This window comes from Silurus aristotelis (genome assembly GCF_946808225.1).
Source record: "Silurus aristotelis genome assembly, chromosome: 28".
In the NCBI taxonomy this organism is placed as follows: Eukaryota; Metazoa; Chordata; class Actinopteri; order Siluriformes; family Siluridae; genus Silurus; species Silurus aristotelis.
In genome coordinates, this window is record NC_139601.1 from 10335196 (window position 1) to 10396143 (window position 60948).

The 60948-nt window shown below is 36.8% G+C and overlaps 1 protein-coding gene across 1 annotated transcript; it reads right to left on the reverse strand.

The window, feature by feature from the left end:
• Positions 1-12333: 12333 nt before the first annotated feature.
• Positions 12334-60686, reverse strand: phf2 (PHD finger protein 2). Its single transcript, XM_083534072.1, has 22 exons — positions 59966-60686; positions 41491-41576; positions 40695-40809; positions 39809-39969; positions 38627-38768; positions 37110-37296; positions 33704-33866; positions 32533-32620; positions 32155-32261; positions 28848-28939; positions 28669-28758; positions 28198-28545; positions 27977-28093; positions 27070-27185; positions 26590-26768; positions 26322-26395; positions 21521-21687; positions 17936-18231; positions 16530-16625; positions 16306-16415; positions 14967-15258; positions 12334-14713 (listed from the first exon to the last, which is right to left on the reverse strand). The coding sequence occupies exons 1-22, from the start codon at positions 60061-60063 to the stop codon at positions 14625-14627; spliced, it is 3213 nt and encodes a 1070-aa protein (XP_083390198.1). The 5' UTR covers positions 60064-60686; the 3' UTR covers positions 12334-14624.
• Between the last annotated feature and the right edge of the window lie 262 nt (positions 60687-60948).

Consider the following 60948-nt stretch of genomic DNA (forward strand, 5'->3'; position numbering starts at 1 on the left):
GGTTGCTTATGTGGTAACATCTAGAGACAGATTATAGGCAAAACTTCAGCTTCAGGTAAAATACCACTCAAGGGCAGCTGGATTGTGCTTGGTTGGTATTAGTCATTTATAATGGGCTGTGATGGTCCCACTAGAGTATTTCCTTACACTCTACACCAGCTTTGATCAGATGCAGAACTCATTCACCCCCACCAGTCCTGTGCACGTGTGCCGCTGTGTGGGGCTCTGCAAGAGAGTACTTACCATTATAATCACACACTGGAAACAAGCCAAACTCAGGATACCCCAGGCTTCCAGCATTCACATGCTCACAAATATGAAATATTAAAACAACAGATAACAGGTCAGCAAATATTCAGGGTGTTTTTTTATACCCAATATAGCATCTTCTACACTTTTTATGTAGCTTGTTTTTATAAAGACTGTGAAATTACATCTGCCTTTTAAGCTTATTATTGTCACACTGTACAAGATGATCCATATAACATCTTGGCTAAATTCTATAAGAGATTGCGCAATAATGTGTTTTCCATGTTATATTATCCGATGATGATTCTATAATGATAGCGATTAAAGAAAACTACTACGTTCTTGATTACTTCATCAATCAGCATGATCTGAGCTTGTGCAAAAAAAGGAGTTTGCATAAACAAAAGCATTTTTAAGTAAGCTTGAATGAACAGATATTTTCTGTCCAATAGTATGTTTCTTTAATGCTGTATCTGTATTTTTGTATCTGTCTTGTGATCACAGCAGCACTTATTATCAAATCATTTCTGTTAATTTTTTTGACACTGCAGGAATGTTGTCAGCAGCTGTTTAAAGGTACCAAATCTTTTGTTGCTGAGCACATCACAATATGATTTCTGAGATCCTCAATGTCAACTCAAGCTAAGAATTCACTTACAATGTGTGATTTGTGTTGGTGATGTTAAATTTAGGCTTAAAGTATATTGTGAAACTGGCTTAACAGACTCCTTTTGATTCATTTTACATTCTCAAGTGCAAATAATCTTCTTTTCACCTTTTATCATCTTGTTATCCTTTTGTCACACTATTTACATCAATTTGGATTTTTAAATCATTATTCCTCAGATGTCACCATACATTCTCAAAGGCCTCCGTGGAACTGTAATATCATGACAACTGAAATATTTGTGCCACATGCAAGAAAAGCATCATTCAATCAAAGCACTTTAATTTTAATGAGTCTGGTTTCCCCCGCAGTCTGCTGCCCATGCTTTGAAACCAAAGAAACAGAAATAAACACACTTTCTGGAAAGAAAACACAGCAGCCAGTTTTTGTCTTCCTTGGTGCGCAACACAGCTAAAGAATCTCATGCACACAGGCATGCACGTGGACATGCGCACAATCCTAAGTAAGCTTGCCTAAACTAGGGCACACATGTGTAGGCCTTACATACACACACACACACACACACACAGAAACCTGCACATTCACACAAGGCCTGGCGCTGGATTGTGTGGACACTTTGCAGGCTGCTGAAGGCCCTGCCTGGCCTTGTGCTATTATCACAGCTGTGAATGTGCCAGTCGGGCAAACATGACTGTAATTCGACTGAATTAGAGTTGCTCAGCCAAATCTCTGCTCAAACACACACCCCCACCACACACTAAGAGACTAATGCTTGGTTTATTTTAAAGGTTTTGCTTGTAGCAAATCATTCCTTATCTGACATTTGCTTATTGCCCCACTGGGTTACCCCCAAAAAAAGTCTCTGTTATGTGTGTGTGTGTGTGTGTGTGTGTGTGTGTGTGTGTGTGTGTGTGTCGGTGTCGGTGTCGGTGTGTGTGCGTGTGTTGGAGGGGGTTTCATACTGTGAACATTTAAATACACATTTACTTATTGATATAAATACAACTTTATGTATTGTAATTTCTAACACTTTCATGCATACAATATGCTTAATTTAATCATGGTTTATTATTATAACGGAGCTTGACAGAGAAAGCCACTAATTGCTATTTACCTTCTTGATAGCTATTAAGCACTGAAGGCAAAGACTTGGTCCAAAGACATGGTTTATTCATTTTAGCTTGTTTTGTAGAAGATTAAATGAGATAGTAATTTTTTATATTTGTAATGTTCAGTTTCATTATGCTTTTTTTTATATTTTGCATATTCATTTGAATTATAAATGATAAAGAATCAGAAAAGACTTGTTCTATTATAGAAACAATGATTTTTACATAGGTATGGTTACAAAACAATCTTGCTTTAGTTTACTTTTCTACTGACAAGCTTAGGGCTAATAAGAAACCAATTAAAATATATCCAAATATACGGTATAGTGTAGAAATATTTATGTTAGAATTGTTTTTGACAAGAGACAAATTATCTCTTGTGCTCTGAGCCAAATATTTAGCTTCTGTCTCTTGTGGTAATTTAGTTATCAGCTCTGGCATTCATCTTTTCTGCTAAGGAGAAAAGCATATAGCTCTAAAAACAATTTTATGGACAGGGGTCTTGATAGACACCAGCACAAGAAAGAAAGTACTCTAGGAACCAAGCAGTAGAACAGCACACCAGGTTTCAGATGACAAAATGCACAGCATTCACAGAATGGTTTCCACCTGAATTCATTTTGTGTAGTAGGAGCTTTTCCATTCAGAAGTGTTTCTTGAACTGCTGGGTCATCGTCCTTTTTCACTGCAAGAGGCACAGGGATATGTTATCTGGCTCATGATCCCAAATCTTTCTGTCGATTTGGGATATTAAACCTGTGGTTATAGGAAGCTGCCAAGTCATCCGAAAGTTTTTTTTTTATGTGATCTGCTAACTAAATGTATAATTGAATGACAGCTGAGATCTGCAATTATAACATCATCTTCATCCATTTGTCTAGCAGTGGAGAGTTTTCCATGTTAGTACAAGTTCCAAACAGTCTCAAAATAATGATTTAATATATATTACAGCTAGGGAAATAAAACAGATGATTAGTTGTTTTTTACTGCTGTTCAGGACAAAACCCTGAATGTGGTTTAAGTGGTCAGTTTTTTTTATGCATGTGACCTTGTTTACACAGAAGTGATGAAAATTCCAAGTATAAATTAGACCATATGCCAAGATAAAAGGCAATGACAGGAGCCATTACCTGTAGCTCTGACAGTAGCCATGAGGTGTTACATAAATAGCTCTATGGTGGACAAAGTCATACGGGCATTTTGCAGCATTGTTAACGGTATTGCCAAATGTGGGCACATGCAAAGGATTTTATTCTTACTGTCCTTCACAGTTCAGGGGGTAGATATAGGACTTTTTAAATGGATGACAATATTTCTTGCTATATTGGCATGCACTGGTGTGAGTCTAGGCAACTGTATGTTTTGACTGGTACCAAAATGTCTAAACCTTGTTCTAAAAACTGTAGCTCAGCCTCGCTATTGGTCTGTGCACCAGAATCATAGAGGTGGGCAGGATGCAAACAGAATTCCTAAATTCACTGAGTTGCGGTACACAGTTCTGGTTGTATAAATCCTTATATCTCCCTCTGCTGGTGACCTTTGGGGGGTTTGACACATGCAGCATTTATAAGATTTTCGTTCTTTTTCCATTGTATGTTTTTATTTAAACATCAATAAATAAATCCATCAATAATGAATACAATTATATAAATACATATTTTGCGTGAATAAATCTTTTAATATATAATATATTAAAATATTAATATTTTAATGATCCATTTATATTCATATTAATGTGGGTATGAACTGAACAAATTCAGAATATTAATTTTAAATCGTATTATGTATCTTTACTGCGTTCTGTTGCATGTCAGTAATGGCCTGATTTATTCTTATTAATATTCCCAACAGTGATTTATTCTACTGATTCAAATGATCACAAGCTTTCCTTATTCCTGTACAGTGTAACTGGAGTGTGAAACTAAAGCAAAATCTGAGTTAAAGATACTTTTAGTAAAGATAGACAACATTTTAGATAATGAACATGTGAGCCCTTTTTTATTTATTTTTTTATTTTGCAAATTGATACTTTTTGCTCTGAACCATGTTGCCGGTAGGAGACTCTTTTCTATCCGATAGCAATTGCATAAATTGGCTCGGATTGTGTATTTTATTTTTTTTGTGTGTGTGTGTAAATGCTTTGGTCCTGACAGCTCATTTATTTAGTTTGCTGCAGCGCTATATATAGATCTAAGGGAATGAATGCATGTGAATTCCGTTCTGTCTCTACCCAGCAGAAAGACATAAGCGCTGAGGATCATTATTGCTCGGTTTAGACGTGTTTATTTACCCAGAGGGCACGAAATTGCCACCCATTCACGCTTGGCAGTCCAGATGGCAATCCATAAACCGTGCATGGTTAGGACTGTTTCACTAACAAATGAAGAAACGGAGTGTAATTGCTCTCCGCTCTGCAACCTACAATTCAGTATTTTTTTCTTTTGCAGCGTCACTCTACAGCATCTCCTCTGCAGAGCTCTGATGGCTTTGGACGTTATCTCTAGATCTTGACCTTCTTCCCATTTCACCGTACTGCACGCCGCAGATGCACCTTTATAGCAGCCCCACACACCTGACGTGTGAACCTGTTTCCACACGATCCATCAAGCCGTTCAGCAACACGCCGAAACAAAAGCGCACCTTTTACTCTTATTAGGGAGAAATGGAGCGCGCTTTAATCGCCACCAAGAGGGGTGTAAAAAGTTCACAGCGCTGTGTGTGTGTGTGTGTGAGAGAGAGAGAGAGAATCCAGCAGCGCGCACACGCACACATGCACACGCACGCACACACACCTGAGCATTACTCGAGGATCTGCTAAAGAACTGCTCATCTTTCACCATATCGCGATAACATCGTGCACGAGTTCATTTAAAAAGAAAGAACAAAGCAAAGCAAAACAAAAAATGAGAGAGAGTGGCGACGTGTGCGCGCTTTCCCCCCCGCGCAGTCGCGCGTTATCGTCTCCCCGAGGCGTTTAGATGATTAGAGCGGCTGGGATTCACCAGCTGTGGCTTCTCGTTGATCTTTAGCTACTGCGGTAAGTTCTGCTGAAATTACACTCGAGGTGACAGGAGAAGTCGAACATTTTCTTTTTTACATTTGAGCATTCAGCACGAGATGGAGCTCTCTGAAGAACGATGGCTTGCTTCTATTTTATAGCTTTCATTATGAAATGGTAAAAATGATGCAATGTGGTGTCTGTGTGTGTGTGTGTGTGTGTGTGTATATATATATATATATATATATATATATATATATATATATATATATATATATATATATATATATATATATAAACATTTATTTAATATTCTAATATATAACATTTAAGAATGCAGGATTAATGTGAACAATTACTAATAAAAATGTGTAAAAGAATTGTATTAAACCTGGACATGTTCTGCCAGTGGAAAAAAAGAAAGCTTTGTGTTTCTAGACACAGGACAATAATATTACTCTACACATTTGAATAATCTTCCTGAAATAAATCTACACTGAGTTGTGTGTGGAGAAATTATTTTATAGCTAGGATTTAGACATGTATTTGGAAAGCTCGTAGTCTTAGCAGATACAGATAAAATACATTGAAATGTGATGATTTTTCTTACTTTTTTCTTACTTGAAAATATTATTTCATGTGTCCAACTGATGCAAAAACACTATGCATAAGTGTCCATTTAAAATCTTCAGCTTTTAAGATATAAATAATGATGCTTTAAGCAACCCAGAGCCTTGTTTTTTTTTTTGCAAATCCCAGTTTTACCACAGCAGAATTCCTAGATTTGTAAACACCTAGGGTATTGAATTCACATGCATTTTTTCCAGTCAGAACTTTATTAATGCTCTCAGTTTTAACTTAGTTTTGCTTCCTTCTAAAACAAAATTCAAATCAAACAGTGAACCAGGAGATAAATGTTAATCTGAAAGGAAGCATCGAACTGTGTGCCACTGGAGCAAAACACTGACTGGGGATAATAGAGACATTGTGCACAAATTACTTGGCTAAAGGTGGGGTATTACTACGGCTGTCAAGGCAACTGAGGAGACACAGGGGCATGAGGCTGCTCCTGCTTCCTCTTGGTCTGCAATTTAGTTTAAAGAACGAGCTCTTCAATTATTTACCCTTTAAAAGGTCAAAGGTTAGGCAGCAGAGCTAGGCGAGTGGGCACCTTGCGCCTGCCGCATGTTTTGGGTTGACGAAGTTGATGCAATTGCATCCATACAGATGCAAGTAATTTTCAAAGGTTTTGAAGGAGCATTAGAACAAACCAATACATTTTCCATACAGAAACCTTTTTAAACGAGTGCCTGTTTTGTTCAATTTGCAATTAATAAATATATTATGACAAAATGTTATTTTGCTAAGACTAACTGCTATGTTCATATATTATGAAGTGTGCTATAGAAGTCTTAATTGCAATAATTGCTTATCTTAACTTATCGAGAAGTGCAGAAGCATCAACTCCACTATGGCTAGATGAAAGCAGATGGACATAATCTTCCTTCTAGAAGTTCAAAATACTTCTGCAGCCAAATGTCATTCAAAGTGTTGCTAATTGTTTAAATGGAGTGTGCAATTAGACAACTTGTGGTAAGTAGGCAGAAATGATCTGTTTTTATCATTCCGTTTTAATCGTCCTCTAATACCTGCTGTCAGTTGAGTTGATCTGCCTCACATCACACCGTGTATGTCTTTAACATAAACCCCTAGTGTAGCAAGAGAGCAAGTAAGTTAGGAGGATTTAGACAAAACATTACAGGGTATAGGAATGTGACCACATCATTTCAAAATTCCCTACACTTTCTCTGTGTGCCATCATGGCGACTCTCAATAGCCCACATAAAAGACGTGGCCATCCTGCGCCATTTGCACTGATTGGCCATCTTTAAAAATCAGGCCATGTTCTATATCTGGGCCTTTGACGACATTACTAGCCTTTTAATATTCAGAGGATGTACTAGGGGTCAGGAAGCTCGCAGCCGCTTGACCCTGTGGGTTCAGAGGGCATAGTGCCATGGGGCTGAGAGAAAGTCCTAATCATTTAGATATCTGTTACACACAGGGAAAAGCCAGTCTGTTCATTCCATGTATTCATTTTTTTGTTGTTGCAAAAAACGCAGAAAGCTGGTTTAATAAAAGCAAAAAAATGAGTGAGTTTTGAGTTACATTTGAATTATCATTACTAATGGATTGACAGATATGAAGTGACAGATAATTTAAAACAGCTGATCACTGGTGTGTGTTAATAGGCTATTGAATTATGAATTTTGTCTTAATGCTTTGATTAAATGTTCAGAAGTATTGTACCAGACTTATTTAAGCAACTGATTGAGTAAAAACTTACATCTTCTAAAATGCTTTTTTTCCCTATAATTTCTGTCATTGAAATTGTTTTACTCCTGTGGATTAAATTGCCGTTTGCCTGAGTGTGTCTGAAAATGAGCAATTTGAAAGGTTATCTCAGACACTTGCTGATGCGTGGCATGGCATCGGGTTTCATCTAAATACCCGGGTAAACACAAGGCTTATGCACAGAAACAAAGCCATGTCTTTCAGAAGCAATTTCCGTCTCATACTGCCACATGTAAACAGAGTAATTGTAGTTGGGAGACTCCCAGCACCAGCTGACTACAAGCCTGCATGCTTTGAGAAATGCACAATTTGAAATGCTGTCTTTAGCTGGGGTAGAGTATATATTTATTTTATGTAGATGTGCTGCATGCACTTAAGTAGAACATTGTCTTAGTTTTTATGCTGAAATTTTTTTTCCCATCTAGGTGTATTTCATTATAAACTAAATAAAAATAATAAATTTTCAATTGAAAAGACTTACAGGGATGTATAAATAAGTTTCTTGAGAAGCATGACTTTTGGGATGGAAGTCCTTCATTATGTTCACTATTCTCAAAATAACCATGGCTAATTACCCACTAAGGCCTACTTATTCAAATTAACTCACAAGAACTCTTGTGTTGTTATTTAAAACGCTACCCTGAAGTTGCAGCTAGAAGTGTTTCCTTATGGACGCAGAGATTGCTTACATAGAAAATGGCTGGTTTCATATGTATGGTTAAAAAAAACAGATGTTTGCATTTGGAAGCCTCAAGCCTAAATTTGTAGCATTTGCTATTTGGTGTGTTTACAGAGATCTAAAAGGTTGAGATTATAGGTGTTTATTCATGTCAGAAGGATGTGATCACTCTGCAGTGTGAAACGCTTCACAACCATGCACATAAATGGGGGGGTCAAGAGGAGTTTAGCCACTTAATATGGAAAACTGGTTGGCTAATGGAACTGGAGATATGATTCATAAAATTTCCATGCACATCTTTTTTGACGCTGTAATACAAAAAAAAAAAAATACCAAGTCAGTAAATTGAGCCTTTTTATTTGACCTAATCGTATTAATAATGTGTTTATGCATTTGTGTACATAGTGGTTATATTGATAGTCCGGGGGGTGGAGGGGGGGGGGGTGGAACGTTTAACTGACTGCTCATTTTAGCAAAATGCTGTATTGTCCAAACATATCGGGTATCAAACATGTAGTTCCTTTTTTACAAACAATACATTTGGTGGTTATATTCTGTAAACGACTATGAATTTCACTATTCTCTAGTATGGAAATGTTTTTTCTTCTTAAAAGAAAGGAGTATTTAGTTGCTCACTAACCAGTTTTACAACACTATATACTAATTGCCAAACCACTCACATATTTTCCTTAGACTGGAATACAGCTGTACATACGGTTGAATAATATGTTTCAAGTATTAATTATTGCCAAAATGTTGCTTTCCAGGTTTTTTCTAGTATCTGTGAAATGTGTGTCGAGCCACAGCTTTCTGAAATGTTTACTTGCCTGCGTTCTAAATGAAATGAAACAACTATAATGCTTGTCTTATGGCAAATTTAGAATGAAGGAAAAGTCTGAATGAAGGCCACCCATTAGCAGGCAAGCATGTGAACACAAAACTGGGAGTACTATAAGTGGTATAGCAAGGGGCCCGTGCTCATTCCCTCCTTCCCATATCCTTCAGTCTGCTCATGGCAAAATCAAAGTAGGTTTATCACAAACTGCAGCCTTGAAGTAATGAAAGGACAAGAAGCAGCCTTGTTTAGGAGCACCCATAAGCAATGAATAATGGTGGCCATGTAGAGACACTTGCACAGACCTTCTGGTGCAATTAAAGCATCCTTCAGCCAGCACATTTGGCCACACCACCGAGGACTGTGCTAATAGCACATCTGTGAGCATTACCCTACAAGAGCACATACACGAGCAATGAGATCAGCTCGCACATGACACACAGCAGGCCTCGTTTATGCTGCTCTGATGCTGCCCAATTATGAACCCACTTGCCCTCCGTCAATGAACTCATCATTAATTCCTCCCAGGCAAAGGGTCAATTTAAGCTTCACAAATTTCTGCAGGTATGAACTGCATTATTTTCACTTTTCAGGCCAAAAGAGGAGTAATACTGGCTGAAATGCTCTTATTATAATCACTTTATGTGAGTAATTATAATTTAATAGGCTCCGTATTTCATTTTCACTAAGAACTCAAGCTGCAATGAGCCAGCAATGATCCTCAACTCTTTTTTTTTTTTTTCCCTCCTTTGTAGGGAAGCCCCGGTCTAATGCTTTTAATCAGTGATGCTAGGCAAAGGGAATTTCCTGCAAGACTTGGGGCCACCTGCTATTCCCAACAGAGCAAATAGCACCAAATTGTCTTTCTGTTTGTCTGCCTGCCTGTGTCTCTGTCCGTGTCAGTGTTTAGGAAAACACATCATTTGTGTGGTTTGATGTGCAATATAAATTATCTACGAATACTAAAGAACTTTAGTTATTTAATCTTTAACCGGTAAACTTTTTTAGGAAAAGAAAAAAAATAAATACAAATACAGCAATAAAAATGTTTCTTTGACAGTATTAAACATGATTTAATTTTTATTAAAATTTTAGTAAACATTTAAATTATATAGCAACATTTATTGGTATAAATGGAAAAACTTTGTCTATATATTTGTATTATTTACAAAACTGCTGCAAATGCTCCTGTAGTGTAGAAAATTTCATTCATTTACTCAGTAAATATTGGATCTGTGATTTACACAAAGTTAATTATTATGATTACTGGGTTATATTTCCAGTTATTTTTGCAGCTGTTCAATCAACTAAGAAAAAATTTTAAATGTATACTTGCAACAACTGGATGCCTGCGCATTAGCAATTCAACATACGCTTACCATGAAGATCGATTTAATGAGACATTTTTGGGAGTAGTTTCAAGACAGTAAGTAGACAGGAACATTAATAAAGATTGCCATAGTTGACATATTTTCAATTTATATAAATAATAGATATTATTTAAAAAAAAATTATTATTAATATCTGTCATACTCTATCTTTAAATAAAAAAATCCACTCTTTGTTACTTACGCTTTTTTTTTTTTTTTTTTAACTAACTGCTAAAGCTGTGTTTGCTAAACAGTGCAATGCGAAGACAAACAAACCAGTGGCAGGAACAACCCGAGGCATGGTGTAAACAGTATAAAGGCTTGATGTGAAGGCCATAAACAGCATTAATACTTGGTTGCAGGGTTTGAACATGGATTTCTGCTGGGAGACGTGGCAGATGTTGATGTCTGGTTTGGGCGTTTTCATGTTCACAGTGTAACGTCGTCGAACAATAACAAATATGGACTCAAAGGCCGTTTATCCCAAATTATTTTGAAATTGATGTCATGCTTTTAAGATTTATGTGAGAGTGGTTGGAATGGTGGAGACTGACAAGAAGTAAATTGAGGGAAAACAGCTCAACAGGCCTCGTTTTTTACAATGATCTTTTGCTTGTAGAGATATTCACCATATTTAGACAATATATGCACTACTATTTAGTAAAATATCTTACCCCTGGTAGCACTATATTACCTGTAGATGTGCAGTACATGGAATATTAATTCATTGGAATTATGTACATTTAAAAACAATTTAGAATGCAGCCTCTAATTTCACTTAGACGATTAATTCATCCTTCTCTCTTGATTGAAAGCCCATCTTTTTAAACTCTCTATTGCCACCTTCTGGTAGATTAAAACAAACGAAACAAACATTTCAAATCCTTACGCAATTCTTTACAACTTAAAAAAAGAGAAACAAATACAAACTTTTAATGACTGCAAATTGGTATTAATGCAGATTAGGCTGTAAGAGATAAGTGTAAGTAAAATTTAGCGTTATAACAATCTGTATTTACAGTACCTTTACAGAGTCTAACGTGAACCAGTGTTTGTTTAACAGAGCCCGACATTTTAGCATTGGTCCACCACAGGCTCCAGCTAAAGCTAATGGACTTTTAACGGTGTTGACCTTGGCATGAATGTAATATTCACTGACTGTCTCTCTCTCTCTCTCTCTATCACACACACACACACACACACACACACACACACACACACACACACACACACACACACACACACACACACAAACACACACTTAGACTCCCAGCGGCCCCCACAGTAAAATCTGGAAGTGGCTATATTAGAGAAAGACGTTCCTCTAGGACGTGGAGGTCTGAGAATGAGAACATTAAAGCAAATTACTCAGCATGCTGCGGAATAACGAAACACAATCACCACGCTGTTAATAAAAAAATACAGCAGTACATGTAATCAAATATTTCACTATGAACACATTACTTGCACTAAAAGATTCCTTTGTGTTACAGTAGCCCTGTGTATCCTGGCTGACCCCTAAGAAAGGCTCTTTTTTAAGTTTGTGTGTGTCTGTGTTTCATAAGTAAGAACTCACTGCGGGACATGCTGTTATGCTAATGCAGATCGTTTGCCATCCTGAAGCATTTTATTTTTCTTACACCACAGCATTTTTTTTCCCAGTTATTAAATTGTTTTATTCATTAATCAAATCAGACTTAATTATAAAAAAAAACATTTATAGTTATTCACTTGCATTCAGTAGCTATAAACATTCAATCCATTAACAGCCTCTCGTTTCCTCTCAGCCTTTAGTAAAAATATGAAGTGTTATAGAGAACAAGTATTTGGAAGGTCTGCCATAAACATCCCCGTGAATTAAATTGATAACATTAGAATGAGCAGGTTACAGCTGGTGTAGTCAGTGGCATGTTGTTATAGAAAATGAATCAACACTTTCTAAATGATCAGATTTAGGAGTTAAGAAGAACTCTGTTATAGTAATGCTTATGTCGTCCTATGAGTGCTTTAGAAAAAAAGCTGAAATGTTTCAAATCATTGAGAGAAAAAAGAATTACCATTAGCACCAAAAAAAATAAAATAAAATAGATGAAGTACCACATCACCACAATAAGAGGTATCATTCACTGCCCTGGTACAGTGGATGTGTTTAATTGGTTTGAACATATAAAAATAAACCACAACAAAGCAACACACATTTTTGTACAAATAAAACCTGAAATAGTTCCATTGACAAAGATCGATCTGAGTGCTTTTCACTCCAGAAAAGGTGGATACAAGATTTACATTGATAACTGAAACACTGCAATTAATCAGCAAACCTTGTTGAGAATGTACATATTCTGTTATCAAAATAAAGTTCATGGCATAAGGTTTTTAAAAGAGCTGCATGATGATGACGACAATGACGATGATAATAGTAATAATAAAATAATTATAGTTATAAAATGTAACAATTCAAACAAAATGACCTGTTTCAGGTGACAAAATTCAAATAAAAGGCAATAATGAGTTTTGTGGAACTCAACAAGGCATTATGATGATAAGTTTTCTATGGGGCTTTCACACTGATAAAATATTTAAAACAAAATCTCATAAGAATTATACAAGTATAAAAGGCTACAAACATTAATAAATTACATCACCGACACAGACAACACTTCACAAGGTGCTAGTAAAAGAACTTTGACTCCCAGTAAGGGCAGTTGAACCCAAAACATGAGGCTGGTTGTAGAAACTCTCATTTTGACTTGACATTTCCCCCCTTGAAGATGTGTAAATGATTCAATACAATACATGTAGATTTGTTTATGTAAGGCCATATGAGATGGTATGCTATATTGATGCTTTTGTTCTCCAGGCAACACCGTTGTCTAACAAAAAAAAGGACAAAATAAGATGGTTAAAATTAAAAAAAAGCTCAGCTATTGTGTATCTAGAAAAAAATAATAAAAAGAAAAGAAAAAGAAATTACTATTTCTATATATTTATTATATATTTTTCTTGTTTACACTTTGCAAAAAACTAGTAAAAATGTATAATGAAGTATTAAGGAAAAAGGATACAAAACGTATTCATTTAAAAAGCTATATACAGGCTACATTCTACATACTGTACTGTGAAGCAATATAAATGCATATTTCAGTCTAGGGTTAATGGGTGCTGCCTGCGAGACCAACAAAGAAGAGAAAGTATCCCTACCGTAGTGATGCACATCAATGTGGATGAGGCTTATCAGAGCTCAAGGTCCCATCTACTTAGTGTTTTTGTTTTATTTATTAGAAAATGAATAAAAAAAAAAAAGCTACATTTTCTATTATTAAAGCAACATGAAGCTCAGTTCATACAAAAGTCACAGGGACTAGCAATGTAAAATTGGCCGGAAAGAAATTGCAAGTGTTGCTAGCAGTTATCAGTAGAACCTGTATGATTAGTGTGATGGACATAATGCTTAGAAATCTTATAACGTAAGAAACAAGTTTAAATAATGGGTCTGGTGTGCATGTACTGAATTAACAGAAAGGTTTTTTTTTTTTTCATTTGATGATTTCAGTTCCTTGAAACTAAATTTGGCTATAAAAAAAGTGATCAGTCCATGGTTCACAGTAGCAGTTATTATAAAAAAATAAATAAAAAAAAAGAAAGAAAGAAAAAAAAAAGACCTTTAATCACAATATCACGGTTTTGTGCTTTGTTGATGTCTTTAAGTGCCTTTTGGCGTTCCTCTAACTATCTATGACGTACAATTATATTAGGTCAATAAATATTATTAGTGATAGTGCTCTGCAAACAAAAATAACTCATTCTGAAATATACTTTTACCACACGAAAATAGGAAACGTGGTGAGATGGACTCGTATGGGGCAGTAAAAATGAAAGGAAAAAAAAAAAGCGAAAGAAAACCTGTTCAGCAATGCTTATTCAGCATCAAAAGACAATGATAAGCCACATCCAAAGAGTAGAAATGAATTCCTGGATTTGAACCCCTGTCCCAGCTCTCTCTACCGATGCATGCATGCAACTGGATACATGCGAGGGATACTTTCTTAATCTTGGAATGACTGCTATTTATTATTTTATAATATCTTAGCAACCCCTGATAAACTGACAGCTGTAGTAAAACAAGACAAATTCTTCTTACAAAATATTAATAGCAGGTATTCTGTACATTTTTTAATATCTGAAAGTTATAAAGTATAAGTCAAAGCAAAAACCTATTCTGACCTAAGCTCTTCTTAGAAATCGAAAAAGTTGCGTGGCTCGCACACCCCCATTCCGTCTTTCTGTTCTTGTCCACAGTTTGGGGGAGGGGAGAGAGAGAGAGGGAGGGATCGGATTAGCTTGTCCATTGTGTCCATAAGAACATCAGGAGAAAATGTCAAATCCCCTCCACTGTTCCTGTTACAGGAGGAGCTTCCCGTTCCGATGGATCTTTAAAATTTTTCCAAGTCTTTGTTTGGCTGTGGCCATGCCTTTCTTTAGCCGCTTGGCTGGGAAAGAAACAGAACAATGTTAAAAGTACCTGTAAGTCAGGAATTGTGTTCAATTACCATTGAAATCTCTTCAGGCCTAAAAATAGCCAGATTGCAACATTAATAATGTAAAGAAAACACAATCATAATGCTGATCTTTAGTATTTGTCCTTAGATGCAATCAAGAAATACATAAAAATTTTCTTGCAGAAGTTTTATTTGAAGTAGTCTGTACGTGAGGCAGAAAAACTGCACTCATATTTACATTTACCTTTGGCATCTGTCGAGTTGGCACGTTCCACTTTTGCTGGCTGTGCTGAGGCATTGTTTGGAGATGAAGTGGAGGGACGTCTCTGATTGAGGAAGACTCCTGGAGCCATGGGCTGTGAGCCACCGGCTATCTTGACTGTTCCGCTGCCATACTCCTGTTCAGCCGCGTTGCCCTCTGAGTCCACGGTCGCCTCTGGAGAACTGCAGTCCTGAGATAGTTTCTGAGGCTCCTCTTCAACCACCGGCTTCTTTTTGATGTTCTTCTTTTTCTTCTTGATCTTCTGCTGCTCTTCCTGTAACAAGAACACATTAAAAAACATACCAAAAAGAAGCAACAGACAGAGGAGAATGAGTGGCCCCTGATAAGCCTCGGTGCTTTCAAAGCTTTTCCCACCTTAGCGGTTTCCTTGACACTCATTCCTGAGTCTATTGAAGACTATAAAGAAAGTTTTAAGAAAGTTTATATTGTAAAAAGCATACAAGAAAAACTATATTCTATTGTACAGTGTGTTAAGATAAAGCCAGTAGCTGACTTAATTAAAAAAAAAAAAATAAAGAAATAAGGATTGTTTTTGATTACAGTAAAGCAGAAGAATGAGAATCCATGATCATTTAGTTAAGGCTGGCCAATAGTATAAAACCAAAAGGGGACCTTGGGTAATCTAGGTCTTTGGAAAAGGCCTGTAAATTTCTGGGAACTGAGAAATACGCCTGTATTATACAGGTATGTATATAATCCCTACAAAGACTTTAAGAGCGGTGTCATTTTACTTTTCAATAAATCTATAAATGCCAACAGTAAATAATCAGGATCAGAATGTTCTTTTCCATGGTTATGTAGAAACACTCAAGATATATAAAGGGCCTTACACATCTCATTAACCAGCACTTAATAGAGGTAAAAAATAAAGTCAACCAATCGTGTTTACTGTGTGTCGTCTTGTAAGGAAAAAAACTCACTATTCCTAAAGGATATACGGGGAGCATGAGTAACAGCATAACCATTTGCCGGCCCTGATTTCTGCAAGAATTCACAGACCACTACATCAGATTATGTCTACATCAGATTATGAAAATTATGTCAAAAACCAGAAGCAGCTACTTCTTTACTGTTTCTATTGAAGTACATTTAGTAAGAGCTGTTAAATATAAGTTAGATCTAAATCATTAATTTGCTCTCAATAAAGAAATGTGTTCAAGATTGGCGATTTATTATCTCCGGTGTTTACACTGCACTATTTGTTATTATTTTATTAGCTGTACATAATGAAGAGCTATTCTCCTCATTACACTACACACACATTTTTTGAAGACAAAAATTGCAAGTGGAAGTTATTAACCTGATGAGAGAGTTTGGCAGCGGCGGCGGCCAAACCAGTCTCAATAGACGCGACCCTCGCCCCTTCACGTGTCGGTCTTTCCTGTCGTGGTACAGAGGGCCCAACGCGTGCTGTAAAACACACAAGGGACAAATTTAACATTTACACATCTCATACCAGAAACATCCTATATTTTCGAAAAAGCCTAAGGGGAATATTTTGGACAGGCATGATATAAACCATACCTGTTGGACTGTATGGTGTGTCATCTGAGCTTTTCCTCTTCTTTGACCGTGATTTGAAAATTGGGCTGTCCTCTTCAGACTCCAGAGAAGGGTAAACTGAAGCAAACACAATTCAGCAGATTTCAATACTCATCAAAATAAAATTGAAGCACAGTATAAAAAAAAGGGAAAAAGTGTGTGTGTATGTATGTATGTATGTATGTATGTGTGTATGTGTGTATGTGTGTACACATACATACAAAAATTGCAAAGGGGAAGGGTATTCGAATGTACATTTAATAAACTCCGGTACTCAAAATTTACCAAAGAAATAGTTGCTTAGCATGAGACAGATGCAAGGCAGCTGCCTAATGTACCTAGTCTCTTTGAACTCCTGCATGAAAAAACACTTAATTTTCAATAATTATCAAGGCTGAAAAAATCTGTTTACAGTAGAGAAAAATGCCAGTGTGCTTGATAAAATGTTCCCTAGTGTGATCTAGATTGCAAATATGTGTGCTTGTAATGACTAATTAGGGTATCAGATCAAAAAGCATTTAAAACAACAGTTTAGAACGATGGCTAATGGATTATTAACGGGGCTTTTAATGGTCTTGCTGTTTTTGGAAAGGGTTCACAGGAAGCACCCAGCTGAATAAGTAGTTTGTTGGAATTGAACTAAAAGACAAGATTTGGAGATCCTTCCATGCGGAATAAACAAAACTCCTGTCACTTGGCTCTAATGAGAACCTCCCGAATCTAAATTAAAAACGCAACTGAAATTGTAAATGACTCTGTTTCTCTTGGTTCTGCAGGAGGGATCTTTATTTCAAGCACTGACAGAAATACAACTTTACCTTTAGAGTTATAATATACTTTGAGATATTAAGTAAGAAAATACTGTTAATGTTTATGTCACATTAAACCTATTTGCTTGCCACTTTATTGAACTCAATAAACAATGGTCTTGGTAAGCAGTATATTAGGCAACCGTTTTGCTTCAGATTGGTATTTCTCCCATTTGGAAGGCAACATAAAGGCATCTGTTATTTCAGCTTTAAAATCATGAAATGTAGAATACTAAGTCTATGTTTTGTTACAGTTTTACCCAGTGACAAAAGATATGTGTAAACCATCTTTTTTTTCCTCCATGTTTTTGGTTTTGACTTTAATAGCTTGGTTGGGGTCACAGTGGATCCAGACCTTATCTCAGAAACATTAGAAGAGTGAGGTGGGAACATGTTCTGAATGAATACCTCACCTCCCTACTGGCATTTTAGGAGGTGGCAGACTCAAAGAAATGGAATTTAAGCATGTGTCAGATATACCTTGAAAATGAATTAGCTGAGAAGTTGGGTCAGTACATGCAAAGTCATTGAAAATTAGGACACTCATAAATGCTGCTGAAAACGTATGTTAAATCTTACCATAGTCTGAGTCTTTGAAGCAGGCATCCAAGTGGTCCTGGTCATCGTCATCATCAAACATGTCGCCACTGTCCACACTGCTGCTTTTGCGTGGTTTTTTGGGAGGTCGTTTGGCTGAGGGACGCTTGCTGTTGCTGGCTGCTGCAGGTTTTTTGCCAGTCGTCCCACTGTGAGAGTTGCTTTTGGCCTGGCTGTTGTTCCAGGCTGGCTGCAGGCAGGTGTCCGAGGACTGCAGGTTAGCCATAGACAACATGCCCTGGATGGCCTCCTGTGTACTTGGGGATGCAGGTGGCTGACTATAAGTTCATCAACACACAACACAAATAAGAAAACAATTACATTAATCTCAAGTTGATCTTGTAATTATTGAGTTCTAGATTCTAAGTGGAGAGGAAAGAGGAGTTAGAAGAGCATAAAAAGAACCAGCAGCTAGACAGTCCAGTAAGAAAAAAGTACAGTACACCTCTTACTTCTAATTTAGCAGTAAGATTTTAAAAGCTTTACAAGTTATAACAAGGAAGGAAAATCAAGCAGAAAAACACTTACAGAGAAAGAATCATATATGATTAGGATTGATGGTGTGGCTTGGGACACTGACAACAGTTTAGCTAAACTCGCTGAGAAAAGCTTTTCCACTACAGGCAGTGTGTGTATGTGGTGTTGCTGAATTCATTTTTGTTTTGTCATAAAAAAAAAAAAAAAATCTTTAACTGTTGGGAAAAAAATAAAGCTTTTTTTTCTTAAATGGAAAAAGTGGAGACTGGGAAAAGAGCTAGGACTGATGGGATAGGTCAGAGCATTGACAGACAAGTCCAGAAATAGCCAGCTAAAAATGCATAAAGACTCAAAGCCGAGGGTGTGTCTGCTTGAGCAGCATAAAAGTAAAATGTTTGGATTCAAGTCACTGCAACGGCAAACTTCTATGTTTCAAATGTCATCTATTTACTACAATCTCATTATACTTGCACATACAGGAAGCCTTTAGAGTTCCTTGCGTTTACCCTAAACCTTTTTAATTAGAAGGCCAAATAGCTCTCTGACTACTACTGGGTACTAATGTAAACTTTCTTTTCGGCTTCTCCCGTTAGGGGTCGCCACAGCGGATCCTCCGCACGTTTGATTTGGCACATGTTTTACGCTGGATGCCCTTCCTAACGCAACCCTCCCCAATTTATCCGGGCTTGGGACCGGCACTAAGAGTGGCTGGGGATGGTTCCCTGACCGGGAATCGAACCCGGGTCGCAGCGGTGGGAGCGCTGCATCCTAACCACTAGACCACCAGGGGTACTAATGTAAAAAAAATAAAAAAAATAAAAAATAAAAAAAATAAAAAAGCACAGCTTACTATAGTTCTTTTAACCTAAGTGGTTACACACCCAGGTGAAATTACACGTATATAACAGACTACTTGGCTTCACAAATTAGTAACATAAAAGCACACACTTGGCATAATATTTTGAAGTCTTTAATTGAAACACCACTAAGCCAGTTGTTCATTCAAATTATTGGATCCAGGTGTTTTTATCCTTGTGCAGGACAAAAAAAAAAACAATGCTTCCATCTGCCTCCAGCCGGTGGAAACAAGCAGAAAAATACAAATTTCTCCTGTCCAGATTACCACCTATTAAGTCATTAGGCAGTAAGCTGAAACAATGAGGAAAAAAGTGCTTGTTTAATGTGGTTGAAATTGAGCGCAGTCATTTCCGCTACACAATCTGCAGTCATACAGTTCAAGAAAAAAATAATTTGAGAAATTAACATATTTCAGCAATGTTTTCTTTCTCCTTTGCTTAGCTTTCTGCCAATTTGCAGATTTCAGCCCAGTTGAAATAGACCATCAAAAACGGTTCAAAACAACAAGCAGTAAAATGAAGAAGAATGGCCCCAAGCATTCACTGCATTCTGACAAATTAATAGTGGAGTAATATCAAACAAATAGTGGTTACACATGTAAACTGCTGACAAAGTGGTAACTATACATACACACCAATCAGCTATAACATTAAAACTACCTACCCTATTATTTAGTAGGTCCCCGTTGTGCCACCAAAAAAGCTCTGATCTGTTGAGGCAATAACCTGCCAGACCTCTGAAGGTGTGCTATAGTATCTGGCACCAAGCATTAGCAGGCTTTAAGTTCTTAAGTTTTGATGCAAGTCCACCGTCAATAAGACAAAAAAATCTTACAGATGCAAGAGTGGATTGAGATATGGGGGAATTTGGAGCCAGATATTCATATATTATGTTTATAATGTAACTGTTCCTTTACCAAGGTATTTGCTGTATGGCATGTAATAATTATATCGGGTTTAAATTAGATTTACATTCAAACATGATATGTACATTTGTTAATTACATTTAATATTGCTAAACTAACTCTGTCCAGTTCACCTTAATTCTTTATTTTGACCAAATAACTCACTAAAAAAAGAAGGCGTATTTAAAACAAAACGTTTTGCAGGGGTGTGTTCAAGAGTCGCTTGCAGAAGGGAACGAATAGTCGGACAGAATGAGCAGGTAGCGAGTGATTGTCCACACCTGTGTGTAAATGCCAGTCTATGTGTGTGTGTGTCTGTCTTTCCTCAGTAGGCTGTCAATGACCCAGGAGAGCAGGAGTGATGTGGAGCTGAGTTAAACGTAGCAGACTGAGCACAAATGTCTGTTGGATTACCCACATTAAAAACCTTTTTTGTTGTTGTTGAAAATTTTTTTTTATAAATATATATATATATATAAAGCTCAGACATTTAAAGTCTCCCTATTCCTTTCCAACACAATTTGGGTATAAATTTGAGGTTATGTTTTCACAACGTTTTTCAATTATTACACATTTAAACAGAAGAACTGATATTTCTACAGTTTATGTAAAAGGTTTAAAAAAAAAAAAAAAAAAAAAAAAAAAAAAAAAAAACAGGTTTTACTAACCATAATAGCAGAAAACACTTGTTTTGCTTGTGCACAAAAAAACCTTGATTAGAGTAGGCATTGTCTCCTATATACAGCAATCCCCCGCTTTACTGCTTTATGGAGTTTTACGTAGAAATTATGAAATGTATTAATAAAAATATCATTATTAATTATAAAATGAAGTAAAATGTTAATACAGTACAGCACTGTAAACAGAAAATAGCATTTTTGGGGTGGCATCCTTTTATCATGGCTTTTCTTTTATCACAGGCGGTTTTGGAACGTAACTAAACGGGGGATTACTGTATACCAACCTCAAAACTATTAAAATTCCAAACTCCTCTTAGCCCGCTGTTTCTTTTGGTTCTGCAGTTACTTCTGCTGCTAAATATCTGCACTTCCCAAAAACATACACTGTAGAGTGGGCATTCTCTTACAAGGTTTTATTTGAACTAAACTCATCTCATGGAGCTTTTTTTTGCCACTGTACTTTTTGTTTCTGATTGTCTATTGCTGAATTTTCTATCAAAAATATAATTTATCTCAATGTGCCTTATATGTCTGATACCAAATGTGACAATTTGATTTATTAATCACACTGTTTTACAGGGCAGATTATTTTTAATTTTATTTTAATGAGAAAAGTTATTTCTTGTAAATTAGATGAGGATGGTTTACCTGTTATTGTAGTCAATGCCACCCACTTGCTTGCTGGCCTGCAGGAGGTCTAAGATCCCTGCTGCGCTGCCTCCTTTCTTTTTGCAAGTCTTGGAGTTACGGCCTTTGACCTCTGGCTTGGCCTCTGTGTCTATGTGAAGTGACTCCTCATCTGAAGAGTCTGCACTCTGAATAAAAAGAGGCAATATAATATAAACACGAACACTAAGGTATTGGAATTAGGTATTAAGTATTGGGATGTCGTGTATGTATATGTATATATATACACACACACGTGTGTGTTTGTGTGTGTGTGTGTGTGTGTGTGTGTGTGTGTGTGTGTGTGTGTGTGTGTGTGTATGTATATATATATATATATATATATATATATATATATATATATATATATATATATATATATATATATATATAGACACACACACACATACATATATATATATATATAGACACACACACACACATATATATATATATATATATATATATATATATATATATAGACACAGACACAGACACAGACACACACACACACACACACACACACACACACACACACACACACATATATATATGTCCTGATTTCTTTTTTTTTGCGTGTTTGTCACACTTCAATGTTTCAGATGATCAAATTGAGGGAAAACAAAATCCAAAACTACATGGCCCTGTGTGAAAAAGTGTTTGCCCCTAAGCCTAATAACTGGTTGGGCCACCCTTTAGCAGCAACAACTGTAATCAAGCAATAACTTGCAATGAGTCTGTTACAGCGCTGTGGAGGAATTTTGGTCCACTCATCTCTGCAGAATTGTTGTAATTCAGCCACATTGAAGGGTTTTCGAGCATTAACCGTCTTTTTAAGGTCCTGCCACAACATCTCAATAAGATTCAGGTCAGGACTTTGACTAGGCCACTCCAAAGTCTTTATTTAGTTTTTCTTTGGCCATTCAGAGGTGGACTTGTTAGTGTGTTTTGAATCACTGTCCTACTGCAGAACCCAAGTTTGCTTCAGCTTGAGGTCACGAACAGATGGCTAGACATTCTCCTTCAGGATTTTTTGGAAAACAGCATTTTCATTTATCACAGTAAATCTACCAGGTCCTGAAGCAGCAAAACAGCCCTAGACCATCACACGTCCACCACCATATTTTACTGTTGGTATGATGTTCTATTTCTGAAATACGGTGTTACTTTAACGCTAGACGTAATGGGACACACACCTTTCAAAAAGTTCAACTTTTGTCTCGTCAGTCCACAGAGTATTTTCCAAAAGTCTCAGTGATCATCAAGATGTTTTCTGGCAAATTGAGACGAGCCTTTATGTTCTTTTTGCTAAGCAGTGGGGTTCGTCTTGGAACTCTGCCATGCAGACCATTTTTCCTTGATCTCTTTCTGATGGTGGAGTCATGAACACTGACCTTAACTAAGGCAAGTGAGGCCTGCAGGTCTTTGTATGTTGTTGTGGGGTCTTTTGTGACCTCTCAGATGAGTCGTCTCTGTGCTCTTGGGGTAATTTTGGTTAGCTGGCCACTCCTGGGAAGGTTCTCCACTGTTCCATGTTTTTGCCATTTGTGAATATTAGCACTAGGAATGGCTTTATAACATTTGCCAGACTGATAGACCTCAATTACTTTCTTTCTCATTTGTTTCTGAATTTCTTTGAATCTCAGCATGATGTCTAGCTTTTGAAAATCTTTTGGTCTACTTCACGTTGTCAGGCAGGTCCTATTTAAGAGATTTCTTGATTGTGAACAGGTGTGGCAGTAATCAGGCCTGGGTGTGGCTAGAGAAATTTAACTCAGGTGTGATAAACCAGTTTTAACAGGGGGGTAAACACTTTTTCACACAGGGCCATGTAGTTTTGGATTTTGTTTTCCCTCAATAATAAAAACCTTCATTTAAACTGCATGTTGTGTTCACTTGTGTTATCTTTTACTAATATTTAAGTTAGTTTGATGATCTGAAACATTAAAGTGTGACAAACATGCAAAAAAAAAAAATAAATCAGGAACGGGGCAAACACCTTTTCACACCAGTGTGTATATACACACACACACACACACACACACACACACACACACACACACACACACACACACACACACACAAGTTTAGGGTTTAATACTATTTTGCAAATGTCATTGTTCTGCCAAAACAAAAAAGGCACTAGTGGTAGTGCTTCATATTACAACTTTTGATGTGTACTAGAGAGGGAAGAGTGAATAACCACACTCTTGATTTTTCACTCACTTTTAAAAAGAAACATCTCTTTTGTCAGTTTCAACGTTTATTAGAGGGATCAACAACAAAAAAAACTTAAAGTGACTTTCTGTATCATTGTAGCTTGTAGCTATTGTAGCTATTTTCACTGAAATCATTTTCAAAAATGCATGTGGCTGTATAAAACTATAACAAAGGAATCACAAAAATGGCCAGTTGTTTTCACATATGTCTGTCAGCTCTGCTACAGTATTCTTTTAAGTACTTGGTTCAGTCTTTGCTGGATCAGCCGCCAGACCACGGTCCACCAGTTGACAACAGTTGATTACAGCATATTTATAGGTTCTGAACATCGGACATTCTCTCGGCCCTGACAGGATGTTTGGTAAAGCTGTCAAGCAGTGCTTTTTGAAAACATACAAGCATTTAATGTAACCTTCTGATAAAGAAACAATCTTGTGTTGCTCCAGTAAAAAAAAAAAAAAAAAAAACATCCTGCAAATAATTACAGATACCGCGTTTTATTTTGTATTTCTTAAATTCAAATTCGCATTTTACTCTAAAATACTTTTCGCAAAAAAGATAGTGATTAAATATCTGATCCTTTAATGCTTTAGCATTTTTTGGCTTTGTTGATTATTTTTCATGCATTTCTGTGAGCTTTTCTGCATTCATAAATACCGTAACTTAGAAAGCTTTGTGAAATCTGCAGGAAATAAGTGGAAGTTCTTTAAAAAGGGAAGCAGTTTTGGAAATGTCCTGGAATAGTTTGGAATTTGTAGTCACTGTTTTATTTAGTTGGATGATCAGTAAGTGCCAGATGAATCTGTATTGTTCTATTAGTAAACTGTTTATGCAGCTCAGTGCATCTTTTCCCTTATGAGGGGATAACACAGGCTACGGCATCATCATCATCATCATCATCATGACTTGTATAGTAAATCTACTGTTATAAAGAAATATTCACACATCTCCTTACTTTTCTGCAGGAAGCTGCAATTAGTAGAACCTCCACTAATTTCCTATAGATGACACAAAACATGCTTGTTAGGAATGAAGAGTATCTTATGTCAAGTAATAACTATTGCTATTGCTACATGAAAATACGTGAAGATTGATTAAAGCTGCTATCACAAACTATGAGTTGTTTTTTTATTATTATTACATTGCTAGCTGTTGCTACTGTGAGAGAGTGTGTATTTGGATTACTGTTATGAGCAAATCCGCAATTCCAGCACCACAAATCAAACCCTTAAAAAAAGCCATTATCCCTCTGTGCTCCACATGCACACATGCATTTTTTTTTTTTTATATAAAAAACAAAAGCTGTGATCCAAACTTGAATTGTTTGGGGCAAATTGTAGTAGTCCTAAATTAAAAAAAATGTAGAAAGAAGTAAGCAAATAAGAGCTTGGGGTCACTAAAATAATATAATGTCCATTTGGGGTTGTGTGACCAAAACGTTTGAAAACCCTGGCCTAGTTTTTGTTTTACTATACATGTCATATTAATAAATATATAAATATAAAATATATATAGCACATTTTTAAAATTCATGCAAGAGTTAACAGTAACAGCACATGTTTGTTTGCACACCTGATTCACATTCACTTTGACACTCACGGTTCAAGGCACTCTGTCTTTTTTCCAGTTGTTATTACGCTTCATAATCCGGGTAAAGTTTTCATGTTATGTCTGTTGTTTAGTTTGATTTAATTATCTTGTTTTTGTTTTGTTTTTGTTTGTACATTTTTCACTGCTATTAACATTTTTTCTGCACCTGCATCTGCTCTCCTTTCCTTCTCAATACATGGCAAAGTGTGAAGAGACATTGTTCCACTTGGTTTTTAGATATTTAAACTGAATGCATGCCAATGTCTCTGTAATTATGCCTTATTAAGCAATCTAATATTAAGCTTAATAAACATACTACTTATTGCAAGGTTTTATGTAGTGAATTATTGTTACCGAGTATAAAAGAAACTTTATTTGGTTTGTCAAGGCCTTCTGGTTTATTATGGTCTGGAACAGACATATATTAAAAAATAACTTGATTAAGTATTGAGTTAAATAAGTTAGATCTTGGAAGGTATAGATTTAAGCATTAAAAATCCATCAGTTCACTTATTGACCCCCTACAGCCTGTCACTGTCTGTATTTGTGTATGTTGTTGATTGCGTACGCTGTCCATTCACACCACAGATATTTCCTTCATCCGTCATGTGGTGACACTTTGCTCGGCCCTGTGGCTTTCTCTCTTTGAATTCCTCTGTGTGTTGGTTTAAGTTGGAACATTAAGGGGAATTACTGCAATGCCTGAACGCCCGCCCAGCGCTGGGATCTGGGTGCCAACACATATGATCTCTATTGTAGAGAGTATATTTTAAACACACCCAGAAGGAATCTATTAGTTACTTCATGAAATAATAGATGGTGATTAAGTCCCAATTTTGTAGAATTTGAAATTAATCAGCATCTTCAAGTTCATGTCATTGTCTGTTTAGAGAAAAAAGTTGCGGTTGTTGATCCTTTAATTGTCCTTGGCTTCAAGTCCTTTAAGAAGAACTATAAAGGATCCTCAACTTACCTTAATATCCGCAGACTGCATTTTTGGCTTTTTTGACGTCTGGATTGGCTCTGATGCCCGGATGTTTGACAGAACTGAAAAAGGCAAAAGGTGACCTTTAAAAATAATATAGACTAGAAACAAGTGTAAGTGATATAACTGCATCCCAAAGGCTTTATAATTCATTTCCTGAAAAATGATCATCTAAAGTACTAACAGTAAATTGTTCCATATGGAGTAAAATGCTGCTTTTTATTCTGTATAAACTTGCTACACTGGCACTACTCACAGGAAAAGTCCCTTTTAACTGGAGCCTTTTTCCTCCTGATGGGAAACTCGTCAATTTTGAGTTCGCCTTCATCTGAGACGTACTCATACTCGTCTCGTACTGGCTTGGCTTTGTCTTCTTTCACGTTCTGTAAGGAGCCAAACAAACTCGAGTTGGTCTGTGGCTTCAGTGTCTTTGTCCTGAGGGAAACATCGTGTTGTTAGAACCATCAACAGAGCATCCACAAAGGACTAAATGAACAAAATGAATCATAAAACTAACATGTGAGAGATAGAATAGTAACACTGTCAGGAATATGAGGTTGAAAACATCCAAACAGCTTCAAGTGTAAAATATGAATTACATGTCTCAGTTTTTCTGATGTGGAACATTTTAAATCATGTAATTGCAGCACCTCTATATAAATCAAAAGGGGCCATCGGAAACCTGAGTATCAATAAAATAAGCTCTGTTATACATTGTATACAATGATATACATACCCCAGCAATTTCTTGTGAGACATTGTAAAGGAAAATCTATTGTCTCTATGTCCGAGAGGCGTTTTTTCGAATTTGTGCTCTTCCTCCATTTTTAGTAGTGAATCTGGTTTGCTATTCTGCAAGAGAGGAACAGATCGCGTTAATCAGACATAATTTTGATAAAGGCTGGAGAGACAAAAATCTTAAAAGATGAATCAGAGAAGCAAATAGTGAATAATCTTTACTGTAAGATATGCAACACAGTCAAGCTTTAGATCAGTCTGTGTAGTCCAGTTGTTTCAGTGTTGAAAGTGATAAAGAATGAAAGACAGAACACATGGGGTCTGATGACCTTGGTGAACATATAGCCAAGACTCCCTCCATCTGTAAGTGCTTGGGGAGCTGCAAAGGAGCGTTTGGAAGAAATAACTTGGAGCGACTACAAACATCCCAGGGCCGTTTGGCATTGACTTTTCCATGAAACCAAAGCTTTCTAATGTCTTCCGTTCACCAGAATTAAGCTTTTCCTTCAAAAGCCCTCCCATGTCATCTAACAATAATCAAACAACATGCTTACTTTTTGCAGCAGAAATGGGAGGCATATGTAAATACTTAGTGAGGATGTCAGGGATATGACATAGTGTAAATGCATTAGGTAAAAACTCTAAGCTGGGGTGAAGGGCTGCTGCCTTTGATGAGCTCCAAACAGAAAGGATGACTGAGTCACAGAATTATTTCTGGTGATTGCTTTAATCTGAGATGTGTAAATCACTTTTGGACCGGTCCCCCTTTTCGTTTTTACCACTTGGAAAGAGTTTAACACCAATTGTATTAATGTTCAAAGCCGGTTGATTTTACATTAAAGAATCATAAGGTATGCTTTGTAGGCAACAACAGGTTCAGCTCTTTCAACTAAAGGTGGTCTTACCTTATATTTCCATTTTGCTTCTGTTTTGTTCTTGTTAGGTTCTCGCATCTCAAACTTCTCCACACTGTTCTGCTTATTTGTCTCCTTTTCCATGAAGCTCATCACACTCTTTGGAGCCTGGAAAATCAAAGGTATTAGGAAATGACTAAAAGAAGTTCTCACATTTTAAACATTTCTCAAAATGTTACTCAAATTCGGCTGATTCTGTGAGACAGATTTACTTTTTTAGGCTGGTCCATCTTGCTGAGGATGTCCTTTGCATGGGACTCAAGAGCTGCCAGGCTGGATGGTTTTTTCTCTGGCAGGCCACTTTCTTTCACTTTTTTCACTTTCTTCTTGCCGCCCTCTTTCACTTTAGGGACTTTGGGAGGCTTTGGGGCCTTGGGCATCTTGGGTGGTTTCGGTGGTTTTGGAGGTTTGGTGGCTTTTTTCCTGGCTGGTTTGTCTCGAGGTGGAGTGGACATATGGGATGGAGACATCGGCTCTTCTGGTTCTGAAGGGGCTGACGGGGGTTCTTCTGCTGGAGGCTTGGAGTTGCTCAACTCACTCTTTATGGCTTTAGTTGCATTCTGCATGACAAGATACCATTATCGGTTATCAATTCTGGTTGCAATACTAAAAGAAAAAATTAAGCTAAGCATGTATACAACATTTACTGTAATTCTTAGAAATAGAAAACAAAGCTTTCTTACCTCAGCAATCCGAATCTCTTTGGCAAGGTCTTTAATAAGCTGTGTAGGTTTCATGTTTTCAGGAAGCTCATCTTCATGTTCAAGAAGGGCCTTTAGTAAGGAAAAAAATCATTAAAGAACTCATTCAAACACATTTGAAGCTTAGACAGATCAATAATTAAATAAAAGTCAATACCTACCTGTTTTTTAGTCCATGATCTAAAAGCTCCATTGATAATTTTGGCACCATGTACAAGGTAAGCTGCTGGTTGTTTATTTGCCTTATGTAAACCTTCAAAGTAAACAAAAGGCATACAACTTAATTTCTTCATTGCCATGCATTACTGAAACAAATTGTATAGGTTAAGTAGGTGTGATATTACATTTCTAACATACAATCTCATGGGTCTACCCTTAAATTAATATTTATATTAAGCATTCATGTTTCTAGGTACATAATCCTAATCATTGTCTATTTACTTTTTGGTTGCTGTTTGATTACCAATTTATCTGAACTGTTCTTCCATCATTAATCAAATAAAAATAAAATAAATCGCCAACATAAATAAAAATGAAGAAATTAGTAGAAAACTGATTTTATAAAGTTATTGACAGCAATCAAAAATGCGTGCTGTGAACCAATTGATGGCAATATCTACATATACTGTATTTTGTCACTCTTTTCTTCCATAACTAGAGACCGGGTGTGTGCAAATGTATGTGTGCTCTTTTACATTTTGTTAGAGTGGCTACCATGTAACTAATCAGGGCCAGTGCAGTGGTGCTCGGTTTGAAAAGACTATTAGAAAAAAGAAAAAAAAACCCAAGACCTTAGTGATATATCTAATCTGCTTATGAAAACTGAAAGCCAGAAGTGTAATTTTATATCAAAATAAAAAAAAAATTGAGCAATTTCTCAATGTTTAATGCCTCTGTGTTTTCACTGTACATCTTCACCGTTTTAAGAACTACACTTGACATTCTCGTTATAAAATAGCACATGGGGATGAGTCCTTTGACACTGCTAAGTAATTCGGAACTACGTCCAACTTTAAAGAAATTGGTCTCTCTCTGTCAAAAGGCAGGGGGATATTATATCAGAAATAAAAATAGAGTCCACTGGCAACTGCAGCCATTACTGTCCAATAACAATGACCATTCATACATCAAACTGATTGCTCCAATCTGCCTGGGCCTGAAACAGTTGCGTGCCTTTTTCTAAACACACACTTCGACATTGATTACATTGGACTGGCTACATGGCCATTACAGGAAACATGCTGCTCACTGCATTAAAATTAACAACATGAACATAAAGTGAAGGCTGAAAAAAGTGGACAGAGGGGAGCACTGGGTCTGGCAATGAGCCAAGAGGCCTGTTGGAGGAATGAGTCACACACACACTAACACAGACACACCTGAATCACACATGGAGCTCAAAAAGATGACCCTGAAAAATTACTCTCTTTCCCGAGTATCTGAACACTAGATAGCTCTGGGAGCAAGTGTTGTCGTCAAACCGTCCAGCTGTGCGTGTACTACTGAGATCTGGCAAAATTAAGAAACGTGAGCGCACTGAAGAAAATGGTGGAAAGATAAATAGAGAGCAGAAGGCCAGCTGAGAAGAGTTTAAAACTTGGTTGTAATGGAGCAAGTGATTCTGCCTTTTGAAGCTAATCATCTGTGAACTCCATGATGCACTGATCTAACAACTGCAATAATATTCTTTGCTGTATGAGATTTCCTCATCTGCTCAGCAGGCCTCAGCTGGAAACAGGAGGATCCATTATGACCCAACTCCTTTTGTAACTTTGTTTGCCCTCGATTTGTTCTTTTAGATTTTAATCAAATATTTTATAGTTGTAACGAAATGGTAAAAATGGTAACTAATCATAAATTGCTTTATGCTACTAGGAAATCAATAACTAGACTTGCGCTGAGGTTTTGGGGCCTTAAAATAGTGAAGGAGTATTGTTTCTCAATTTTACCCCTCCTTAAAAGCAAAACAATATAAATTGTTGGAATTTCGCTATATGTCTATAAATGTATAACCTAAATGATAAACTGTCAAGCTCTTTGATTGTATAGTATTATAAAGTTTTGCATATGGTTCAATTATTTCTGGCTCTGTGGGTATAATTAAATGCTGCCACTTCCTCAGTATTGCAGAAGATTAATGAAAAAAAAAAAACTTTAACGTACCCAAGAGAGTGACAGTCACAGTTACCGAGTACCAGATAAAAAAAAAAAAACACAAAAAACCACAAATCAAGTTGCTCCACTGTAATCTCACAGTGTATTGTTGTAATGACTTAATCTTCATCAGAGATCTTTAAAAGATCCTACCAATTCCAGTAAGCTAAAATATCACAGTTCTGACAACATTTTAGAAACTGAATTATTTGTATTCTCCATGTTTTTTATTGCCTAAACAGTATATTTTGTTCAACAGCCTGTCAAAGAGGTAAGATGTTGTTAGCACGCTAGAAAGCTACGACCCGCATATAACAAAGTTTAAATGACAAAAATAAAGAGAAAAGCACATTGCATCTACTGTTTTTGGTCACAGGTTGGCTATCAGTTTTCTTGCTGGACATATTAGCAACGGTGTAACACTATTTTATGTTTACACACTCACACACTCTCTTTCCTGATGTGCTGTGAATTTTGTTTGTCAGTGTGTAGTCAGACTTGTTTTGTGCCTAAAGACATTTGACAAGTGTCACGTGGCATATAACATACCAGCATGACTCCAGATTTCCCTCCAAATTCAGTGCAGGCTGTGTGTTCCTATTCCAGGATTGCCAGGGAGACTCACAACATCATATTATGCAACTTTTTTTCTGCTCCTTTAGTCAATGGCAATTTTTCATTGAGACAAAAAACCATAACAAATGCATATTGAGCAAACCAGTAGAGACAGTGGCTAAGAAAAACTCCCTGAGATGTTGTGAAGAAGAAACCAGGCTTGGTTCTCAATGGTTCCTAATTGGAACTATCCATACTAATCTAATGTATCTTTAGGCTGTTCATGTGGAGCCATCCTCAGCAACAACAAATAGTGAACCACCTGGACCTGTTTTTACCTTAAGTTTATTATATCAAAAAAAATTGTATTAAATTGATTCACCAAAATGAAAGTCTGACCTGCGAATTTATATCGCGAAGATGTGTGACCATTAGAAGATCAACATGTCACGCTACAGAAAATACATAACGAAGACAGGGCTAATAATATTAGCGGAGTTGCACCATACAACACAGCTTAAACATATAAAACCAACATTAAAATAACCTGGTTTGCAGTGTTGTATATTTTTTACATTGGCGTGTGGTGTCATGTCCGGTTGCTACCCATATTCACAAGAGGTCTCTAAATAATTTTTGCATGCTGAAAGTGTAGTGTGACCATGACTTTATTATCCCATTTGACTGCATGTAGGGTTGTAAATGAGCGCATAAATTACATCAGCCCAAATAACATTCAATATACAAAGAAGTACTCACTTTTAAACCTCTCCAGGTAATGCCTCCCTACGTACCAGCACGCTGTCTCAAAGTTGGGAAATGGAGTGAGACTTGTGACCTTGAATCTTTTTTCCACCTCATATGCTCTGAGTGGAGAGAAGGCAAATTGGCCTTTACAGTATGAATTAATGAAAAGTGCAATGGAAGAGTACTTCAGCCTACTACATGCCCTTGAGTCTGACTCTTCGATTTAAACACTATAGAAACATTGAAAAAACAGGTATAAACATTCATACACCTGAAGTAGCAAATTTGGAGAAATGTTTTGCATCATGAGCTACCACATACCTTCTGGAAAAGAATTATCACTATTACATTAAATTAAAGATTGTTCTATTGTAAGAAGATGTCACTTACCTCATCTGCATTTCAACACTTAGATTGTGAACAAAATGTCCAGCGAAGGCGAGACAGTCCACAGGGGTCAATACTGCATTAATCCATCCTAGGGCAGCGACATACACAAGTTCAAAAAAATATGACTAAAACTATGACACGTAACTTTTCACGGCTTGACATTCACTGAGTGAAACAATGCGCAGCTAGCTAAAAAAATGCAAACTTATTATTTTTCTTTTAACCGCAATGCTTTTTAAAATGCTTTTTTGCCCAAAAATATTTTTGCAGGATTATAATCAAAGCAATGTTGAAAATAATTTATGTATTCAATGTTTTTTTTTATTATTTACTCAAATATATTCATGGTTGAGGCTTCAAAGTAAGCAATAATTTATACAAATTCTAAGTAGTAAAACCCAACTTTGGCCTTTGGCAGAACAAAGCTACAGTGAAAAGGGGTTTGCCAAACCACACATTTACTAACTAGGGGACTTAGCTTGTGGTTAAATCATAAAAAACTTTCACTCATTACAAGAATTTAATCTACTTTAATTGCCTTGCTACTACACATATTCAAAAACTGTTTGTCTAAATTGTTTTAGACATGTTTTTTAATATAAACCATATGAACAAAAGTTTGTGGACACCTGACCACCACAGCCATACTGTATGTGGTTCTTCTGCAAAAACTATTGCCACAAGCACATTATTGTATAGTTTTTCACTGGAACTGAAAACCCAAAACCTGTTCTACCATGACAAAGTGAAAGCTGGCACAAAGTGAAGTGTATGAAGGCATGATTTGCCAAAGTTGGTGTCCAGCACAGGCTCCTCAACTCAAAAACCTTTGGAAGACCCACTCAAAAACCTTTGGAATAAAGTAGAACACTGACAACATGCCAGTCCTCCACACTAAACATCATTAATGCTCTTGTGGCTCAAATTCCCAAATAAACCCCAAAATCATTCCCAAAAAGAGTATAGGTACAAATAATGGGAAAAGGGGGAGATAACTCTGGAATGGAATGATCAGCTCAAGATGGTCTTTTGTCCACATACATTTAGCTACTAAATGCATAACAAGTTATAATAAAATGTTACAAGTCTACAAAGAAGTTCAGGTTTAAAGAGTAAAATAGCTTTTCAGGTTCTGAAAACACCACAACACTTTGAACAACACAGTGATTACCTGATGGAACGAAGAGCGTTTGGCCCTGCTTCAGCGTGCATTTGTAGCACTTGTCCACCTGATCGGCGAAAAACATCTCGCTATGGTTGGAGGATGATCTCCATCGCTCGTATAGAGACAGGTTGGCAGAGGTTGGCTTGATCAGAAAGAAGATCTTCTCACCCTGAGGACGAAGGCAATTTGTTATATATGTCACAAATGCTATAACTCATGTCTAGTAGAGTTTTTCTGAGATCATCAACTTTTTATGTCCCAAAGGCTGGAACACATGGAGCCCATTATAAGATTAATACAGTGGTAGTTCCTGTCTTTATTCCCATAATGCACTGCAAGCATACGTCAAATTTAATCATTGAAACTGGGAATTTAGTTGCTGCTCTGGGTTAAAATACACGTGTCTACAATGCTGCTGTCTTCCAGATTTTCCCACTGAGTTGTACTGAATTCAGTTAATCCACAAATATTTGTGCAGTATAGTATTAGGATATAAGAATCAGTGACATTTCAAAGCAACAGAACAATGAGTTACTTTGTGAAGGAGAAAGCAGAGCGTTGTTTTGTTTATTACAGTTTAATTCTGTTTAACTTTGCTCTGACTGAATCTTAGTTCTTAGCGAATGTTCATAATATTTAGTAGGTCATGTCAGGTTTGCAACTTTTATCATGTAACTATGTAAGTTTGGGGGGTTTAGTTAATTAGGAGCAGATTAGTTTTTTATGTGCTGCTTGATCAATTTGTACAAACAAATATATACTGGTGTATTATGAAACATTTGTAATAAAAATATTTAAAAAGTTAACAGGTTTATTAATGAATTTTGGGCAACAGCTACATTTAACTATATTACTTGTTGGAAAACAGTATACAATTACAACTTAGATTGATAAATGCTTGAGAAAACAGAACTATCAGCAGTGGTGACTGGTGTATACATTTATGGGCTAACATGGCTAACAAGTCCCCCTGTCTTTCAGGATCTTGAAAGGACTCATCTCAACTCAGCCTTGCTTTCTTGTCTTATTCAATGCATTCAGTTTATTATGTCAATGACAGCCGTGATTGGGAGATTGCATAGAATAAAATGCCCCTAAATCTGATCCCTATTCAGACTGATATTTTCAGCCCAAATAGCTTAAACATTATCAGCGGTCATGTGTATGTAAAGTTGTATGAGTGGATAGTATATGTAAAAATTCAGTTTTTACCTTTGAAAAATAAAGGGAATTTTTGAGACAATAAACTAAACCTAGTTCCACAACAGTCTGGATCACTGGATCTCAAACAAACTCTTATGGGAGCTGTAGACTTTTCCCTCACCTCCCATACTAACATTCTAATTGATGGAATTTATTGTTTCACTCCAGCAGTAAAGCTCCACACCTCTGCAGAAAGAACGCCAAGGCAAACTGAAGCTGTTCTGGTAACTTGTGCTCTATTAAAATACTTGCTGTTGGTGTTTCCTTTCCCTGTTTCCTTTAGTTGGGGAGTTTACCTCCATCTTAGCTAGAACTCACAGAAGGCGTCTCACAGGTCTATATGAAGTCTGTGTGTCCTCTGTGACAGAAACACAGTTTTATATATGTATTTTTTATTGGCTGTTTTAGTTTAGAAACCATTTTTTTTTTTTTTTTTTTTTTTTTTTTTTTTTTGCATAATGATTTCTTAACTTCTTTGACCCTGTCAGTCTGCAGGATTAAATGTTACCGCTGTTAGCTGTCATAAGAAAGTGGAAACTTTCTGGTGGCCTGTTTGATTACATATTACAGCATTAGGTCTGTGGAACAAGTGAGCAGCACAGCCTTCCTTTATGTTTATAGAGCAAACCTTGCAAATTGAGTCGATGAAACACTAAATGAGTCATGGCCGGGATTTTTTAAACTAAGAAACCACTGTCTTATTTTGTCAAAGGAAGTTTTTCAACCTCACAGTAAAATAGATGGTGGTCAGTGGGATATGTATAAAATTATAAGTTATTATAAAGTCCGGCTTTACATACAGACATCACAGAGTGGTGAGATACCATCTGCTTCTCATCCAGTTAAGTCTTAGAAAAAGATAACAGCATTAGAGCTACAACAATTAATTGATAAAATCGCTAATAAAATTTGTTGTCAATGAATACAACTAAAATCTATATCGATTAGTTGGGCTGCTCCAGTCATGGGTTAGCGTGAAGACAAGATAACACAGCCGCTTGCAAAATGGCAGAAAGTACAAGTCACCCAGCAGCATGAAAAAGTTTCAGTCAAAAGTCATTCAAGACATGGGAGCATTTTATATTAAACGCAACAATAAATGTGCAACTAATGCAAGGCGGAGCTTGTGTGGGATGGAAGTACCACAGATTGCATGAGCACATGAAAAGAAAACACACTGGTGTCACGGATGAAGGCAAAACAACAGCACAATAAGCAAAATCTGTATAATTGTCATTATGTAAAAATGTTAAAGTTTATTGAAGTGCTATTGTATAAACTGTTTGTTTGTAACTTCGGAAAAGTCGCACTAGATCTGTTCTGTCGTGACTCAGTTTGCGGAATCGGCTCGCTCACAACATAGTGATTGATTCGATTCAAACGATGCGAACAAACACTAAAAGCAGCAAATAATAATAATAATAATAATAGCTGCAGCAGTAAAAGCGCTATACAACTTAAAATTAATTGAATATAATTTTCCACCCTTTGTGGTTCTTCCCCAAACTGTTCTCACAAACTTGGAGGCCAAAATTGTATAGAGTGTCTCTGGATGCGATAGAATTTCAATTTCCCTTCACTTGAAATCAGAGACCCAAATCTATTTCTGTATGACAATGTCCCTGTGCACACTGTGAGCTACATATGAAGATATGCTTTTCATAGGTTGGAGTGAAAGATCCTCAGTGACCTGCTATACAGCTCTGACCTCAAACCTCTTGATCACCTTCAGGGTGAACTAGAAAGCTTAGCGCTTACAATTTACAGCCCATGTTATGTATAATTAGCCTAGTATTTGTCTCACACTCACAATGCATCTGCACTTTATGTAGTCTCTTGTACTGCTTCTGGAGATATTACATTTAATTTCAACGTATACAATCTATATAGTAGAATAACAACTAATTTAAAAAAAACACTTCACTTGTCACGTGACTTGATCTATTTATCCATCTATCTGTATATTTCCAATTATTATTTATTATTTATTTATAAAACCTTTTATTATTGATCTTTTTTATTAATCTATAAACCTCAGGGTTGCACCTGGACTGTGTCAAATACAGAAATGTTTTTGTGAATGTAGCTAAGGACTTATCCATATATGCAACAAATCTATATTTAACATTTACACACACAGCATTGACATTTTTTTTCCAATTATACGACACAACTAATAAAATGTAGAACATAATCTCAAAATATTCACCTTTAGAACATGGTACCACACCGAGGCACCAGCACACTCAATGTGGAAGTCGGTGTAGCTGTCCTTCACGCAGATCAGGCAGTATTTGGTGACTTGAGGCTTCCCAAGCAGAGCATCATCAGGCCAGTAGTTCGCCACCCACGACAGCCTCCTCACAATCTGCGGACTCTCAACAATACTAGCCATTCTGGGGAACAAAAACACAGAGAACATGAAGACAAACTGAGACTATGTATATTTTGTTACTTTATTACACTAGTGTCCATAGTTTCTGTTCTTTATAACTGTGAATGAATTTTCAGCTGCACAATTTCCACCTTTAAAGAAAAAAAAATTATCTTCCTGAATGATATGAATGTTTAAAATAATTTTGATTAAGTTTGATTAATTTTATGCTGAAATCTGAGCTGATTCATTTAGCTTCTTTCATAGAGATGGTTCGTGTCAGCAGTCTTTGATCAATTTCTTCCTAAAGAGAACAAATCAGTAGTCCTTTGGTCTCTTATTCTCTATAATTTAGCTTTCATACTAATACCACCTTTAATTTAAGTTATAGCCAAAATCAAAAAGAAATATTTCTTTATACACATGACCCATCCATAATTAGCTAAATTAGTTAAGCTGACTAGCTACACACACACACACCCACACACACACACACACACACACACACACACACACGCGTGCGCGCACACAACAAAGTCTAACTATTAGACTTCACATCCTAACATCCTTAACATTGAATACAATATTGACTATAAATTGAATTCAAGTAAGTATAGTAGGCTAACTAACCTTATATGCTAGGTTACTTGACTGTTTATTCTGTGGATTATACTATTCTACTTTTATACTGTAGCAAGTCAGCCTAAACAATATGTTGTGTAAAAAATCACCTAATAAAACCTAATAATTTTTAATTTGTATTGAAAAGTAAAATTTGAATTTGCATTAAGTGATAACCAACTTCTTCAGAATGTGTTCTGTGCTGCGAATTTTAGTTATGCAGCTTATACGCACTCAAAAATGTCACCAGGAGACGTCACAGGCCAATTTAAAATTCACTAAAAAAAGTCAATAGGATTTATTTTTTTAAGTTAATAAAGGAGACAAACAACAATTGCCAGCTCTGCTTGTATTCACCCAAACAGTCCAATGCTCCTGAAGACAGATACAATTGTGTATTAGAATTTGTATAATGTTTATTTACTCTTGTGTGCAGATACCACTTCTTTTTATAACCCTTGTTTTTTATCTCTACTTTTTTTTTTTTTTTATAATAATAGAAAAATCTATTTCTAAAAGTCTTTTTTTTTTTTTTTTTGTCAATTTAAAGTTTTTCAACACAAGATCAGGCCATGTAGTGTTTTATAATCATATTTTAGAACAATACATTTCTGCACCATTTTTATTATATGAGTGTCGTTTTAAGAGAAAGCTCCAGTGAGTGAATCAACAGTTTCTTTAAATTACATTCTTTTAATGCTAGAGGAATTCACACTGTTGGTCGTGCTCACCTCGTCTGTGAGAATTCCAGATTGATGATGTTTAACACTTTCTTTCTGTTTGTGCTGTAATAATAATCCACAAATTCTTTTAACTTCATCTTGCTGTCTGTTTGTTTGGTCACATCAACAACATCCACAAGAACATCAGGGCCTGAATAAAACAAAAGAAACATTTCAGAACCATTCAGTAGGATTCTAAACACTGACTCAGCAAAACTCGTAACAGGGTTAAAAATCTGTGATGCACTGGTGCCCTCTAGTGAACACTACTAAGGGCAAATTCATCAAGCCACTGTAAATGATGTTGCAAAACTAATGGACTACTGTTATGTTTTAATAAGCAATGCAGAATGCAATACCTTGCTTATTATCAAACCTCACTTGAAATGCATATGAAACCGTGTGGTGACTATGTCAAAATTACATCAGTTGTCCAACACAATATTAAAATATGCTTTTTTAAAATATGTAAACACAGTAACAGAACGGCCTTTTAAATACCAGATTATAACAGGCCAAAAAATAATAAATGGAACAATTACAAATCGAATATTAAGTGTATTTTTTATTTACAATAATATTTTTAAGACAAATATTTCAAGAATTTTATAAAATTGTCTAAAACCACATTGTCAAAAGTGCTTAATGTGCAGAATCCTAAAAGAAGGATAATTTTATTTACATACTAATTTGTTTTGCTGATTTTCCCGGTCTCTCACGGACAGACCAAAAAACTTATAGGGAATTGTTTTTATGGAGTTTTATGCTAAAATAATTACATTAAAAATATAAATAACAGCAAGTTGTGGATTATCTTAAAATTCGTGGGAATCCGCAGCGGGACTGAATGTTCAGGAATGTTAGGAATAACATTTTAAACTGTGTTTTCACTAACAATTTCATACAAATTTTTAAAACACATTATTGTATTAAAGTGACAATGTCTAGATGAACTTACTGAGGTACCATAAGGGTCCAAAATTAGCGGATATTCAGAACTCGCAGTTCCGGGGGATCACTGTAAACTTTCCTTATAGTTCTCATTTATACATTTTACAAGCTCTTACTTTCACCAGTATAACCGGACATAATTAATAAGTTCTTCAAGTTAAGATAATATAGATCTAGTTAATAAACAGATTTAAAACAATCTTTTACAAATGTGACTATTTAAAACATCCAAGTTCTTACCAACGTAGTTTTCCACATCACTGACGTAAAAGGTGGGAGCAGGCATAGTCATCCCAAGGCCCTCTTTCTTCTGGATCAGAATGGGCTCGTTGAAGCCATTTTCTTCTAGATAGTCCAAGGTCAGCTGATTCCCACTGAGCTTAACCACTATATCCTCTGAGCTGCAATGAAGCACGATTCAAAATGTTCTAAATGATGCCAGTACTACTTTATATCCTGGGATTTTAGAGTTCATTACAGAAGACTTATAAACCTTTACTGACTGTATGGACTATCCTAAACTTTAAATGGTAAGAGTTAAGAGTATCGTGTAGCTAATATTTGTGATTTAATAAAGAATTCTTGTAGTTTATCTTTATTAGTACTGTGTATATCAATCTTCAATTATTATTCTATATACTTTCGTACTTTTGTGGGTCACTAGTCCTGGACAGTATGACAATACAACATTGACAACATCATAAATAATGTATTGATACACTTTTTCTGAAAAATAACAAATTTAATGTTATATGATAACCTCTAAAAATATATATAAAATCTTTTTTTTTCCTACATGTGGAATAAATTATTCTTATGCACGCTCATTATTACTGGTTGTTTCATATAAAACCTATTGTGTATACAAATGTCTTCTGATATACAGCATTATTAAGATTATTGAATTTATTTAATTATAACTATTCTATTTTGCGCTATTCTAGTGTGCATGACTTTGCATTTTTCCACCACAATCGCCCATTGAGATCAGAATTATGATCAAAGAGCGCCATCCATTGTTGGTCCTGAGGCAATGCAAAACTTGCTGTTTTGGATCTATTATTAATGCACAATATTAATAAAATATAAAAGGATAATAAAAAGTAAAATTGAGACACATCTGTACCTGGGGAACGTCCTGCTGCGCAACTCCTTTATAAACACTTGACTGCCATTTTGAACCGGTTTGACGTCTCCACCTTGCCCCGTGTCATGTTTATTCCAGTTCTTTTTCTTTTTCACTGCAAAGAAAAGCACCAAAGACAAAGCAATCTGGTTTAGCCAAAATGAGAAATGGCCTTGCTGTTGTGCATTTATTAACTTCACTCATAACATTTTTATTTACACAAAAAATGAATGCAATACAATATTCAAATTTAATTCATAAACTCGTGAAATAAACAATTAAATGCAACAGATGGAAAGGAATGTCCCAAGGGAGAGCTTGATAGGGATAAATGACTCTGACCTAAAATAAATAAATAAATGATAATAATATAATCTTTAGCATGTTTGTTCTGAAAGTTTAATTTAATATATGGTGTTTTATTATGAAAAGAAAAATACAGAGAGGCCTGTGCAATAATGTTGGTTCATTATCATAACTTAATTATATTTCTGGTATCACAGAGTGTGGAAATAAATAAATGAGTTCTCTCACAAATCCCAAATCTAAAATCAATATTGTGTTGTGAGCGGCTGGAGCTCCAGATAAATGTTTCCGTGTGCTTTTGAGGAATCATAGCATTTACATAAATAATCATCAAAAACTCTAGTCTCACAGTGGGATATAGACTGTTGGATTTCTCTTTCATATTCCAGGTAAAGCAACTCTTAAACACTGGAATGCAGTAACATTTTAGAAACACGAATAAAGGTTTAAACTCTGTTAACTGAAGCAGTGGGAGTTTGAAAGTACTCACAGGTGGATTTGCCGTGTGTCTTCTCACAGTTGGGGCAGTGGTAAATGTCGATGTCAGGTGCGTCATCCTCATCTACTCCCACACAACTACAACACAATGAAAATATTTAAAACATGGAGGCTTGTAAGATATCAAAACTCTTACTGCTAATTCACTTTTCTTTGATGAGCTTAAAATTGGATATTATTAAACAGGGGCAATAAAACTTTTTTTTTATCTAGTGTATAGTTGCACATACTCTCTATTATAACTATAATGTACCATAAAGTTTTAATGTTTTATATATAAAAGAGCTGCTTTTTGTAAATGCAATAAAAACACAATGCCTGTGCATTCCTCCTAACCAATCTCATTCCCTCTTCTGAAACTACATCCTAAGCATGCAAAGATATTTCAGCAGAAAGCAAACACACGAGGCACAAGGTAAACATCATATCTATTCATCCATTAATTTTCTATACTGCTGATCCTACATAAAGTCACAGGGGAACCTGGAGACTATCAAATTGAACTCAGGGCACAAGGGGATGAACCTGGATGAGGTGCTAATCAATTGCAGGACAAAATTAAAACATACAAACACACACACACACACACACACACACACACACAGACGCACACACACGCACACACACAACAAATGTATTTATAACCAGAATACATAAAAAAATTTAAAAAATGAAAAAAATAATAATTTAAAGGTGTGATAAACCACAGTTTTAACAGGGGGGCAAACACTTTTTGCACAGGGCCATGTAGTTTTGTATTTCGTTTTCCCTCAATAATTAAAACCCTTGATTTAAAAACTGCATGTTGTGTTCACTTGTGTTATCTTTTACTAATATTTATATTAGTTTGATGATCTGAAACCTCAAAGTGTTACAAACATGCAATAAAACTAGAAATCAGGAAGGGGCAAACACTTTTTCACACCACTGTATATACACACCTCACATTTTAGCAACCGTTATAGTATATCTTCTATCTGTTATAGGGACAATACTATAGAAATGAAACTTGGACATATTTTAGAGTATAGATTTACTGTCTTCTAAAAAATAACATTATTGTCTAAATAGCTGGGAACAAAAGAGAGTACACCCTAAGTGATAACAGCTGTACGTGGTTTAAACATGCAAAGCCACATGTCCTTATCATCATGTTCATTCAACATTGACTACTCTAAAATACATCCATTTCTATGGTATTGTCCCTTAAAGGGATATACTAAAATGGTTGCTGAAATGCAAGGGGTGAAATCACTTTTGTGAGATAATGTACGTGTGTGTGTGTGTGTGTGTGTGTGTGTGTGTGTGTGTGTGTGGGCGTGTGTGTGTGTGTGTGTGTGTGTGTGTGTGTGTGTGTGTGTGTGCAAAAAATGTCCATCCAAAATCCAAACTAATATCCAAAATTATATATAGTAGATATTTATAGTGTATACTGTAGTTACCATTATGTTCTTCACTGTAAAACCTGAAACTATTGAGCATCTAGTCACAGTCATTGTAATGCAATATGGTGCTTCACTTTTCAAAAGAATCTTTGAAATTCAGTGTTTCATTTATCTTCAGTAAGTGGTTAATCCTGATTAGAGTCTCAGTGGACCTGGAACATATTCAACATGCACCAGGTACTAGGCGAGAATACAATTTGTATTAAATGCCAATCTATTGCAGTTACACACTGACTCACACACATACAAAGGCACACACACAATTAGAGGCAACCAAGACTCATAACGACACCTTCCAGCATGTTTTTATTAGGTGAGTGCAAACACGAAAATCTGGAGGACACCCATGCAATACTCAGCAGAGCCAAAAACCTGAGCTTATGCTTGAAAGTTGTAAGGTGTCAGTGTAACCCACTACAACGCTGCCACCCACCTTTAAATTCAATTAGTATTACGGATAAAGGCACACTTTTAAAATAGCAAATTCCTCTTAAAATGCTAGTCTTTGTTTTACTTTGGTTTGTACTTTTTCTCAGTTTGTTTATTTAAGCCTTAAATAAATAAAACATAATGAACATCACAATAAAGGACAACGGCTACACAAACTGAAACAAAATATACAAGTTCCTAAAACTATCCTGCATTCAACTCTGTTCATTCATCAGCACTTCTGGGTCATCTCTGCAGCTTTGAAAAGAGGATGGGCAACAGGACTCTCCATGTCCCCATGTGATCTTTTCACATTTCTGACAGAAGAGGGAGCCGTACAGAGCGGGAAGTAAATATTTAGGACATTAGGAGTCACCCATGTGGGCTCCTCTCCAGCAGGATATTACTGCCATATGCAGGGGACATAATGTTTTGTGTTCACTTCGTACTCACAGTGGGCAGTGTGGATTTTAAACATGAAATAAGCCTAGTATGAGGCATAAATAATATCCTTTATGTACTCTAATTACATGTAGGCAACATGGGCCCTTAATCAGCTTTGTCTTAGAGGACACTATCGCCTTCACAAGGATATATGGGACACATCAAAATCTATTCATCTCTCTTCAACTCATTCACGATCTCTTTATCCATCAAATCAATTATTTACTTTGCAGATATTTACAGTCACCTGCAGTATTATGGACACCCTTGGCAAAGATAATGAAAAAAAAAAGGGTCAGGAAAATGACTGAGGTAAATTAGCCTTATCACGCTTCAAATTTTAATTAAAAACCTAACCTTAATTCTGACACCTATACAGAAAATCTTACCAACTGCAGAGATTTTGGTCCTTTTATTGTAGACTCATCCCATATTTCCAGTGTGGTTTAGGTCTGGGGACTAGGGCTAGCCATGTCAAAATTTGGATTTGGATGCCTGATTTCTATTTTTATTTTGATATGTATATTTTTGATATATGAGTTTATTTTATTTTATTTTTATTTTATTTTTTAAACTTCTGAAGTCAGTAATGCCATGTACTGTAACAATATGTCCAGGGACTTTGGAATTAACAGTGGGCCACAAAATCCCCTGCCATATTTACCTGTAGAAACTGGGTTCTTTTATATTAAAAAAGTGTTAACATGGACATCACATTTTTTCTTTCGCTTTTGGACTTGTTAACGCTGTTTGAACTCGCACAGACACAAACACAGCATTTAAAATTATGTTCTAACTATCCTTAGCATTAAAATGATCTGTATTGACACTTCGGTTAGATTTGACACAATGCTGTACAACTAATTATAATTTTTTTCCCTCCGTCTGAGAAGGTGCGATTTGGTAGGATTTCTCATGTTAACAAGCACAAAACGTTCCAATTACTGTGACCTTTTCATTACAATGTTTTACATATTAAAAATTACAATTAAAATATTTCAGAAAGTAAAATCGGGTTAAGACAAGAGCGCAGATCAAAAGATTGCAAATCTGGGCCTTCCAGAGATATGAGTTAATATGATGAAGTTTAAAACGCATGGACAACTGTCAATTATTCCAGATTTACACGTCAAACATTATAAAAAAATTCTGTTTGATCTTGACACATCGGTATTCGAAGTTAAATAAAAAAAAATCCTTTCTTTTGCCATTTCTTGCTAATATTAGTTTGTTTGCATGAAGGTGTGTAACAGTGTAGTTTTGGATGCTTGTTTACAATAAAATATAAATTTCTGCACATTACCTGATTTAATCTAAGCCAACACACTTTTGTTTTATTCATTTGTGTATTCTCTAAATGTCCCCCATGCTGATGGATAGAAAGGAATTGGGCCTCTATGTCACCTCATATTTATTCCCCTCAACATTTTAGGGGGAAAAAATTGCTTATGAATTATTTTTGATGGAATGGAACATTGTCTCTGCACTCAGAGGGTTTCATGGTAATGCCATTTTCATAGCTCTCCTGAGAGTCAAGAGCAATCATAATAAAGAGCATGCTGCTGAAGAATCTCAGATGGTTGTCTAAAGTTAGCAAGATGGCAAGATGATGACTTCAAAATGCTTTTTAGACATTACTAATGCTCACTTACAGCCTTTGTAGCAACAAGAACTCACTAGAGCTCATTTAATAAAGACAGAACTGCAATAAACGTTTTAAGTTACTGGTAATTGGTACCGACTGGAGCAAGAGGATGAAAGTGAAACTATTATAAATCAATTAGGTAATGGTTTAAGCACTTCACCATGTAAGACTAGGTTGCTTTGCTTGTACTAATTGTGATCACTGGTAAAATACGTCTTCCTAAATGACACGGCCGGTGCAGTTGGAAAAAAGCGCAGTAATGAATTATTCACTTGAGTGGCAAAGTCTTTCCACAACAAAACAAGCACGACATCAGAGACTGAATTTGCGCAAAGTGATACACAATCTGCATTAGAAACGCAGCCTGTGGATTCACGGAGAAATATCCAGAAAGCTCAGAGACTAGCTGAGACTAGACTAATCAGGTCTAGGTGTCATTGTTAATGTGCCTTAAAAAAATCATTTGCCTTCCAGTAAAACTGAAAATGCTTGATCTCATACACAATAAGCAATATGTTGCATATTTCAGACTCATTGCTGGTCACATGGCTGGTCACAAGTAAATAAGAGGGAGAGTAACAACACACTTCTTTCCGATCTGAGATCTCTAAACAGTGGTCTTGAATTCCAACTCCACTGAAAGTCATTATTTCCTGAAAAAGTAGCATTATGCTGTTATAGGGGAATAAAAAATACATTTACTAGAATATCAACAGTTACATGTTATTAGTACTTTGCATTTTAACCTATTTAAATAAATAAAATGCATTAATAACCATGTCATTTACATTTAAGTATCCTAATATTTCAGACTATATGATTATAGTTTTATTATACTATGAAGAATTCAAATACTTTCACCCTAATTACATTCTCTGCTCACTCAGGCTGGGCACAAAGTCAGTCTCAGTTTCTTTACAGAAATTATGGACAGATGAGTTAATGCAGGCCCAACTAAGTGTTAGTGATGTTAATGATGACGGATGGATTACGATCTTTTACTGTCTGTGAATATGGAAAGTTTTAACATGGGTGAATAAATAAGTAGTGTAAATGCCTAGGAAAAGCAGAGCTTGCATCCGTTTTATTCAGTCATTTTTTTAATCACTGCCTGGTGGACCAGTAGATTTAGCAACATGAAAGAAAAAAAAAGATATTCCTTGTTGACTATTTTATTCAGTATGTATTAAGGGTATATGAAATAAATATGAAATGTTAGTGTCTTATTGTGCTATGTTTTTTTTTAGGATAAAAAAAATTACACTGTATTTCATTTGATCAGCACACTTTAGTTTTCTGGAAAGGCTTTCCATGCCATGGAATAAATCCTTGCCAACTACATCTCAAATACCACTAAAAAAGAAACTTGCACAAAAACACATTGGCATTCTTTAACCTGGCTAAAAATCAGGAAAGGCTGCATGAATGAAACTGAGCCTGTGTGTGCATGTGTGTGTGTGCAAGTGTACATTTGTGCGCTTTATTAGTGCCAGCTAGTATGCTGGCAAATTAGTGCGTGAAAAACTGCATATTGTAATATTTTGGTATTTTATGCTAAATATATTGGTAAATATACAATATATAAGTGCCTACTGCACTACACACATCTGCTGAGCTGTGAGACGATTAACTGCTGAATGATTTCTACTAGGCAGATTACTTTGTGCACTGGTAATGAACCATCATTTTAATGGCAGAGCGAAGAAAGTGGAAACACTGGCAAAGCTGAGCAAAACAAAATCCAGAACACACAACTGGAATATCAGTCAAACGTCTTTTGTGATACTTTGTTAAAAGTGATCTTTCAATCTTTTTTTCTAAATAACGTGCTAAAGAAGCTAAACTGCCAAATGACTATTTAGAAATCTACCACTTTAACCTTGTCTTTTAGGTTTCTGGGCAACCAAAACATGGGATTTGGCAGCTCACTGGATCTTTACTTGGCTGGTGAGCAACTGTAGTTAATTTGACAAACACTCTTTGCGTACTACTATGGAGTAAGCAATATTGCATTATGTCCATCTTTCACAAAATGAACTTGGTATTCATTGTGTGTCCTTAGTTTTGTATTGGAGCTACAACAGCTACTAATATTTTCTAGTGTATTTTCCTTGTTTTTTACAGGCTACATGTAAAACTGACTTTACAACCACATACTCAAAACTTTTAATAAAGAAGAAGGATGGAGGCTAATGGGGTCAAAATGGAAAATAAAAACCATATTTTATGTTATACAAAACTTTTATGTTCTACTTGTTCTGAATATTTAAATAGTCATTTCATTTCTGATTTATTCCATTGGCTAAAGCACAGCATGTAATTTAGGTTATAGGTCATGGAGGCCATTTTTTATTTTACTTCACAACAGCACTGATGCAGCAGATGTCTTACTGATTACAAAAGGCTTTATTTTTGTTATTTCATGCCAGAGGCCATCGTCTGTAAGTTCAATTGTTTATTGAATTTTATCTCTGTTAAAACATGGGTTTCATCCGATTAGAAAAAAGGGGAAACATTTGTTGTGCATTTGATTAAGATTATTGCTATCTCTTAGGCTTATTAATGCTAGGTTGTGTTTTTCTGTTTTAAAATTCACTTTTACTCATTTATACTTTTTTTGTTTGTATTTTAGATTCACAAGAATAAATTACGAAGCTGAAGATTTCAAGTAAAACACTGGAAAAGAACTCTCAGTTTCGACTCTTTTCTTCGGCCTTTATCCAGTTTAGCTATCTGTCGAGGTGCAACCTACTTGCAGCAGGGACAGAAGAATGAAAAGAAGCAAAAGATTTTGAAAAAAGACAAAAAAAAGGAGGTAATCTCGTGTCTCCTTCTAAATTAGGTCTTTTCTCATATCGTATTCTTCTGCATTGTTCCATTCTGCACCATGGAGAATGTGAGAAAATCAGAGACTGACAATATACTGAAAAAGAGATCTGTTGCTACACGCTCAACATCCTCTAAAGAGTCCAGTAGGACATCGGCTAGCATAGCAAAGCACAAGCTAGAGCTGAGGCTGAGTGTACACGTGCATATTATGTTAAAAAAAAAAAAAAAAAAAAAAATGGAGAACGTTTGCATGGAAGGCAGTCTTACAGCATTTGAACACGAAAAGGAGGCTGCTGCTGCTATGGCTGAGGTAAGGATATTTGAGGAGGCTATAGAGAGCATAGAAAGAGGCAGCTGTCATTCAGGAAGCCAAATCGCTCCTCCTATAGACCATGTGCAACGCACACCAGTGATTATGTGAAGCAGCACTCAAGTCACTCTCTAGTAGTTCCTCCTGAAAAATCAAGCATATACCCCACATGTTGATTTCATAAAAAGTTATAAAAATGAAAGCTCTCCAAGGGGTGCTCCACCTGACTGTATTAAAATGGTCAATAATTCAGTCTCAAAGCCTAACGCTGTCACAATTCAAAACCCTTAGTCTGACACATACAGCATAATTAATTACTGGCCCCTTGCACAGACTTATAATGCCAGCACTGCTGTTCAGTCACCCTTGCAAAGAGAAGCTGAAATGAGTGACATAACAAGGTTTCTTGCCCGCCGTGAATTCGTCAATTTCGGGCTCACAAACTTCGATGACCACCCCAAAAACTACTGGGCATAGAAGTCCTCATTCTTAAATGCTACAAGTGGACTCAAACTCACTTCCAACAAAGAAAGGACAAAAAAGGATTGCAGTGTCTACCTATGAGACAGGTGTACCATCATCTGCTGGTGTTCCTCCTACAAGCGGTGCCAATAATCAGCCTGTAGATGTAGAAAAGCAGTGTCCTATACATAAAAATAAACTCTATCCTCTGAGACGTTGCCGTGGGTTCAGATCAAAGACCCTAGAGAAGAGGCGAATACTGCTCAAAGAAAATGGTGCGTGCTATAGGTGCTGCCCTTCCACAGTTCACTTGGCGAAGAATTGCAAAGCAGAAATTAGATGCAAGGAATGTGAGAGAGAAACATGTCTGCACACCATCCTGGTCCTCTTCCATGGAACCCCATCAGATCATGGCGGGGAGGAAGATAAAGGCCTTCATTAAAAAATGTCTCTTCACAATGCACAGAAATTTGTGGACACAGCCCAATACCCAAATCATGCTCTAAGATATGTCTAATAAGGGTATATCCTGAAAGCTCTCCAGATGCTATGGTGATGTATGCAGTGCTCGATGAGCAAAATAATCGATCTATAGCTAAATCTGAGGGTTTTTTTTTACATATTCAAAGTAAAAGAAACAGAGCATCCCTACACTCTTTCAACTTGTGCTGGGGTAATGGAAACTTCTGAAAGAAAAGCCACTGGGTTTCAATCTGTATCTATGGACGTGTGTCACTCCCAACACATATCGAGTGTAATTACATGCCTGATGACCATTCTGAGATTCCATCTCCCACCATGGCACATCGGCTCCCCTATTTGAAGTCTATCACTCAAGAAATACCAGAGATTGATCCATCTGCTCAAATATTGCTACTCTTAGGGAGAGACATCAGCCAAGTTCAGAAAGTAAGAAGACAGCTAAATGGTCCAAAAAAGGCACCATACGCCCAAAAACTTCCTTTTGGTTCGGTGACTGTTGGAAATGTCTGCTTGGGGTCAGCACACAAACCTAGCACAGTTGATGTGTTTTGTACAAACATACTTAACAATGGATGCCCAAGTCTATATGAGCCATGTCCTAATAAGATACAGGTGAAAGAGAAGCTAAGCAGCAGATAAGATCATGCAGCCTCTTTACAAGCCTGTCATTTTTACACAAAGTACTTACTGGGCAACAATATCTTTAAACTGACACAAGATGAAGAAAAGGTAGCGCCTTCCATTGAAGATCGAGGGTTCATGGAACTGATGGATAAAGAAATGTATATTAATAGCTCTAATAGCTGGGTGTCACCCCTTTCCCTTTCGAATTCCACATCAACAGCTACCCAACAATAGGAAACAGAGTATGAAAAGCCTTATCATACTCAATTAGACAGTAAAGAGAAAGAATCGAATGCTAGAACATTATTGTTAAGTTCAAGCAAAGTAGTTTTGACGCAGGTCATGCCGAACTAGCTCCACCCGTACAAGAAAAAGAGGAAGTGTGGTACTTCACAAGTGAGGTCTATAACCCTCATAAGCCGAGACGGTTTAGAGTCGATTTTGACTCTAGTGCCCAGTACAATGGTCTTTCGCTGAATCAAGTGCTTCACTCAGGGCCTAAATTGAATAATTCTTTGCTTGGTGTTTTGCTGCGTTTTCGAAAAGAAACGGTAGCATTTACCGATGACATCGAGCAGATGTTTCATAGCTTTGTGATGAAAGCGGATTCAATTCAATTCAATTCATTTTTATTTGTATAGCGCTTTTAACAATGAACATTGTCTTAAAGCAGCTTTACACAGATAATGTGGTGATACAAAATGTATATGTTCTTTATAAGTGTAAGTTTGTCCCTGATGAGCAAGCCGGTGGCGACTGTGGCAAGGAAAAACTCTCCGAGATGGCAAAGGAAGAAACCTTGAGAGGAACCAGACTCAAGAGGGAACCCATCCTCGTCTGGGTTGCACCGAATGTCCATTTTTTGCAGATATACGATGTTGTGGGGTACAGTAATGGTGATCAGAAGCAAACTGTAGTCCTGAGTCAATGTAGCAGACTGCTGAAATTAACTACAGTCCAAATCCATCCTTAAAGCTCCCGTTCTTACTCCGGAATTCCATGGAACCACCCAAGGCGTTGATGAGAAACCGTCCCCAGCTGAACAGAGTGGCCTCCAATCAAAGAGAACACTATCCAGAGGCAGGCCTGGATGGTTGATTTGCTGGAAAGGACTCAGGAGATGTTAGCATGCTCCAACCTGAGACTATAAAATAGCATCAAACAGTCCTGCAGTAATGAAAGCCTATCCAGTGAAGGATCATGTAAAGGACCTCAAGGACCTGGATTTGGAAAAGGATACTCCACCTGTTCAGCAGAGCTTTGGTCTTATTTTCTCTTTTCATCTTTATTTTCTCTGTTGATTCAGAAGAGAAGCCTTTCACATGTAGAAGTGTCTTAGCAGCGTTTTGGGCTGGCAGCGCCTGTTACAATGCAGAGAAAGTTCCTACTTTGTGATTTGACAATTGACAAAAAAGGTTGGGATGCCCCCTTTACCAACAGACAGGAAAGCTGAATGGGAGGTTTGGAAATGCCTGAAATGCCCAGAGTGTACTCAAAGTCTTTGGAAATACATGTTTTTTTTTTAGATGCAGTAGCCTACCCGAGAGTGATACATGGAGATGGCTCATGTGATGTAGGTTTCATCTTAGACAAGGCTAAGCTTGCTCCACTGTCTGCTCACACCATACCTAGATTAGAGCTGGGAGCAGCTGTTCTGGCAGTAGAAGTGGCAGAACTCATTCGAAATAAATTGGACATTACCCCAAATGCTGTAGAATTTTATTGCGACATATATTCTTAACAAAACCAGGCGGTCTTATGTATATGTGAGTAATAAAGTTCAACAGATCAGGTAATCGACAAGGCCAGAACAGTGGCATTATGTTCCCACAAGTCAAAACCCTGCCGACCATGCAACACGTTCAGTACCTGCTTAAGATCTAAAAGTTTCTGCATGGATTTTAGGGCCTGCCTTTCTTTCTCGCTCTGCTTTAAAGGGGCTTGAAGACATACATTCTAATTGACCCTGATGTGGAAGTGCAATCTAATTGTACTGACCTAACACCCTATGATTTTCCTGTTGGTCTTGGCTCACATCACTTTAAGCGCTTCTCAACATGGAAATGTTTTAGACAAATTATATCAAACTTAATCCACATTATACATTAATTTAGACTCAAAACTGAAGTAGCGAGCGCCTGTAAAAAAAAATGGCATCTTTGCAACTAAACATCCACAGAGGAACTTCTGCAAGCAGAAGTTGTGATAGTACAATGTTTCCAACGAGAGAGCTACCCTGTTGAGTTTGCTTGTCTTTCGGTAGGGAAAGTTATTCCAAAAACAAGTGAACTAAGAACTTTAAACCCCTTCATTAAAGAAGATGGACTTCTGAGGGTAGGTGGCAGACTCAGATATGCTGCCATTGAACGAAGAGAAAAGCATCCCATTGTTGTTCCTGGGAAAAGTCACACAGCCCTTCTGATAACATGACTGTTTACCGAAGGTGCTATAAGGAATGCAGGATTCTGGATTACTGGAGCAAATAAAAGGCATCTATAGTGTGATTCATAAATGCATCATCTGTCAGACACTTAGAGAATGACCTGCCGAACAGAAGATGGCAGATCTTCCTCCGGATTGACTTGCCACTGATCCACCCTTTCCTTATGTCGGTCTTGACGTCTTCAGGCCCTGGACTTCTCGTCGAACACGAGGGGGTTTGGCAAACAGAAAAGGATGGGTACTAATTTTTTCTGTTTGAGCATTCGAACAGCACACTTTGAGTTAATTGATTCTTTTGATGCCGCGACCTTTATCAATGCCCTACAACGCTTTTTTGCCATAAGGGGTCCATCAAAACAAATCAGATCAGACTGTGGCACAAATTTCAAGGGCACTTGCAAGGAGCTGGGAATGCTGTCAGAGGAGCCTACCTTTAGGAACTTCTTGATTAAGGAAGGATGTTACTGGATCTTTAATCCTCCTCATGCATCCCATATGGGAGGAGTTTGGGAGCAACTTATTGAAATTGCACGTCGCATATTAGACTCCATTCTGCTTCAAAACTGTCAGTCGCATTTCGCTCATGATATATTGGCCACATTCTTGGGAGAAGTTTCTGCAATTATTAATGTTCGACCTCTTATACACGATCTCAAGCGACCCATGCTCACCCGAGCAGTTAACTCCAGCTACCCTTTCGAATCAAAAGGTGGGTGTGCTCTCTTCTCCTTCAGGGGTCTTTAAAAAGCATCTTTGCCATCAGAAATGGAAACAAGTTCAACAACTTGCTGACAACTCCTGGGAAAGGTGGCGACGGGAGTACTTGGTCAGTCTTCAGAGTCGCCGCAAATGGCATACCAACCGACCTAACATCATGAAGGGGGCATAGTTTTATTGAAGGAAGATCAAGTCAAGAGAATATTGGAGGTAAATTTAAATCAAAGTCGCTAGGGATGGGAGATTGTCGATAGGGATTGTAGAACGTATTTGAGACCTCCGAGTCTCAAATGATTCTTCTTCTGTCACCAGAACAACAAAAGGACTAATTAAAGAACTGTTGCATTGATAATAGTGGTTTTCCTAAAATACCACACGGGGAGTGGCCGGAATATTTAAATAGTCATTTAATTTCTGATTTATTCCATTGGCTAAAGCACAGCATGTGATTTAGGTTATAGGTCATGGGGGCCATTTTGATTTCACTTCATGACAGCACTGATGCAGCAGATGTCTTCCTGATTACAAAAGGCTTTATTTTTGTTATTTCATGCCAGAGGCCATCATCTATAAGTTTATTTGTTGATTGAATTTAATCTCTGTTAAAACATGGGATTCATGCCATTAGAAAAAGGGGAAACATTTGTTGTGCATTTGATTAAGATTATTGCTATCTCTTAGGCTTATTAATGCTAGGTTGTGTTTTTCTGTTTTAAAATACACTTTTACTCTTTTATACTTGATATGTTTTTTGTTTGTATTTTAGTTTCACAAGAATAAATAAATTATATTAAATTAATAAATGAAATAAATAAAAAGAATAAATTACGATGTTGCGCAGCTGAAGATTTCAAGTAAAACACTGGAAAATAACTTTCAGTTTCGACTCTTTTCTTCGGCCTTTATCCAGTTTAGCTATTTGTCGAGGTGAAACCTACTTGCAGCAGGGAGAGAATACTACTCAAATAGCGGCATTTGTTTTAAGCAGCTTCTTTGGCTGTTTGTCATTTTCCCCTTTAAACCCTGGGAAAGGATTATGTCATGATTATGAGCAAGGACGTTTTTCCCGCACCTCTACGCACCATGTCACGTGTTTTTCCACAACTGATTCACAGTAAAAGTATCTGGAGTTTGAATTTAAATGCAATGCTCACAGCACCTTTTGTCCCTCGTTTGTTTTTCCATGCTTTTCTGTTTTGCCCACGTTCAGGTCTTCTAATCACACTCATGTTCATGGTTGTTTTATTTTTCGCTTCATTTAGTATTAAGTATCACATTTCTTGTTGGTTATATTATGTGTTTGTTTCAGTTTCCACTTTAATACGTTTCCATGACATGACAATTTACCTTTGTCTTAATTAATGTAAGATCTTTTGTTTTTGGATTTGAATGTTTGACTTTGGATTATTTACATTTGAATTTAAGATTGCTTTTAATTACCTATAATGTCATTACTGTGGTTTAAAACAAATCATACCCTTCACAAAGCAAAGTATAAAACATAAATACAACTGACATCTCCTAAATTCATATTCGCTTTTGTCAGCATCTAAGCTACAACTCATGTCATGAGGGAAGTTTGAAACTCTAAATTGCCGGCAATCTACCCTCCTCAGTCATCACAGACTCACTTCAAACCATGAATTTGTTCAGTATCTCAGACTCGCTTATCAGATTGCTGAAACTGCATGACAAAATGATCTACAAGCGTAGACAAAAGTACAATGCATTGCATTATAACAATAACTATTAAACTTTATCAGATCATTTAATTACATTTGACTAATTTAGACAGACAGACAGACAGACAGACAGACAGACAGACAGACAGACAGACAGACAGACAGACAGACAGACAGACAGCTCATTATTGTCATTGCATAGTACAGGTACACAGCAACGAAATGCAGTTTAGCATCTACCAGAAGTGCAAATAGTAACAGTTGTGCAAATTGACAAGTGAAGATAAATATGTACAGCATGTAAATATATATATGTAAACATGTGTACAGTAAATGAATATAAAGTTTATAGCAGTGAAGAGATGTGTAGACACTGTTGAAAAGTACAAGTAAACAGTTATAAGGCTTTGGCAGTGAAAAATGTGCAGACATTGTTTTAAAGGTACAACATCTCAGAAGAGGTTATTATAACAGCGAATGGACTTAATGTGGAATGGGATGCTCAAAAAGCTCCAAAAATTAATCTTTCTTTTAGGTTTCTCAAAACTTTTGTCCATATAGTATATACCACATATAACAACTTAATTTACAATTTATTACACAATCTTCAGAATCTTAGTTTTAAACCAACCTGTGCATGTAAGGCAACTGTTGTTATAAACCTAACTTGAGTTTCCTTTGCATTGTGTGATTACAGATAGCCTATAGCCTTCAAGACTACGCTATTGGAATATAATGACTGAGGTTTAATCAAATGTGGAGTGTTTTTCACATATACCCTAAACTCAATTTGCATATTAAATACTAATGTTTGGTCTGTTTTCTTTAACTATTGCATATCATATGTGCGGGTCCTACTTGTTTAAATGGAGGATCTTGTGTCCAACAGTGAACTTACTGTTTTTATGATTGATTATGCTTGTCTTTGTTGATTACTTGTGGCTTCTAGAAACAGGATTTGTAGGTTGAGAATAAGTTTATAAGCAAACTAGACTCAAGACTCAAGTTGAGTTAGTTTACTCAATGGGTAAGGATGATATAGAAAGTGAAATGGATTTCAGAAAGAATGGTTTCAAAAATAGTTTTATTTGTTATACACATAGTCATTAAATAATTGTAGTTTTGCTTGGTATTTGTGTGACAACCAGCCTTTAAATGATTTCAGTCACAGAATTAAAAAAACATGTACAAGTCAAAATGAGTTAAATCCCACATAAAGCTCTTCTCTGTTATGAAGGAGTAAGCTGCAGATAATAAGATAATAAGCTTCTCTTGTTGTTAATGGGATACACCTCTGCAACGCACAGTTTTCTCAGACTGGCTCTGTGCCCACTAGACTGAGACGGGGAAGGAGAGAGAGAGAGAGAGAGAGAGAGAGAGAGAGAGAGAGAGAGAGAGAGAGAGAGAGCGATGATGTCATTTACTGCTACCTCAAAACAAGAATTCACACAACAAACAGGACTGAGCGCGGCAGAGCTAGAAGGCTAAAAGCTGCAGAAATCTGTTTCACTCTGATGCAACTACTGTAAGACAATATGTCTGTGGAGGCTTTAACTAGGCTAATAGTAGTACGTCACAGCGATTGGATTTGTCATGGTTTAAACTTGAAAACATTACAGCATTCACTCAAAGGGCTTAGTCAGTTCTTTGAGGATGAGTCGTAATACCACCGGCACGAGAATAACTCAGTGGTTAGGATCCTGCGCTTGGTTGTAATTACAAATTTCATACTGGCAAACTGGAAATTAATTTCAAGTACATGATCAGCTGCAAGGCAATGGAACTGAAGGTCACATATCTGAGTGCTATTATTAGAGTCAACATACAAATCTGCAGATCTGGAATCTCAGGCGAAAAAAAACAAAACATCTATAAACATAATGTGTAACATGGAATGCATTGTGTATCTATGTTTTTTTATTACTGTACATTTGTAGCTTTGACATGTTTCTTGTGAATCATATGAACTGTTGAGGATGTGTGTAAAATTATTTTCACTTCATCTTATTTTTTGGTGGTGAAACTAAAAGTAAATAGACTAAACAGATACTGTTCAATCATAAAAGCAGACTTTGTCCAAACAAAAGTGTTACCTGTTTGGAATATTAAGTAGTGAGAGATAACATGACATGAACCCAGCAGGACATTTAAGACTCCACACAATTAAAAAAAAAATGGAAATCAGAAGTCTTGACCGGAACAACAGAAAACCATGTTTTCTCTCATTTGGAGTTTGTACATTCCACTCTCCATGACACAACACTGTGGCTTTAAGACAAGAGAGCCAAACTAGCCATGCTCTCTTAGTGGGAGTGGTGGTTTACTCACTGCTGTCAATCAGAAGTCAATTGTGAGCATTGTGAGTTTGTGTATGCCAAAGACAGCAGATAGATCTCACCTCGGCATGTGTAACAATGTCCTGACACAGCATGCACAGCAATTTGAAACAAAATGTGGTTGCTCTTAGAGAGAAATCTGGCTGTTGGCTGGGAATTTACAGGTAAAAAAATTAAGGGAGAAATTAATGTGAAAAATCTATTAAAAGCAAATGCAACAAGGAGTGTATGAGTGTGTGTGTGTGTGTGTGTGTGTGTGTGTGTGTGTGTGTACGTAAAATAAGTGATAATGATAATAATAGTAGTAGTAATATATAGTAATAGTAATAATAGTAATCAATAATACTGTCCACTGTTGAGCTATTAAAAAAATGTATGTTAGTCCTTCCATCTAACGTTTAGAAAACCCTGGACACAAACGTCATCATAACCATCCAACCACCTTCTATATTGGTTATTTCTAAGCAGGGTTGCCGGAGAGCCTAGAGCTGAACCCAGAGAAACCGGGGGAAAAAGACATCTATTCACACACTGCAAACAATTTCAAAACATATATATACTGGGGAGGAAACCAAAGTACCAGAAGGAAACCAAGCATGGGGGAGGCATGATTTGAAACCCCAACCCCAGAGATGAGAAGGTAATCCTGTCATCATCATAATCATATGATTCATATTATAAGGATAATGAATTACACATCATAATCATAAACCTTATACTGTCAATATACACACTAGCATGCACACAGATCTAATTTAAAACATAAATACGGGTTCATTCAAGTTCAGCTGCACATCCAGGGATGGACTACTATAACACGGTAATGCGAATGCAGCCCAGCCATTGTGAAGACGGTTCACTTGACACTGCACGCTTATAACCACACTTGTAGGTGTTCATTCATCACCGCATGCTGTTTATTCAACACACGATGTTTATTCAACATTGCAAGGATCGACATAACACGTAATAATTGAACACTGGGCTTGTCAATGGAAGGTCTTTAAAACAGGCTTCGAATGCACTGAAGACAGATGAGGACGCTTAATCTGTCCATCACGAGCCAACACGGCGGTGCCTGGAGAGACAGTATAATGATAAATATGTGAAGAAAAAATCAGGATTCGGTCACGTTCCATATCCACAAGCCATGAGACAGGCGTTACGCAGCATCATGTAAAGTACACACAGGGCACCCAGGGCCAGGCCATTGTCTGACCAGCACAATAACTCATGTGTCACGTGTGTCTATGTAGCCTGTGTCTGTACCGAGACTGTCCACACTCCATATTAAATCCTAATATACAAATTACAAATCCTATATTTACAAATTACAGACCTAGACCCTGGGGGCAGCAAACATTCCCCCCCCACCCCCAAACCACCACCCCCCAACACGAGTCGTAGTTATAAAAGCCACGAAGGCAATTCCGGGACACTTTCCACGTTATTTTCCAACTACAACAGCACAATGAGAATATCGCGGATGGAAAACGGCACCACCGGATATACAGTGCGATTTCTTTTCCGGACAGATCACACAAAGGGTTAAAATAGGCGCGTAAATGTCTTGTCAATGAGCTGGAACTCTCCTTCAACTGTTTACACGAACAACACGCAGGAGAACCGAGCCCGGTTTGAGCGCGCAAAATAACTATTACGTCATAATGTGTGCCTGCATTCTTCAGAGACACAAATTATATATATATATATATATATATATATATATATATATATATATATATATATATATATATATATATATATATATATCTCAATTTTTATACATAACCAAACGAGTTTCATTTTTGCAGCGGGGCTGAGCTCGAGCCTAACCGCGCTGTCAGCGCACGCGCTCCGGAGCTCAGCCGAGCAAGTCTCCAGTGTTGGAGTATATGATGAAAATGTGTGTGTGTGTGTGTGTGTGTGTGTGTGTGTGTGTGTGTGTGTGTGTGTGTGTGTGTGTGTGTGTGTGGTTGTGCAGTGACAGAAGAACTGTGAATGTGCAAAATCTCTGGCACAAGCAGCCTATTATTCCTCCAGCAACGAAGCGACCCGTGTTGAGAAGAACGAGGGGCTCGAGAAATCCCCCAGATCGTGTTTTAAACCCCAGCGAGCCTGATGAGCCATATCGATATTTGGGTAAATAAACACGCTTTCGAAATCAGTTTCGAAATCAAATATATATCATATATATATATATATATATATATATATATATGCATTGAAAAACCCAAAGCACACCACAGCAGGCAACCCGCTTCCTCCGTGCTCTCCCTCCGTGCTCTCCCTCCCGACACCACTACAGCAGCCCCGTACACGACAAACACGCCAAGTGTACGATTTAAAGCGAACATAAAAAAAAAAAGCACTTAAATACAACAGATATTCGCCGATAAAAACTAATAGCGACAAAAAATACAGTTCGAGTTCAGAAAAATGTCTGTAGAAAAAGAGCTGAATGAAACTCCGCCTTCTTCTTCAGCGGCCTCTCGCGCGTTTGGGCGAACACAAGCGTAGAGCTGGTAGACAAGACGCACAAGGGCGAAATCGGGCCACAATCCGGCACACAATCGGGGACAAAAACATGCAAAAAACAAGAGATATAAAAGCCGTTACCTGCCGTGAAACCAGTCTTTGCAGGCATCGCATTCGATCATGAACTGGGTTACGTCGTACGGTAATCTGCAGATGCAATACACTGGTACGGTCGCCATGTTTAGCTCAGTTCCGAAACAGCGGCGGAGGGAGCGAGAAGGAGGAAAGAGAAAGGGACGGGGGGCAGCACGGGAGAGAAGGCAAACCGACACGCCGAGAACGCAGACCGTCAGCACGCTCGCGCCTCCGCCGCGCACGCTCTCATAGCCGAGCAGGTCCCGAATCACGCACGAGAGGCTGGATTATTCCGCGAGCGCATCGCAGTGCTTCTTTCCTGAAGCGCAATACCGTGTGCATGCCCCCTGGTGACTACACTCTACTGTAGTGCTTCCGAAAAGCATAAGACAATGTAGCGATGTTTCCCCTTATGATAGCGCTCAGTTCAGTGTATGGGGCATTAGCACGGCTGCTCGCGGGAGATTTTTTTTTTCTTTTCGGGGGGGTGGGGGGCATTTAGAGCGCGAGATCTCCCCTCGAGCGTCTGCGCCGGTGCACCGAACGCCAGCTTCATCAGCGGAGACAACCGTCCTCCAAGCTCTCACCGCCTGCTCTGCTCGCTGAGTCGATTTGCTTCAGGGGCTGGGAGGAAACCAAACGCGCTACACTTATGACCTGCATATTGGATCATATCTTTGCCAAGCGCTATTAATAACTATAGGATCATTTTTTTTTATATTATAGAAACGCAATGAGTAACTGAAGTATTTACAGCAGCTTTACAGAAATAAACAAATTCAGGATTTACATTTTAAATGTATCCCATTAACAAGTCAGAGGCGAGGATGACAAACAGAATAAAAATAATTTAAGATCATCTGGATGACACCACATATTTAACATTATTATTATTACCTTCATTTGTGTGCAAAACACATCCTTTAATATTATGGCTAAAAAGTACATGTTTTGTAATCTAAAAATATATATTTTTTTTATTTTTAGAT

What these genes read in the sequence shown, in the direction of transcription:
- phf2 (XM_083534072.1), bottom strand. Translation starts at nt 60,063, where the DNA reads ATGGCGACCGTACCAGTGTATTGCATCTGCAGATTACCGTACGACGTA. An exon ending in GATCATGGACTAAAAAACAG is followed by an intron (nt 28,759 to 28,847) that starts GTAGGTATTGAC and finishes TCCTTACTAAAG; the next exon opens with GCCCTTCTTGAACATGAAGA. An exon ending in CTGCCAAACTCTCTCATCAG is followed by an intron (nt 15,259 to 16,305) that starts GTTAATAACTTC and finishes TTCTTGTTACAG; the next exon opens with GAAGAGCAGCAGAAGATCAA.